This window comes from Camellia sinensis, chromosome 12 (assembly GCF_055761805.1).
Source record: "Camellia sinensis isolate YWXY chromosome 12, ASM5576180v1, whole genome shotgun sequence".
NCBI lineage: Eukaryota > Viridiplantae > Streptophyta > Magnoliopsida > Ericales > Theaceae > Camellia > Camellia sinensis.
The window spans coordinates 98,197,685-98,269,457 of NC_138972.1; the positions used below are offsets into that span (position 1 = coordinate 98,197,685).

Below are 71,773 nucleotides of genomic sequence, written 5' to 3' on the forward strand. Positions count from 1 at the left end.
GTCGCTCGAGCGAGACTTCCTTCACTCGAGCGATCTGCAAACTTGGAAAAAAGTACTGGTTAGTCTCAATCTACGCTCGAGCTACAACTTTTACGCTCAAGCGGACATGCAAAATGTGATTGGACGCTTGAGTGCACAATCCTTCGCTCGAGCGATCTGTAAATGACATGAAATTTCTGGGAGCTTGCAATTCACGCTCGAGCGGAGTGCACACACTCAGAGTGGTCGCTCGAGCGTGAACTCCCACGCTCGAGCGTGGATGCAAATTCTGGAATTTCCAGATTTGATCACCAAGCTCAAAACTCAAATTCAACCATCCAAAACACATCTCTTGGGCCCCAAAACTTGAGATAACATAGTAAACTTGTAAAACATGAAGAATTTAGGATCATTTCATAAAATCATGGCCCAAGGTTTTGCCAAAAACTCGCATTCCATCTTGAAGTTTAAGAAACAAAGCATGCATGTAAAATCTTTCAAACTTTTTTCTTCAAACTTCATGAAACTAGTAAATTGAGCTCAAAGGCTCCATGCATGAGGGAAATCCTTTTCAAAACATGGATTTAAGCTTTAAAATATGATGAATTACACATGCATGTGCCAAATAACTCATGATAACAACATAGATGCCCAAAATCAAACTTAACATGTCAAAACTCCATGTATTCATGCATGCATGTATGAATTGTAACTTAAATCTTCATCCTAGGCTCAATATTCACAATTAAACTCATAATCTTCGTGTTGATGACTTAGATTCATAAATTAGGGGTTGAATTCATACCTATAGTCTTGAATTAGCTAGGTACTTGCACAATCTTGGTGAATTCCTACAATTTCTCTTCAATCTCTTCTTCTCTCTCTCTAGAATGCCCTCTCTCTCTCTCTCTCAAGTAAACTCTCAAATTTTTTCACTCAAAGGAGATGAAGTAATTGAGTCCAAATGGGCTTATTAGGCTCAAATAAAGCTATGGTGCCAAAAATACAATAATTAGAATATTAGGCCAACCAAACATGACTTAATTAATCAGACTGAATCAAATTTTAATAAAATTTGCCACAAGGTTCTAAAAATTCCAAATAACATATTGGTGTAATCAATTTCAATTTCAGATGCCGATAAGGCTTTCAATCTTTATATTAAAGCAGATTTCTAGACAGATATTTCCACCAATAACAGATAGGAAGCCAAAGATCATGCAAATTACATAACAAACCCATAATTTATTTAATCCGTTTAATTAACATCCTTAATTACTAATTAGTAGCTAACTACGGGTTAGGGTTATTACAATAGTGGAGAAATTTCTAAGGATACTTGGGTAGTAGACGTAGGCCCGGCGTGCTGAACCACTATAAATCGTTGAGTTTGCTTTCTCCTCTCTTTCCTCAATTTGATACTCATCTGATGAAACCATTGGAACAAAAAAAAAGATGATTTTTCGTCAAATTTAAATTTGATAAAAGAATTGATGATACGTTGGAGATGGTCTTAATAGATAAATTATCTTGCAATTATTATGTTTTGTAATTTAATGTGGATATAAAAAAAATGTACATATTTTTGTACATTGTTTTCAAACTTTTTATGCCCCTATATGATCCTGAGTTCCTTGCCATGCAATGAGTTTAGATTTGTTAAGATTAAATATCTCAACTTTACATGTGAAGTTGGCGCATTATGAACCAATTTGTACCCATTTCAATTATCTGAACCGTTCGTCTCATAAGATAAACTGAGAAAAATATACATGCAAAAACTTAGGTTGATCAGACATTAGTAATCAATTGATCAAATCACATATATATTATAATAAATGGATGGTCTATTATTAAAAGCATATGTGATGGTATCACAATCGATATTGAATCAATTTAATTTTTTGCATAGATAATTTTTTCAATTGATTGTATGAGATGAACGGTTTAGATCACCAAAATAGGTTTAATTCAGCCCCATAATGGGTTAACTTCACTGTAAAGTTGAGATCTTCAATTTTAGCAAATCCAAACTCAAACGATATAGTCTAAAATTAAACAGTAAAATATTTGTACAAAATTTAGAAATACATTTAAAAAGATAATAATGTGTAATTGAAACATACGTTCTAAAAAAAAAATGAAACATACATCTTAAATGAATTTGAATCATATGTTAAACACTATAAATATTTTTTACAAATTCTATTTATATAGCATTGTTCAAAATTAAACAGAAACTATGGGCAAATATAATGGTTTGAATTTTCTCACGTCGCAATTGGACTGTAGGCTCGGTGTGTCTATTTTTGTGGATCATTTCAATAAGTTGAATGATTCATTTTTGTATGATTGATGAAGAGGATATTCATGTAAAAAATAAATAAATAAATAAAGAAAAAGAAAAAGATTAGATATTATTAATCACACATTTATAGCACATTTGCATTACAAAAAATGAATAGTGTATTATACTTGTTCATTTTCTTAAGGTTAATGTGATTCAGTTATGCAGTTATCGATTTTCAATCAACTTAATTGTTTATATAAACAATCATTTTATTAGATCTTACAAGATGAACCATTCAAATCACTAAAGTAGGCTTTGAAATGAGCTTACTAAGGCCACCATCTCTTCAATTGGATGCCCAACTGGAACCATTTAAAAAATAAAAAATAGAAGCAAATTTGCTTTATTTTTTATTTTTTTATAGTGTTAGAAAAATAAGAAGAAAATTAAAAGAAATTTTCAAAAAAAAAATCTTTTTTTTGGTTTAGTTGCCTATAAAAATTCTCTTTTTTTTTTTTTTTTTAACAAAACCTATAAAAATTCATTGTGTATTAGTTATTCAATTTAGAAGAAACATGATGTGCCGTGTAAGATGATTGTTGAGTGATTGTCGGCCAACCCAATTGACTTGTCAGTAAGAACTATTCTTCAAGTTCGGTCCATCGAGTTTGATCAGAGAGAGAGAGGGGTCTGGGTCCAAGGCTCAATTAAATGGTTTGGAAAATATTGAAAACCTAAGACTTTTGCACATAGAAAAAATCAAAAAACAATGTTGAACACTTAAATTGGTATCGAAATAGGCCACAGATTGCGGTAAAATCAGAGATGGAACAAAATTCCGTGGTTCATCTAAAAATTTTATTTATTTTTATTCATGGCTAATTAAGCCTATGTGTTGTTTGAATTTTAAATTTGTACAGGTGAATTTATTTAGGATAAAAGTGGTGGAAAGTGAGAAAAAAATTATGTACTTTTTTTGAGCTTATTTAGTGCAAAAAAAAAAATGATGGAAACTACTTAGTAGTAATAATAATAATAAGAAATGGTGTCAAATGATTTTCTCGTAGTGTTTTTCTGTTGGACTTGTTCTAACTGACCTACCATGTTGAAGTTTTACTTTTCAAAGCAGTGTTTTGAAAGGGGCAACAGTTTTGGTCCTCCAGACAGAGTAGTAGTAATTGGCTTCTATATAAAGTAGGGGAGATTGTGTGTTTTCTACATCTTCTTCCATTTAAAAAAAAAAAAAAAGCAATTGAAGTGTGGTTTTAGTTGTTCCTTTCCACTTTTAAAAATGGAACTTTTTCTGGTTTCTGTATTGCTACTTGTATTGTTTTCACCTACCATTTATATGACAGGTCTCTCTCTCTCTCTCTCTCGTACATGTCATACCGAGCATAAGCATAGTAATGCTAACATTTTGCTATATGAACTATGAAGTGCATAATAAAAATGCTAACTTCATGCACACATATATATTGAGGGTGTTTGGGAAGGATTTTTTTTTGTTTTTTTTCACTAAAAGACAAATTGATTACAAAATCAAAAAAAAAAAAAAACAAATCCAAACAAAATTTCACAGCAAACCCCATAATCATTTCAATTTTTCTCTCACAAACATCACATCCAATCACAAAAAAACCAAACTATCTTTCCAAACACAAAAAAAAAATTTCTCCAATAATATCCTACAACTAAAAAAACCTAACCCACTTCCCAAACACCCACATTATCTTCTATAGGAAAATATATTATTCTTTCAAAATTTTCATATGAAAATATTCACTAAAATGATATGTTAGTAACAGTTCTAATGGATTCGGCCAAACGGTAAAGACTGAAGAATAAGATTCAACGTAGAACTTTAAGGGTCACTAAAGGGTTGCTTGACCTCCGATCCAAAAACAAAAAGGGTTACTCAACCGTTAACTTCATAGTCCCGATACCTAGTTATTAATAAGCAACTTAATAGATTTTTTGTTTTTATTTTAAAGAGATAAATCTATAATTCTACCACATTGTTCTATATACAATTTGTGTATAATATTTTTATTTCTTATATATTTTTGTTTAATGATCCATCTTTTAGATTTGTTTGTTTAAGGGCATGTTTGTATGCCTTCTTGATCTTGAATATTTGATATTCAGTCACTCCACATTGGAGCCTTTTCTTCTTCTTCTTTTTCAAATGGGATGCTATCGGCATGGTTATCTTAAATTCAGGCGTCAACATTTTTGTTACATATAAAATTTTTCTAAATGGATTTATTCAATATCATAGACATGTATATATTGAAATAGTATGTAAAAAGTGAATGAGAGAAATTATATAATAAGCTTATGCTATTTTAGTAAAGGAAACATAGAGTCTAAGTCAATAACACCAGGGATGACTTGTTTATATTCATTCATTAAAACTCAAAATGCCTAACATTATATTTCATAATTCCCAAAAAAGTCACTGCCACATCATTTCGTACAATTTGTGTGTGTGTGTGTATATTTAGCGTTTTTCTCACCAAAATGTCACCATTGCAGATGCACAATCCATAGGAGTGTGTAATGGACAACTGGGCGACAACTTACCATCGGATCAAGAAGTTGTACAACTCTACCAATCCAACGACATTGGAAGGATGCGAATGTACGGTCCAAATCCATCGACCCTCGAAGCCCTGAGGGGTTCCAACATTGAATTAGTCCTTGACGTCCCCAACTCCGACCTTCCAGCTCTCGGGTCTGATCCTTCAGCCGCATCACAATGGGTCCAAAACAATGTTGGAAACTATTTCCCAGGCGTCAAGTTCCAGTACATCTCGGTTGGAAACGAAGTGGATCCCAACAAAGCAGACACTGCTCAGTATGTTCAATTTGTCCTCCCCGCCATGCAAAACGTTTACAATGCAATTGCAGCCTTGGGTTTACAGGCAAGCGTTTATTTCTAAACAAAAATGCTAGAGGCATATGAGTGATTTGGTAGAAATTTTGGTAAATCATTTCGGTTCCTAACATAACAACATTGCTTATTTCTACATTAGGTAGTCTCACTCATGTAGGGTTTATTTTAAATAAAGAAGTTCCCTTAGACTGGCGGGTCAATTTATGTCATGTGAGCCCACTCCGGGCCTAATTCGGTGATTCGAATTATTTATTTTTTAGTGTCTGGCAAGTTGATTACTACTGTGAAAGAATTTTAACTTGATTAGATATCAGTAGTCACATAATTGGATTGCATTAGTTTTAGAAAAATAGATGGTATATTTTGAAATCATATGTAGGATTTAGATTTTCAAAATAAATTTGATTCAATTATATGACTATCGATAATTTAATATGAATCATTTATTTACATTATTAATATAATCTGATTATTCACATTTTTTTTTTTTTTTTGTTTGGTTGAATACAACAGGACCAAATCAAGGTCTCAACTGCAACATACTCGGCACTAGTAAGCAACTCATACCCACCATCGCAAGGCTCTTTCGACGGTGTGAAGTCGTTCATGGAACCGATCATTCAATTCCTAGCCACAAACAAGTCTCCACTGCTTGCAAACATATACCCTTATTTTGCATACAATGGTGATCAACAACACATTACTCTTCCATATGCCCTGTTCACTGCCACAGGAGTGGTGGTGCAAGATGATCAGTCTGGTTACCAGAACCTTTTTGATGCCATGTTGGATGCTATGTACTCAGCTGTCGAGAAGGCGGGCGGACCCGGGGTGGAGATCGTGGTGTCGGAGAGTGGCTGGCCATCTGATGGTGGCGGTGCCGGATCTACATTGGACAATGCAGGGACTTATTATAAGAATTTGATTCAGCATGTGAATGGAGGGAGTGGAACTCCCAAGAGGCCTGGGAAGGCTATAGAGACTTACTTGTTTGCTATGTTTGATGAGAACAAAAAGGATGGAGAAGGGACTGAGCAACATTTTGGCCTATTTTCCCCCAACAAGCAGCCTAAGTACCAAATTGCTTTGAATTAGTTGAGACTAGCGTATGCCCGCGCCTGAAGGCACGGTGTAAATAATGTTAGGATAAGGAGAGATTCTCTCTCTAGGACTCATGCATCACAATTGACAAACACATTTCCAGAGACATGGTTTTCATTTTTCTTCATCTTTCTCACCTCTAGGATCCCCAAATTCCTCATACATATATACACACACATTTGCAGAGATCAAAAACCCACACTTTCTCTCACATTTGCAGAGATCAAAAACCCATAATTTGTATCATCATCAAAAACCCACACTTTCTCTCTTTGTGCAAAAATGGCTTCAGTGATATACACACGTTTCTTTTTTTGATCTCTCATTTTTAACACCATGTGAGAGTGTAACTTAACTGGTTTATCGAGATGTAAGTAACCAATTCTTTTAAAATACCTGTTTCCTACCTCCTCGAATTTCCAAGATTCAAGTTCATGGTACCTCACTCCCCTGTTCCACAGAGTGCACAAATAAGACATCTAAAAGCTTAACACTTTCTCAACATCCAGTTAACAGCAAGAATTTTAAGACAAAATTCCACTTACTTCTGAGCAAGGACAGGACCAGATTTCATACATCCGATATGCACCCGTGGCTTTTTCCTGTATCTTGCCAAAGTTTCTCCTAGTGTTGCTGTAAAATTTACAACATCTTACCCAATGCAACAAAATACATAAATAATTTGTAGAGTTACAAACATATATAATTTCATTTTCAAGTAAAACTTGTTGAATCAATCATATCAGTCGTAGATTTGAATTTAGAGGTTCATATGAACATGGGCATCTGAAGTTTCTACCCCGATTGGGAATTTAAAAGTTGTAACACATTGAGTGTCTTGCATCTATGTATTGGATTTTAGACCTTCATGTATGCATTTTATTTTTATATCAAGTACTAAAAACAAATTTCTTACCTATATTTACATGAACATCATCATCAACTTTGACATAAAAATCTGCATCCCATGAAGCAACAGCAGCAGCAAGATATGACTGTCTTCACATAAAAATCTGCATCCCACGAAGCTTGAGTCTGCATAAAAACCCAATTCAAGTAAAATTAATACATTAAAGACTATCAAATCTTATGAATTTAATAGTTTGTTGAACTTAATTAGCAAGAAAAACAGAGTAAGGGTGTTGAATACTCACAGAGGCCGACTATAGGTGGTAAATTCGCAAGCTTTGAATAACTTATTCCCTGCAGTGTGAGATAAAATCGACATGAGATCTTTGAATAACTTATTCTTTGCTATATATTTTTCTGGGATAGTATATGACCCCGATATGTGACATAGAACAAATAATTTTCCTAGCCGTTTAGTTGTGTTTCTGTTTGTAGTTTTTTTGAAAAACGAAGACAATGAAAAATTCTAAAAATGGCCATCATTTTAATATTTATGATTATATATACATATGAATACTCGAAAATAAGTACTTGTTTAGTTGCGTTTTCATTTTCTGTCATCTGTTTTTCAGTTTTGGAAAAATACCCAGAAATGTGACATAAAACTGGATAATTTTCCTACATAGCCATATCAGAATATTTTCCTAAAATTGGTTTTCTGCAGACAGGCATTGATTGGAGGAAATTATGGCCTTCTCAACACTACAACATTTATCCCCAATTCGGATTATTACGGGTTAGTCAATATTGAGATTTTCTAAAACCCTTTACTATTTAATAAAGCTGAAATTATCATTTTGACACATTTATTCTATATTAATGTTTGGTTGGCTCTTCTACAGTGCTCTTCTGTGGCATCGCTTAATGGGAAAGATTGTACTTCAGACCACTTATGACAGTTCCCCTTCCACTTAAGAAAGAAGTAAGCGCAATATTCTAAACCTTTTTTAGCTTAATTTCTCTTTCTTCTCAATAATATATCATTTAGCTATCACTTCATTAATTAAATTCATTTACTCTATTTTATCTCAGTCGGGCATTTCACTGCTTCTAATCAACATGTCAAATTCTACTACCTATGAAGTTTCGGTTGCGGATGACTTGAACTTCTATCCTAACAACTATGATGATAACCAACAACAAATCCACAGGGAAGAGTACCACTTGACTCCAACAGATGGCAATATTCAAAGTGATGTGTTGATGTTAAATGGTGTTCCCTTGGTGCTCATAGAGTCAAAGGATATACCAGTTATGTATCCAGTGCTCGTGCATGCTTCAAACCCTATCAGTGTTGCACCTGATTCTATTGTTTTTGCAACTCTTAAAGATTTCAAAGCACCAGCTTGTTCTTAGGAATTTTTCTTTATGTCACGTTATTAGAGATCTTTGATTTATTTATTTATTTATTGGGTATATATTTACAAATGGTAATAATGGGATTCTCTTATTTTGTTTCATTTCATCACATTAATCAGAAAATAGAAGTTAAAAACACCATGAAATGTCACATTTCTGGGTATTTTGAATAATGCCCCAGGGCTATGTAGTAAATAATCAGAAAATATTCTCACCTAATAATCAGAAAATTTTCATTTTCTGATATGGCTATGTAGCCATATTCTCACCTACATAGCCATATTCTCACCTAAAAACACTTAAATTAGGTGAGAAGTGTTTCATTTTCTGTCATCTGCTATGAAGAATGAATAGTGCCCCTGCTCTCATGAGTCATATCCCCAGTTTAAGGTGAATACATAATGAAATGGATTGAAAATTTTATTACCCTGTATAGACTGACTATGCATTTTTGTGGAAATGATGATAAACAAAAATGAACCCAAGTCAAGGATTTCAAAGCAAACTGAATATGTTCGCAATTAGAATCTCACCTGGAAATTTTTGCTTTCTTCGCAAGCCTTTGAAGGCAAAATCTGAAATTTCAAGCAGAAACTGAATTCATTACCCAACTAATAAAAAACTCAAAACTATATGAATTGATGATGATACATGTTTTCTTCTAACTGGGCTTAGCAGAACTAACAAAATCATGTAAATTAATGATACAGAAAGATGGAAGAAAAAAAAAAAAGTTGTTCACGATTTATAGAGACATGAAACCATAATGAACAATATGACATGGTAATCTATATAACAAAAGAAACAAAATCTGATTCAAACATAAATTCAAATAAAGAGATCATTTGTCCTCTAAATTTCTGAAAGTACACAACTGATACACTAATATGGAACCAATTAAGGCCATAAATAAGTTGCCCACAGCAGAAGTTACTAAATGGGAAGACTTACAACTTATTATGATTATACCACATGTAAACAGATACATATAATTGTTTTACATATTTGATAATACATTCCGATATGTATTAAAACTTCATAAAATGGATGCTTACATCTGTTCATTAACATGCTCAGATTTAGTGCACATCCATATATAATACACACAATCGTATCTAATACACACAAATTAAAGTCAGTACACCTTGTTCATAAATAAAAAAAAAAAGTCAGTACACAAATTAGGACAAACTGTTTTAAACTAAGATCAGAAGGAAAAAATTGTCTTAAAATGGCTTATTCACTCAAATTATCTTAATAAAACATCAAAAAAAATAATAACAAATGCAAGCTTTCTTCCATATTGTCTAAAACAGAATATAAATACAGACGAAGCCCATTACTTCTGTTACTTCAAAGAATCTGAATTTATAAACTCCAAACTGTCAAAACTAAGTGAAAAAACTGACACTATGAAAATCATATTCATAATTCAATCCAAATCTCCATACCAACTATCAGAAATATATGTTTTCTTCTAACTGGGCTTAACAGAACTAACAAAATCATGTAAATTAATGATACAGAAAGATGGAAGAAAAAAAAAAAAAACTGTTCACGATTTATAGACATGAAACCATAATCAACAATATGACATGGTAATCTATATAACAAAAGAAACAAAAATCTGATTCAAACATAAATTCAAATAAAGAGATAATTTGTCCTCTTAATTTCTGAAATATTAATATTAATGGAAGAAGAAGAAGAAAAACTGTTCGCTTCCGATTCCGATTTAATATTAATATTCAAAAAATATAAAATATAAAATATAAAATATAAAATAAAAATCAAAGATGGGTATAGATGATTTACAGTTTCTCTACGATGGAGGACGGAGGTGCCGTAGTGGGTTGAGATCTAATAGGGAGAAGAGATTAAATAATTCAGATTAATTATATATTTATAATAAGATTATGTTTATGTTTATGTTTATGTTTTAAAAAAATAAATAGTTAATATGATTTTGATAATTTTTTTAAAAAGTGGAGTTTGATCATGAGTCTATATTTATTCCATTAGCTTGATTTTTTATGCAAATGATGTACTCAACGAATCCTATAATATAAATCATTCAATTCATGAAAACATGATCCGAAACACTAACACCCATCCCAAATCCACACCTAGAAACCAATATATATCTATATATAACACATTTAATTATCTAACACACACAAATCCTATAATTATCTAGTATTCCTCAATTATCAAACACATCTGCTAGAAAAATATGTGGAACATGGACATGTGTTTTCCAATTCATGGTCCAAACCATATGATTTGACAGAGCTTGTAAACAATTTGAATCCTAATGTTTGAATCCAGAAAATTCATTATTCAGAGACCATCAAGATGTGTTGATGAACCAAAGACATCAATACATCTTTTGTACCAAGTTACCTTTATTCAGGCTTTAGAACAAACAATTAGAGGGCTATAATTTTCAATCTAACAACCCTGTATAAACAACTACTCCATAAAACAATCATTAATTGTTAATTTATAAGAAAGCTATGAATTTCCAACAGATTGGCACCAAATGTACTTGGATGACATTTTATATAGATCAAGCATCAATGAGCAAAAAAACAGAGAGTCCATGTGCCAAAGAAAAGAACCCTATTAAAATGTTCATAACCAGTTTTGAATGTCTAGTAAAAGCGATTCATAAGTTTCTATAAATCAATGACAAATTTGAAATGGAGCATTTTTTTAAAGATTAGGAACAAACTATATGTAGAATGGTAAAAAGGAAAATCAAAGTGAAAAAGGGTTTATGCCAGAGGAAAATCAAACTATATGTAGAATGATGAAATATTTCACAATCAAGATTACTATTACATAAACAAAAATTCCACTGTTTGTTTTTTTAGAAAAAATAAAATAAAACTTGAAGAAACAAATCTAGCAACATCATCTATAGCCAAAACCAAGCTCAGACACACATTATAAATATGAATGAATATTAGTAAAAATTGTTACTTAGTTCTGAATAGGTTCAAACAACAAACAGTAGCAGAAGAATATATTTCAAGTAGAGAAAGGGGTTTCCTACTTCTATATAGCAAACAGTAGCAGAAGAGTGAAGAAAATCAAACTTCAGAAACAGAGATGCTGCAGACAACTACTGAACCATGATGAATTCTCTGTGTATAAGCATTTACTGAATCTAAGAATGAATGTAAAACTTGGGTCTGGCCAATTCACAATCAATTTATATTCACCTCACCTATTATAGCAGTAGGCTTTGATGCTCTAGCAGCCATTATAGCCCCCTGGACATGATTAATGTTTAAATCAAACAGCTAAATATATTTGTGAGTAGAGAACTTCATAAGTTATTGGAGGTGAAAGGCCTCGCCCTCATTACTAACCTGGCCTAGAGGAAGAATAGCATCAAACCTATCCACTCCAAACATGCCCAAATTGGAAAGAGTGAAAGTCCCTACATGCACAAACAACATAACTCAATTACATTTTCTGTTGAAAGAAGTTTACAAATCCAGAACTCCACATTCAAGTTTACAAATACAAAATATTAAAAACCTGAATTGTACTCATGGGGCTGAAGTTGCTTGGCCCGGGCAGATAAAGATCCAACTGATAATAAATTCATACTATTATGAACAAAACAACATCAACAAAAAAACATCCGTTTGTTATAACAAAATGTATTAAGTTAATCTGGACCATTATGTCAGATAGATGCTACAATCAGATTCTCAATGTCACTATGTTAATAACTTTTCCAAAAAAAAAAATCTTTATTTTTAGCTCAAGCAGCAAAATTCTGAGAGACTTAAGCCAAAACCCCCATTCCTGTTTGCTGTCAACTTCGTTTTCTCCTACCACTGATGTAATATAAACATGTGATAACAAAAAAAATCACTCACTTGGTATGCCCAAGGCAAAAACTCTGTATCTCATGAGATTAACATTATTGGATAAAGAAATAAAATGGAATTGACTAAATAATTATTTATTTCAATGGGGAGGAAAATGAGTTACACGAATTTTAAAATCCCGATCAGCACTAACAATGAATCGTCCATCTGGTAAGTATTCCTGTAAGAAGATACAACTATTTAGAATAATCCATCCCATTTTTTTTCTGTCATTAATGGGAAATCAGCGGAAATGACCACTGATTCACCAAAAACAAAAAAAAAAAACAAAAAAAACAAAAAAAAAACAAACTTTGAATGGTAGAAATGTCTATGATAATATACTGAAACAAATTACCCGTAATTGCTAAACAATTCATCACGTTGTAAATAATGTACACCCGTGCCTGAAGGCACGGTGTAAATAATGTTGGGATTAGAATATAATTGTAATCCCAACTCTTGTCTTAAAAATAAATTATCAATTATAGAGATGGAATTATGCCTTCAATCTGAAAATTCCTGTTTCTATACCAAGAAAATGGCATAGGCAAACAACCATTGTTGAGCTTTGGTGACCCACCATGAAACAAACTCAAAAACATCTATCTAAGTTCACAGAAGCTGTGAGAGTTTCCAATCAAATGAAGCGATTTGAAATCAAAGTTTATAAGAACATAGGCGAGTTTTCAAATGAAATTCAATTAAGGCCCAAATAGTTTTATTTTAGTTTAATTACGTGTTTATGCGATCTTTAAGTTGTTGTTCTGTTCTTTCATTTACCGTCAACAAAAAAACAAAAAGTTTTGCAAACAGGTAAAGAACAAAGTTTTCCAACAATCAAAGCACATCCAAACTAAATGTTTGAACTTTCAAGGAAGGAGAAAAAAAGAAGCTTGAAAACAAAAACCTATTTGGTAAATTTTTAGCAAATTTTTATTTGCATGTGCATCATTTCTTGTGGAGTACACATCGATAAATCAAACAAATATTTTACTCAGATAAATTGACAGCAGAGTTGATCAGTCTTGTTAGGCTTACATATCATGAAATGATGAATGTGAAGTATATGCCTAACAAAGAACCAAATTTCAATTTCAGCTACTCAGCTCTTCCTATCAGTGCTTTCAATTGAGGCATGGAAAATAAATGCTTTTCATTGATATGTTCCACAAACGGGAAAAAATAATTTCACTGATGGCCATGTAAAACTTACCATAATCTCCTAACGTTCTCCATTCTTAATATGATGCAAATAAGAGCATCTCCAATTGTATGCACAACCTCACACCAAAGCCAAAATTTGGGATTTGAGCATAGAAGAAAAACCGCTCCAATGGTGTGCCAAAATTTGGCATTGTAATATATTTGGGCACCAAGTGTAACAAAATGCCAAATTTTATCACATTTGATCAGTTGACATTTTGCCTAAAATTTACATAGTTGTTGTTTTTCCAATTTCAGAATTTACATTTAGACACGGATAAACACGTCGTACGGTGTAGATTGAATCATATGGTGGTTTAAAAAAAAAAAAATACATTTGTACCATGTTGCAATAACCATTGGAGATGCCACACTTGTGTGTAGATATCATATACCTGCGTGTGTGTCACTTCATCAAGAAGCTAGAAAATAGGCTAAATTCGTGTTCAAAGCCAATAAAAATCTCAACAAATCACAAAAGAGAAAAAATTTACAATATGAGAAGTCAACATGAGAAGAAGCAGCAGCACAAAAAGAAATTGACAATATCAAAAAAAAGTAAATTTATGTTTCTATACTGAACACAAAACTAATTAGGTAAATAGAAATCAAGTCGATTACTCGGTTCCATGTGCAGTATTGCTGATGTGTCCAAAAGATTGAGGTCTTCAGTTATGCAACCACCCTCCAATCCAAATTACCTGCTTCAAATAATTAAAAAGAGTTTCAAATTTAATGTTATCCCGTTACCTTTCTAATACAGATTTCACTTAGGTATGCTACACCTGGTTGGCGTTAAACAAAAGAAAAATTTATAATAACAAAAGAAAGGTTTATAATAACAAAAGAAAGGTAACGGGATAACATTTCTTTTTGAAAAAAATCAATTAACAGAATTTCAAAATCAATTAACTAAAAAAGATTCAAATCCTAACAATTAACAGAATAAAAATTTAAAGCCATGGTTGTTTAACTTGACCATACAAATCCTAACTATTAACACATTCATTCATCAAATTGTAGGTATGATTTTTTTTTTTTCATCATTAACACATGACCAACAAAATAAAAATAAAAAGTATTTTTATTGTGTTCAATCATATACCTACAAATCATACCTATAGCAAGCTGATGGATGATAATTTCCTACAAACCAAAATAGTTTATGGATGAAATCACAACCACTCCAACCACAGAGGATATCAATCATCTATATAATATGGAAGAAAGCTTTTTGAAAATGTCCCAAATATATAAGAGATACATTTGGTTTTAAGGGCCAAGATGAATCCTGAGTTTAGATCAACGGCCAAGATGAATCAAAGATACATTTCCCACCCGTTTGAGTTATCTCTCCCTCTCTCCCACGTCTTCAGCTCCCTCTCTCCCACGTTCTCTGTCAGAGTGTCTCTCATCACCAGTCATTGAAGACCCTTCGAACCCTTTGATACCCACACTCCTCCTTCCCTTACAACCCTTCTCTTCGACCTGACCGAGGCTGTCACCGACCGACCTCCCTCCATCCGACGATCGAGTCGAGTCTCTCTCTCCGACGATCGAGTCTCGCTTCTCGCCGCTCAGTCCCGCCGGACTCTCTTCTGTCTCCGACCCGAACCAGGTATATAACTACAAATTGAAATCTGTTGTTGTAGAATTAGGTTTTTTGTTGTTGTTGTAGAATTTGGGATTTTTTGTTAAGGGTTTTTGTAAGGGAAAAAAAAAAGAAAATTGAAATGTGTTGTTGTAGGGTATACGAGAAGCTCTGTTCGACGCTCTGGTATACGAGAAGCTCTCTCTCCAAAACCCTCGCCATACCCGAAAGTAAAACCTCCCTCTCTCTCTCTGTCTCTCTATTTTGTGGATTGGATTATCAGATCTTGATGGGTTTGTAACAGAAGATTTATTTCACCTGATGATAAATTATTTTAATCTGAGTTTTTTGGGTTATTTCACCTGATTATTTTCAGCAGCAAGATCTGAATTTATCATCATATAAACTCATCAGGTGAAATAATTTATCATCATATAAATTTATCATCATATAAATTCAGATTAAAATTTTAAATAACCCAAAAAACTTAAGCGGGAGAGAGATTACCGAAGATTCAGAGTGAAATATTATGGGTTTGCTGATAATTATTTCTAATCAGGTGAAATAATTATGATAATTATTTCTAATCAGGTGAAATAATTTATAATGATAAATAACCCAAAAAACTATAAATTATTTTGGGTTTGCTGATAATTTATAAGATCTGAATTTATAAATTATTTCTAATAGGTGGAATAGTTGCCTCCAGTATAGAACCAGGTAGCAATGCAGAACAGGTGCAGAATGGAAGGACGCATCAAAAAGAAGCAAACTCGCTTCATCAGGATCCTCAATACGAAAAGCAAGAATTAAAAACCGCCCTGTTGTTGATGTCTAATGGGAGCAGTATGCATTGGGTACGACCTTTATATACATGTATTTCATATTTGTTGACACCTATGTAAACACAATCTTTGCTTGAAATGTGGTTACAACATTTTTACTTGTTTATTAATGAATCATCTTATGTGTTCACAGGTCATTAAGATGGTTATGAAAATGGATGATGCTGAGCCCTTCAATGTTCCAGTGGATCCTGTTGCCCTGGCAATACCTGTAAGTGTAACTTCTTTATAGATGCTTCTCATGTGTATTATTTTAGGAACATGCTGCTAACTTTAAATTTATGGCCACTAAGAATTTCGGGTGCAATATATTTGAACCCAAATGGTTTGGAGGAAACAACTTTCCAGACATTTTGGAGTGGGTTTTATGTTGGTTAGCTCATCATTTGGGGGAGCAGAGTGGAACGTTTTTTTTTCCATTCAATGCTTTTTGTCTTTTTTAAGAGTTAGGTAGGTTAGTTATGAACACTTGGGAGTTTATTACGTAGGATAGGAGAGCAATGCATGGGTTGTTTCTCTATGTTTGAAGTATCATGTTCCTTTTTTCAATTACTGAAAGTGGAAAGTTCAAGGATTGATGGGGATAAGACTTCAAAGTCGAAAGCTTTGGTTGATTCGAAGAGTAAAAGTAGTAGAAAGCACGATGGTGGTGGTGGTGAGAAGATTGAATCAAGTGGGGGTTTAGTGGGAGAGAAAGAAAACAGTAAGAGTAGCAGCAAAGTTAAGGATTCTAAGAATAAGAGTAAGAGTAAGAGTAGCAGCAAAGTTTGAAAAAGATTTGGGGCGAAAAGATAAGGATTCAAAGGAAAAGGAACGTGTGTTGGAGAAGAAGATTCATGAAACAGAGGTAACTGTCGATGGTGAAGAGCGACAAGGCAAACGTGGTAGAGAAAATACGGGTAAGGTAACTAATTGTTGTGTTTTTAGTCGATTGATGATTTGGATTGATGGTGGTGTTGTTGGTGTTGTTTTGTTTGTTCAATTTTTCACTATATAAAGAAAAAATCTATAATTAGGCATAATTGAGATTGTAAATAGCCTCTTGACAGAAAGAAAATATAGCAATGGGATTGCTCTGCATGTTCTTTGATTGGGAAATTGCAGAGATTAAGACCTGTGTTTGTTTTTAAATGTAACAAGTCAATGAGGAAGTCAACAATAGTACCTTGTGAGTTTGTGTGAAGATATGCTTAGAAGTATGCAGCATGATTTAATATTTACTACACACACACTAATACAGAGAGGGAGATCGTATGTACATATATAGATATTTTATTGAATTTTATAGATATTTTGTGGTTCAAGATCAACTGGATTCGTTCATTTCTAGGTTTGATTTTCATTCTTTGGCATTTAAATTCGCTTCTGTAACTAGAGATTTGAACAATTCTATGGAGTTATTCATTTTTCCTTTAATTCTGAATTGAGTTTAAGAATTTCATTGTCTTTTGAAAATTTCATTGTCTTAGCTCTCAATATTTTAGCTTAAAATTTAAAAAATCAAAAAAAAAAAAATTTAAAAGTAAACGACCTATACCAAAAAATAAAAAGAAAAAAATTTCTCTCTATTTTGTACAATTTTTCATAAAAAATTAAAAAGTTATTCAAAATATATTAATTTTTTTACCTTATATTTTAATAAAAAAATTAAAAATTATTAAAATAACTTATTCCAAACCAGGTCTAATATCCTTTAAAAGTTTATTTATTTATTTATCTATTTGTGCATTTATTTTTTGTAGATGAGTTTTTGAATTGACCCGTTAGGTAATACTTAATTGGCTTAGTTATGTGATTGCCAAGGAACCCAGTTGCTGCAACTGTGTAATATTCTTTTTCTTTCTCCCATATATTTTTATTCTAGGATTGCCAAAAGGTTTACAAGACAATAAGTTGAAATTTGTGCTTAGCTTTGTACTTATTCCATAGTTGATCCTTTAGCTATTGGTTGACATTGTGTCATGCATTTTATATCTGTTTGAAAATTGAGTACGTTGTGATTTCTGAAATGGGTTTGATGGGTTTTGATTTCTGAAATTTGAAATGGATTTGATGGGTTTAATTCGCAGAAATTCAAAGTTAAATGGATTTCTAATAATTTGATTTCTAATTTCTAATAATTTGTCTTCCCAAAGTAAACGCAGAGAGATGGTGAAACTGTAAGTCTCTAATTTTAATTCGGTGTAAGCTATTTTAATTCTTGTGGTTGGAGTGGTTGTGATTTCTGAAATGGGTTTGATGGGTTTTGATTTCTAATAATTTGAAATGGATTTGATGGGTTTAGTTAAATTTGTATGAAACAATAATATTAGGAGTCAATAACTCAAAACACACCCACACAAATATGAAACAACATTTGATGATAAAGAGGATTACATGGTATTCTTATGTGTTTGATTTCTACTTTCAACTAGAAATTCATTGCTCTTATTGCAACCATGGTATTCTTCTTCCCATAAAATTGTTGATTTGTAGGTATATGATTGATATCCTCTGTGGTTGGAGTGGTTGTGATTTCATCCATAAACTATTTTGGTTTGTAGGAAATTATCATCCATCAGCTTGCTATAGGTATGATTTGTAGGTATATGATTGAACACAATAAAAATACTTTTTATTTTTATTTTGTTGGTCATGTGTTAATGATGAAAAAAAAATAATCATACCTACAATTTGATGAATGAATGTGTTAATAGTTAGGATTTGTATGGTCAAGTTAAACAACCATGGCTTTAAATTTTTATTCTGTTAATTGTTAGGATTTGAATCTTTTTTAGTTAATTGATTTTGAAATTCTGTTAATTGATTTTTTTCAAAAAGAAATGTTATCCCGTTACCTTTCTTTTGTTATTATAAACCTTTCTTTTGTTATTATAAATTTTTCTTTTGTTTAACGCCAACCAGGTGTAGCATACCTAAGTGAAATCTGTATTAGAAAGGTAACGGGATAACATTAAATTTGAAACTCTTTTTAATTATTTGAAGCAGGTAATTTGGATTGGAGGGTGGTTGCATAACTGAAGACCTCAATCTTTTGGACACATCAGCAATACTGCACATGGAACCGAGTAATCGACTTGATTTCTATTTACCTAATTAGTTTTGTGTTCAGTATAGAAACATAAATTTACTTTTTTTTGATATTGTCAATTTCTTTTTGTGCTGCTGCTTCTTCTCATGTTGACTTCTCATATTGTAAATTTTTTCTCTTTTGTGATTTGTTGAGATTTTTATTGGCTTTGAACACGAATTTAGCCTATTTTCTAGCTTCTTGATGAAGTGACACACACGCAGGTATATGATATCTACACACAAGTGTGGCATCTCCAATGGTTATTGCAACATGGTACAAATGTATTTTTTTTTTTTTAAACCACCATATGATTCAATCTACACCGTACGACGTGTTTATCCGTGTCTAAATGTAAATTCTGAAATTGGAAAAACAACAACTATGTAAATTTTAGGCAAAATGTCAACTGATCAAATGTGATAAAATTTGGCATTTTGTTACACTTGGTGCCCAAATATATTACAATGCCAAATTTTGGCACACCATTGGAGCGGTTTTTCTTCTATGCTCAAATCCCAAATTTTGGCTTTGGTGTGAGGTTGTGCATACAATTGGAGATGCTCTTATTTGCATCATATTAAGAATGGAGAACGTTAGGAGATTATGGTAAGTTTTACATGGCCATCAGTGAAATTATTTTTTCCCGTTTGTGGAACATATCAATGAAAAGCATTTATTTTCCATGCCTCAATTGAAAGCACTGATAGGAAGAGCTGAGTAGCTGAAATTGAAATTTGGTTCTTTGTTAGGCATATACTTCACATTCATCATTTCATGATATGTAAGCCTAACAAGACTGATCAACTCTGCTGTCAATTTATCTGAGTAAAATATTTGTTTGATTTATCGATGTGTACTCCACAAGAAATGATGCACATGCAAATAAAAATTTGCTAAAAATTTACCAAATAGGTTTTTGTTTTCAAGCTTCTTTTTTTCTCCTTCCTTGAAAGTTCAAACATTTAGTTTGGATGTGCTTTGATTGTTGGAAAACTTTGTTCTTTACCTGCTTGCAAAACTTTTTGTTTTTTTGTTGACGGTAAATGAAAGAACAGAACAACAACTTAAAGATCGCATAAACACGTAATTAAACTAAAATAAAACTATTTGGGCCTTAATTGAATTTCATTTGAAAACTCGCCTATGTTCTTATAAACTTTGATTTCAAATCGCTTCATTTGATTGGAAACTCTCACAGCTTCTGTGAACTTAGATAGATGTTTTTGAGTTTGTTTCATGGTGGGTCACCAAAGCTCAACAATGGTTGTTTGCCTATGCCATTTTCTTGGTATAGAAACAGGAATTTTCAAATTGAAGGCATAATTCCATCTCTATAATTGATAATTTATTTTTAAGACAAGAGTTGGGATTACAATTATATTCTAATCCCAACATTATTTACACCGTGCCTTCAGGCACGGGTGTACATTATTTACAACGTGATGAATTGTTTAGCAATTACGGGTAATTTGTTTCAGTATATTATCATAGACATTTCTACCATTCAAAGTTTGTTTTTTTTTTGTTTTTTTTGTTTTTTTTTTTTGTTTTTGGTGAATCAGTGGTCATTTCCGCTGATTTCCCATTAATGACAGAAAAAAAATGGGATGGATTATTCTAAATAGTTGTATCTTCTTACAGGAATACTTACCAGATGGACGATTCATTGTTAGTGCTGATCGGGATTTTAAAATTCGTGTAACTCATTTTCCTCCCCATTGAAATAAATAATTATTTAGTCAATTCCATTTTATTTCTTTATCCAATAATGTTAATCTCATGAGATACAGAGTTTTTGCCTTGGGCATACCAAGTGAGTGATTTTTTTTGTTATCACATGTTTATATTACATCAGTGGTAGGAGAAAACGAAGTTGACAGCAAACAGGAATGGGGGTTTTGGCTTAAGTCTCTCAGAATTTTGCTGCTTGAGCTAAAAATAAAGATTTTTTTTTTTGGAAAAGTTATTAACATAGTGACATTGAGAATCTGATTGTAGCATCTATCTGACATAATGGTCCAGATTAACTTAATACATTTTGTTATAACAAACGGATGTTTTTTTGTTGATGTTGTTTTGTTCATAATAGTATGAATTTATTATCAGTTGGATCTTTATCTGCCCGGGCCAAGCAACTTCAGCCCCATGAGTACAATTCAGGTTTTTAATATTTTGTATTTGTAAACTTGAATGTGGAGTTCTGGATTTGTAAACTTCTTTCAACAGAAAATGTAATTGAGTTATGTTGTTTGTGCATGTAGGGACTTTCACTCTTTCCAATTTGGGCATGTTTGGAGTGGATAGGTTTGATGCTATTCTTCCTCTAGGCCAGGTTAGTAATGAGGGCGAGGCCTTTCACCTCCAATAACTTATGAAGTTCTCTACTCACAAATATATTTAGCTGTTTGATTTAAACATTAATCATGTCCAGGGGGCTATAATGGCTGCTAGAGCATCAAAGCCTACTGCTATAATAGGTGAGGTGAATATAAATTGATTGTGAATTGGCCAGACCCAAGTTTTACATTCATTCTTAGATTCAGTAAATGCTTATACACAGAGAATTCATCATGGTTCAGTAGTTGTCTGCAGCATCTCTGTTTCTGAAGTTTGATTTTCTTCACTCTTCTGCTACTGTTTGCTATATAGAAGTAGGAAACCCCTTTCTCTACTTGAAATATATTCTTCTGCTACTGTTTGTTGTTTGAACCTATTCAGAACTAAGTAACAATTTTTACTAATATTCATTCATATTTATAATGTGTGTCTGAGCTTGGTTTTGGCTATAGATGATGTTGCTAGATTTGTTTCTTCAAGTTTTATTTTATTTTTTCTAAAAAAACAAACAGTGGAATTTTTGTTTATGTAATAGTAATCTTGATTGTGAAATATTTCATCATTCTACATATAGTTTGATTTTCCTCTGGCATAAACCCTTTTTCACTTTGATTTTCCTTTTTACCATTCTACATATAGTTTGTTCCTAATCTTTAAAAAAATGCTCCATTTCAAATTTGTCATTGATTTATAGAAACTTATGAATCGCTTTTACTAGACATTCAAAACTGGTTATGAACATTTTAATAGGGTTCTTTTCTTTGGCACATGGACTCTCTGTTTTTTTGCTCATTGATGCTTGATCTATATAAAATGTCATCCAAGTACATTTGGTGCCAATCTGTTGGAAATTCATAGCTTTCTTATAAATTAACAATTAATGATTGTTTTATGGAGTAGTTGTTTATACAGGGTTGTTAGATTGAAAATTATAGCCCTCTAATTGTTTGTTCTAAAGCCTGAATAAAGGTAACTTGGTACAAAAGATGTATTGATGTCTTTGGTTCATCAACACATCTTGATGGTCTCTGAATAATGAATTTTCTGGATTCAAACATTAGGATTCAAATTGTTTACAAGCTCTGTCAAATCATATGGTTTGGACCATGAATTGGAAAACACATGTCCATGTTCCACATATTTTTCTAGCAGATGTGTTTGATAATTGAGGAATACTAGATAATTATAGGATTTGTGTGTGTTAGATAATTAAATGTGTTATATATAGATATATATTGGTTTCTAGGTGTGGATTTGGGATGGGTGTTAGTGTTTCGGATCATGTTTTCATGAATTGAATGATTTATATTATAGGATTCGTTGAGTACATCATTTGCATAAAAAATCAAGCTAATGGAATAAATATAGACTCATGATCAAACTCCACTTTTTAAAAAAATTATCAAAATCATATTAACTATTTATTTTTTTAAAACATAAACATAAACATAATCTTATTATAAATATATAATTAATCTGAATTATTTAATCTCTTCTCCCTATTAGATCTCAACCCACTACGGCACCTCCGTCCTCCATCGTAGAGAAACTGTAAATCATCTATACCCATCTTTGATTTTTATTTTATATTTTATATTTTATATTTTTTGAATATTAATATTAAATCGGAATCGGAAACGAACAGTTTTTCTTCTTCTTCTTCCATTAATATTAATATTTCAGAAATTAAGAGGACAAATTATCTCTTTATTTGAATTTATGTTTGAATCAGATTTTTGTTTCTTTTGTTATATAGATTACCATGTCATATTGTTGATTATGGTTTCATGTCTATAAATCGTGAACAGTTTTTTTTTTTTTTCTTCCATCTTTCTGTATCATTAATTTACATGATTTTGTTAGTTCTGTTAAGCCCAGTTAGAAGAAAACATATATTTCTGATAGTTGGTATGGAGATTTGGATTGAATTAAGAATATGATTTTCATAGTGTCAGTTTTTTCACTTAGTTTTGACAGTTTGGAGTTTATAAATTCAGATTCTTTGAAGTAACAGAAGTAATGGGCTTCGTCTGTATTTATATTCTGTTTTAGACAATATGGAAGAAAGCTTGCATTTGTTATTATTTTTTTTGATGTTTTATTAAGATAATTTGTGTGAATAAGCCATTTTAAGACAATTTTTTCCTTCTGATCTTAGTTTAAAACAGTTTGTCCTAATTTGTGTACTGACTTTTTTTTTTTTTTTATGAACAAGGTGTACTGACTTTAATTTGTGTGTATTAGATACGATTGTGTGTATTATATATGGATGTGCACTAAATCTGAGCATGTTAATGAACAGATGTAAGCATCCATTTTATGAAGTTTTAATACATATCGTATAGCGATCCCGGGTTTACCCTTGTTGTACAGTGATCCGGACATGTGTCCGTGAATGTTGGTAGTTGTTTATTTCCTAGTTTGCATCCTCTTTACTTTGTATTTTGAGTTATGGGATGTGTTGGGCAGGTTTGTTACAGGTTGGTTGTGCTTGGGAGCCTAGTGTTGCTGCCCAGATTTTTGGTCCTTCGCTCGAGCGAGGAGTTTGTCGCTCGAGCGAGAGTAGTGTTGCCCCGGTTCTGGACCTGAGAGTTGTAGTTTCTGGCTCGAGCGAGCTTTTCGTGGCTCGAGCGGTCTGGGTTTTTCTTCGCTCGATCGAGAACTTCTTGGCTCGAGCGAGAGTGTTCTGTGTCTGGTCGCTCGAGCGACCAATCCTTCGCTCGAGCGAGAGTGTTTTATATCAGCGGACAGCAGCGTCTAAAACATCACTTTTTCACCTCTTTTCTTTGAGCAAAACCTAAATCCGAGCCTCTCTCACTCTAAACTTACACTCTCTCTAAGATTTCATCTCCCTAGAGTGTGCATCTAGCCTAGGGCCTTTGTTAAAAAGATAGAGAGCGTTGAGAGCTTCAATTTAATCTGAAAAAGTTTGGATTTGGAGCAAGTTGATCTTGGAGTCTTCATCTCCTTTTGGGCTAAAACTTCAAGGTAGGGATATCCTACTCCTCTCTATGGGTTTTGTCTTTAAATTTTGGTATTTTGAGATGTTGGGCCTGGTTTGGTAATTTTGTAAAAGTTTGGGGCTTTTGTGTAATTTTACAAAAGTTGGGGTTTTATTCATAATAAACCTAGAGGCGTGTTTGGCATAGAAAAATGGAATGATTGTTGAATCATTGATGAAAATGGAACCTAAGGGTTGAAATGTTAATTATGGAAATTGACCTAATTACATTGTTTAATTAATTGGGATAATTAATTGAGAAGAATGAGGAATGAAATGTTGATTGGATATCCATTGTGCGTTTATTTTCTGTTTAGAAATAACTGCTTTGGGCTATCGGTGGAGGATAGTCGTGATTGTTGTAGACAATGCATGATGATTAGGTAAACTGAAACTAATCAATGAAATGTGTCATGGAACTTGACGGTTAATTGAATACATTAATTGTATGTATTGTGTGATTGTATATAGAACCAATGTGTTTATATACGTTATGTGTAGAGGAGGAGATAGGGGATGTACTCCGCGGTTTAGGGGAAGATAGGGGATGTACCTCTAAACCGGATAGGTATTTGGAGGAGATAGGGGATGTACTCCGTAGACAGAGCTCATATGCTTGTCTAGAGAAGTGAAGATAGAGCTCATATGCTTATCTTTGTGAAGTGTGGATACAGCTTGTATGCTTATCTGTGGATATTGTTGATATACATATCTGTTGTAGAATGTGGATACAGCTTGTATGCTTATCTGTGGATATTGTTGATATACATATCTATTGAGATTGTGGATATAGCTTTTATGCTTATCTGAATGTGAGATATAGTTTTTATACATATCTGTGGAAATGATGATAGAGCTAGCATGCTTATCTATTGAAAAAGGGAAAATGAAAAGTAAATGGGACTTGTAAGTCGTTAACATAAATATGTAATTTATGTGATTGTATCAGTGTTGACCAACTATCAATTGCTAATGTTTTAGTCATTGTCCATGGTTGGTTTAGTGTATTTCTACTGGGCTGTGGCTCACCCTATATGGGAACATCATTTTCAGGTGCAGGAAGCATGCCACCTCCAAGGACATAGCTGGGAGGCTAGTGGCGGCATAGTTTTGTCGTTTTACTTTTGATGTATTACATGTAATTTCAAGCCAAGGGCTTAATGTGTAAACGAGTTAGAACTCTTTGTTGTAACCAAGTGTTAACTTGGAAAGCTGTAAGCCCGTAGGGCATTTTGTTATGAGATTAACATGTAATACTTATGTAATGGAACTCTAATGAATGAAAGAATGTGGTTAGTTTATATGTAAATGTATGTCTTATTAGATCGGTTTATTGTTGTTATTTTGAGGGCGTTACAACTTGGTATCAGAGCGTACCGGGTTCGAATACTTTGGGTACGTGGGAAGTGATTAGTATCACAATGGGTTTGTCTCGCTTGATAGAGACTTAGATGTAGTATCACATGCTATGTGCTTACTTGATAACATGCTTATGTGACTATGTGGGTATGGGATTTAATTTCTGGGATGTTGATTGGATCCTTGAGTTTCTGGGAGTCTTGTTGGAAAAGCACTTGATCAATGCTATTTCTAACCGGAACTCTAGTAACGTCTTGGGACTATCATTATCCGGAAATGAAATTCGTAAGTGCTTATGTGTTTATGTGCTTATGTGGAGTGAATTACACTTGTCCATGCATTAGGACGTGAGTGTTTAGTTTCGGCACACCTATGAATGTGCTAACGTTCTGTGTTGCCTTTATTAGGATGTCGGGACGAGGAAGAGGTGCTAGGCGTGGTAGACCTGCGAGGCAGGAAGTACCGTTACAGGGTGAGATTCCGGCAGTGCAGGAGGGAGTTGGTCAGGCCAATGTGGCTGAGCCAGTGGGTCAGCAGGCTATGGGTGCCTTGGCCAGAGAGTTAGCAGGAGCTTTGGGTATTCTTAGGGCTGAGAATCAGGCAGCTGAGGCAGGGCCTTCCTTCTTGAAGAGGGAGTTCTTTCGGTGTAATCCGGACGAGTTTATCGGGGATCCTAAAGAGCCGCTTAAGGCAGATGAATGGCTCGAACAGACAACGAAGACGTTTGAGATGCTTGGCATCGAGGACGGAGCACTGAAAGTGACCTTGGCATCCTTCCAGCTGAAGGGAGATGCGGGTCAATGGTGGAAGTACGAGAAAGCTCGTGTTGGGGGTACTTGGGAGGCGTTTGTGAATGCTTTTCAGGAGAGGTTTTTGTCTGCAGTAGCTAGGGAGAAGCTGAGGGATCAGTTTAGCCGGCTTAATCAGCAGGGCTTGTCAGTGGCCGAGTTTGAGGCTACCTTTACCAGTCTGTCCAGGTTCGCACCTGAACTGGTGGCGTCTGAGGAACGCCGTTGCTATGAGTTTGAGCGGAAGTTGAGGCGGGGCCTCAAGTTGAGAGTTGGTGGGTCTTATATCCGAGAGTATAGACACCTGGTGGATGCTGCAGCTCATATGGAGCTTATGATGCAGGAAGAGGATGAGGGGCAGAGAGGCTCCAAGAGGAGCCAAGATAGTCAGAGTGATGGCAGGAGGCAGAGGGGTTCTAACCCTCAACAGTCGCAGGGTGGTGTTGCTAGATCGACCTTCCCAGTGCCGAGTGTAGGCTCAGGGAGAGGTGGTCAGGGGGAATTCACTTGTTACAAGTGTGGCCAGTTGGGTCACAAGGTTTCTGTTTGCCCGCAGAAGGGTGGAGGTCAGAAAGCTGTTTCTTCATCAGCTAGACCGCAGAGTCAGAGTTTGGGCAGGGGGCAGCTCTTGACTTGTTATCAGTGTGGACAACCTGGGCACATGAAAAGGTTTTGCCCACAGTTGAGTGCCACTTCGGGAGCGTCTGGCTCTAGGCAGACGCAGGGTTTTCAGCCAGCTCAGTCTGTGCAGGCCTCGAGGGCCAATCCGGGAGTTTCGTCATCCCAGTCTGTGCAGCAGTCTTTTGCTCCGAGAGGTGAGCAGGTAGACCAGGGGCCTACGGGGCGCGTGTATGCTGTTACCGCGCAGGATTTAGTACCGGCTCCATCGGTGGTGAGAGGTACTTTTCTGTTTTGCAACTCGGTTGCTAGTGTGTTGATAGACACGGGTGCATCTCATTCTTTTGTATCTGCTGCATTTGCATCTGTTTTGGAATTGGAGTTAGCACAGTTAGCATCTCCTATTTGTGTGGTATCGCCTTTGGGTGGTGAGTTGATCCTGAAACAGGGTGTTAGAGGATGTGATATTGAGGTCGCCGACTATAGGCTTCCTTTTCCGTTTGTTGTCATGCCCATGAAGGGTTTTGATGTTATTTTGGGTATGGACTGGTTATCGTCATACCGGGCTGTTATTGATTGCTACCGCCAGAGGGTTACATTATGTACCTTGAGCGGGGAGTGGTTCCATTTCTTGGGAGACCGGGTTGGTAGTGTTTTGCCACCGGGGTATGATTCGCGAGGGCGAAGTGAGCTTAGTGGGTTACTTGCTAGCTTTGAGAGTAGCGAGTGGGTTGAGACTCAGATTGTGTTACCGAGGGTGGTTTGTGAGTATTCGGATGTTTTTCCCGAAGAACTTGTTAGTTTGCCACCTCACCGAGAGATAGAGTTCTCTATTGATTTAGTGCCTGGTACGGCGCCGATTTCTATGGCACCTTACCGTTTTGCTCCAGCAGAGTTGGTTGAGTTGAAAGTTCAGCTCCAGGAATTGCTCGAGAAGGGCTTTGTTCGCCCTAGTGTTTCACCGTGGGGAGCACCGGCACTCTTTGTTAAAAAGAAAGATGGTGCCTTGAGATTGTGTATTGACTATCGGAAGTTGAATCGGGCTACGGTTAAGAATAAGTATCCTATGCCCCGTATAGATGATTTGTTTGACCAGTTGAAGGGTTCCCGTTGTTTCTCTAAGATAGACTTGAGATCGGGTTACCATCAGTTGAGGGTCAGGGAGGAAGATATTCCTAAGACGGCATTCCGTACGCGGTATGGCCATTATGAGTTTTTGGTGATGCCATTCGGGCTTACCAATGCACCGGCAGTCTTTATGGACTTGATGAACCGGATTTTCCGGGAGTTCTTAGACCGATTTGTGGTCGTCTTCGTGGACGACATTCTTATCTATTCGCCTACTGAGGAGGAGCACGAGGAACACTTGAGAGTGGTGCTTGAATTGCTTAGAGCCCATAGGCTATATGCCAAGTTTGGGAAATGTGAGTTCTGGCTGGGGGAAGTCAAGTTCTTAGGCCACGTGGTATCCGGGGAAGGGGTGTCTGTTGATACATCCAAGGTTGAGGCAGTGCAAGATTGGGCACAGCCTAAGAGTGTGTTTGAGATCCGCAGTTTTCTGGGATTAGCTGGGTATTACCGTCGGTTTGTGAAAGATTTTTCCAGGTTAGCGTCACCGTTGACTAGACTGACTAGGAAGGGAGTCAAGTTTGAGTGGAGTGAGACTTGTGAAAAGTCGTTCCAAGAGCTGAAAGTTAGATTGACCACCGCACCGGTGTTGATTATTCCGGAGAGAGGGTTGGGTTACTCGGTTTATTGTGATGCCTCACGAGAGGGTTTGGGTTGTGTGTTGATGCAAGAGGGGAAAGTGGTAGCTTATGGCTCACGTCAGTTGAAAATACATGAGAAGAATTACCCCACACACGACCTAGAGTTAGCAGCTGTGATCTTTGCCTTGAAAATCTGGAGGCACTACCTTTATGGTGAGAGGTTCGAGGTATTCTCGGATCATAAGAGTTTGAAGTATCTGTTTACACAGAGAGACTTGAATTTGAGGCAGAGGAGATGGATGGAGTTCATCGAGGATTATGATTTTGAATTGCATTATCATCCGGGAAAGGCCAATGTTGTGGCCGATGCCCTTAGTAGGAAAACCATTAGTGATGTAGCTTGTATAGCCATCCGGGAATGGGAGATGTTGGGAGCACTTGGCGAGTTTGATTTGCTACTGGGCGAATCTGTCGAGGCTGCGGCCTTGTTTTCTGTTGTTGCGCAGCCTACACTTGTGATTAGAGTGTTAGAGGCACAGAGAGGTGACCTTGAGGTAGAATCCCTCCGAGAGAAGATCTCCAGTGGGAAAGTTGAGAAGGGTTTGACGGTGTATCCCGATCTGAGTGTGAGATACCGAGACCGTTTGTTTGTACCGGAGTCTTGCCGAGAGGAAGTACTCCGAGAGTTTCATCATTCGCGCCTTGCGGTGCATCCGGGAGGTACTAAGATGTATCAGGATTTGGGTCGCCAGTTTTGGTGGCGGGGTATGAAAAGAGATGTGGCTGTTTTCGTATCGAAGTGCCTTACTTGCCAGCAAGTGAAGGCCGAGCATCAGAGGCCAGCGGGTTTGTTGCAACCCTTGCCTATTGCCGAGTGGAAGTGGGAGCATGTCACTATGGACTTCGTTGTGGGTCTTCCGAGGACTCAGCGGGGTAGTGATGCTATTTGGGTGGTTGTAGACCGGTTGACTAAGTCGGCGCACTTTATTCCTATGCGCGTGAGAGATTCGGTAGATCATCTTGCCGATTTGTATATTCGGGACGTAGTGAGATTGCACGGGGTCCCAGTGACGATCGTCTCGGATAGAGATCCTCGTTTTACTGCTAGGTTGTGGCAGAGTTTGCAGAGTGCCTTGGGCACTAAGTTGACCTTTAGTACGGCTTATCATCCTCAGACTGACGGGCAGTCCGAGCGTACTATTCAGATCCTCGAGGATATGCTTCGGGGTTGTGTCCTGGACTTCTGTGGGACGTGGGAGAGTCACTTGCCATTGGTAGAGTTTGCCTACAACAACAGTTTTCAGTCTAGCATCGGTATGGCACCGTTTGAGGCCTTGTATGGCCGACCGTGTAGGTCTCCAGTTTGTTGGGCCGAGGTGGGTGATGCACCTTTGTTGGGTCCGGAGTTGGTTAGGGAGACGACGGAGAAAGTTGAGCTTATCCGTAGGAGGCTTGTTACAGCCCAGAGTCGGCAGAAATCTTATGCTGACCGTAGGAGGAGACCTTTGGCGTTTGAAGTAGGTGATCATGTCTTTCTGAAGATATCACCTAGGCGAGGTCTGATGAGGTTTGGAAAGAGTGGGAAGTTATCCCCTCGGTTTATTGGTCCTTTTGAGATCCTTGAGAGGATAGGTGAGGTTGCTTATCGGTTAGCCTTACCACCGCAGTTGTCCGGAGTGCATGACGTGTTTCATGTGAGTATGCTTCGGAAGTATGAACCAGATCCATCACATGTGCTGGATTGGAGCGATTTAGAGGTAGATGAGGATGCCTCGTATGAGGAGAGACCGGTTCGGGTCTTGGATAGGCGGGATCAGGTCCTGCGTGGCAAGACCATTCCTTTGGTGAAAGTCTTGTGGAAACATCACGGAGTGGAGGAAGCCACTTGGGAACGTGAGTTGGAAGTCCGAGAGAAATATCCGGACTTGTTTGTTGATATGTAATCTTGTATTTAAATTTTGCATGTTGTTGAACCTAAGAGCTTTTATATATGTCTTAAGTTGTGAAACATTGAAAATGTTTTGGTTATTGAAAGTATGTTTGGAACTTGCCTCATATGGAAGTTGAATGTAACATTATAGGTGTTAAGTATATTGTTGACATTGGAAAGTTAGTGCACAATGTTGATGCATGTTAATAATACATATGTTGTTTACATATTGTGATATATCTCTTGTTAAAGGGATGGGATGACCGGTAATGGGTCGAATTGTTGAATGTTAAATTGTAACATTGTTCAAAATGGAGGAAAACCTGTTTTTGAAAACTTGTGCTTAATTTCGGGGGCGAAATTCTTTAAGGGGGGGAGGTTATAGCGATCCCGGGTTTACCCTTGTTGTACAGTGATCCGGACATGTGTCCGTGAATGTTGGTAGTTGTTTATTTCCTAGTTTGCATCCTCTTTACTTTGTATTTTGAGTTATGGGATGTGTTGGGCAGGTTTGTTACAGGTTGGTTGTGCTTGGGAGCCTAGTGTTGCTGCCCAGATTTTTGGTCCTTCGCTCGAGCGAGGAGTTTGTCGCTCGAGCGAGAGTAGTGTTGCCCCGGTTCTGGACCTGAGAGTTGTAGTTTCTGGCTCGAGCGAGCTTTTCGTGGCTCGAGCGGTCTGGGTTTTTCTTCGCTCGATCGAGAACTTCTTGGCTCGAGCGAGAGTGTTCTATGTCTGGTCGCTCGAGCGACCAATCCTTCGCTCGAGCGAGAGTGTTTTATATCAGCGGACAGCAGCGTCTAAAACATCACTTTTTCACCTCTTTTCTTTGAGCAAAACCTAAATCCGAGCCTCTCTCACTCTAAACTTACACTCTCTCTAAGATTTCATCTCCCTAGAGTGTGCATCTAGCCTAGGGCCTTTGTTAAAAAGATAGAGAGCGTTGAGAGCTTCAATTTAATCTGAAAAAGTTTGGATTTGGAGCAAGTTGATCTTGGAGTCTTCATCTCCTTTTGGGCTAAAACTTCAAGGTAGGGATATCCTACTCCTCTCTATGGGTTTTGTCTTTAAATTTTGGTATTTTGAGATGTTGGGCCTGGTTTGGTAATTTTGTAAAAGTTTGGGGCTTTTGTGTAATTTTACAAAAGTTGGGGTTTTATTCATAATAAACCTAGAGGCGTGTTTGGCATAGAAAAATGGAATGATTGTTGAATCATTGATGAAAATGGAACCTAAGGGTTGAAATGTTAATTATGGAAATTGACCTAATTACATTGTTTAATTAATTGGGATAATTAATTGAGAAGAATGAGGAATGAAATGTTGATTGGATATCCATTGTGCGTTTATTTTCTGTTTAGAAATAACTGCTTTGGGCTATCGGTGGAGGATAGTCGTGATTGTTGTAGACAATGCATGATGATTAGGTAAACTGAAACTAATCAATGAAATGTGTCATGGAACTTGACGGTTAATTGAATACATTAATTGTATGTATTGTGTGATTGTATATAGAACCAATGTGTTTATATACGTTATGTGTAGAGGAGGAGATAGGGGATGTACTCCGCGGTTTAGGGGAAGATAGGGGATGTACCTCTAAACCGGATAGGTATTTGGAGGAGATAGGGGATGTACTCCGTAGACAGAGCTCATATGCTTGTCTAGAGAAGTGAAGATAGAGCTCATATGCTTATCTTTGTGAAGTGTGGATACAGCTTGTATGCTTATCTGTGGATATTGTTGATATACATATCTGTTGTAGAATGTGGATACAGCTTGTATGCTTATCTGTGGATATTGTTGATATACATATCTATTGAGATTGTGGATATAGCTTTTATGCTTATCTGAATGTGAGATATAGTTTTTATACATATCTGTGGAAATGATGATAGAGCTAGCATGCTTATCTATTGAAAAAGGGAAAATGAAAAGTAAATGGGACTTGTAAGTCGTTAACATAAATATGTAATTTATGTGATTGTATCAGTGTTGACCAACTATCAATTGCTAATGTTTTAGTCATTGTCCATGGTTGGTTTAGTGTATTTCTACTGGGCTGTGGCTCACCCTATATGGGAACATCATTTTCAGGTGCAGGAAGCATGCCACCTCCAAGGACATAGCTGGGAGGCTAGTGGCGGCATAGTTTTGTCGTTTTACTTTTGATGTATTACATGTAATTTCAAGCCAAGGGCTTAATGTGTAAACGAGTTAGAACTCTTTGTTGTAACCAAGTGTTAACTTGGAAAGCTGTAAGCCCGTAGGGCATTTTGTTATGAGATTAACATGTAATACTTATGTAATGGAACTCTAATGAATGAAAGAATGTGGTTAGTTTATATGTAAATGTATGTCTTATTAGATCGGTTTATTGTTGTTATTTTGAGGGCGTTACATATCGGAATGTATTATCAAATATGTAAAACAATTATATGTATCTGTTTACATGTGGTATAATCATAATAAGTTGTAAGTCTTCCCATTTAGTAACTTCTGCTGTGGGCAACTTATTTATGGCCTTAATTGGTTTCATATTAGTGTATCAGTTGTGTACTTTCAGAAATTTAGAGGACAAATGATCTCTTTATTTGAATTTATGTTTGAATCAGATTTTGTTTCTTTTGTTATATAGATTACCATGTCATATTGTTCATTATGGTTTCATGTCTCTATAAATCGTGAACAACTTTTTTTTTTTTCTTCCATCTTTCTGTATCATTAATTTACATGATTTTGTTAGTTCTGCTAAGCCCAGTTAGAAGAAAACATGTATCATCATCAATTCATATAGTTTTGAGTTTTTTATTAGTTGGGTAATGAATTCAGTTTCTGCTTGAAATTTCAGATTTTGCCTTCAAAGGCTTGCGAAGAAAGCAAAAATTTCCAGGTGAGATTCTAATTGCGAACATATTCAGTTTGCTTTGAAATCCTTGACTTGGGTTCATTTTTGTTTATCATCATTTCCACAAAAATGCATAGTCAGTCTATACAGGGTAATAAAATTTTCAATCCATTTCATTATGTATTCACCTTAAACTGGGGATATGACTCATGAGAGCAGGGGCACTATTCATTCTTCATAGCAGATGACAGAAAATGAAACACTTCTCACCTAATTTAAGTGTTTTTAGGTGAGAATATGGCTATGTAGGTGAGAATATGGCTACATAGCCATATCAGAAAATGAAAATTTTCTGATTATTAGGTGAGAATATTTTCTGATTATTTACTACATAGCCCTGGGGCATTATTCAAAATACCCAGAAATGTGACATTTCATGGTGTTTTTAACTTCTATTTTCTGATTAATGTGATGAAATGAAACAAAATAAGAGAATCCCATTATTACCATTTGTAAATATATACCCAATAAATAAATAAATAAATCAAAGATCTCTAATAACGTGACATAAAGAAAAATTCCTAAGAACAAGCTGGTGCTTTGAAATCTTTAAGAGTTGCAAAAACAATAGAATCAGGTGCAACACTGATAGGGTTTGAAGCATGCACGAGCACTGGATACATAACTGGTATATCCTTTGACTCTATGAGCACCAAGGGAACACCATTTAACATCAACACATCACTTTGAATATTGCCATCTGTTGGAGTCAAGTGGTACTCTTCCCTGTGGATTTGTTGTTGGTTATCATCATAGTTGTTAGGATAGAAGTTCAAGTCATCCGCAACCGAAACTTCATAGGTAGTAGAATTTGACATGTTGATTAGAAGCAGTGAAATGCCCGACTGAGATAAAATAGAGTAAATGAATTTAATTAATGAAGTGATAGCTAAATGATATATTATTGAGAAGAAAGAGAAATTAAGCTAAAAAAGGTTTAGAATATTGCGCTTACTTCTTTCTTAAGTGGAAGGGGAACTGTCATAAGTGGTCTGAAGTACAATCTTTCCCATTAAGCGATGCCACAGAAGAGCACTGTAGAAGAGCCAACCAAACATTAATATAGAATAAATGTGTCAAAATGATAATTTCAGCTTTATTAAATAGTAAAGGGTTTTAGAAAATCTCAATATTGACTAACCCGTAATAATCCGAATTGGGGATAAATGTTGTAGTGTTGAGAAGGCCATAATTTCCTCCAATCAATGCCTGTCTGCAGAAAACCAATTTTAGGAAAATATTCTGATATGGCTATGTAGGAAAATTATCCAGTTTTATGTCACATTTCTGGGTATTTTTCCAAAACTGAAAAACAGATGACAGAAAATGAAAACGCAACTAAACAAGTACTTATTTTCGAGTATTCATATGTATATATAATCATAAATATTAAAATGATGGCCATTTTTAGAATTTTTCATTGTCTTCGTTTTTCAAAAAAACTACAAACAGAAACACAACTAAACGGCTAGGAAAATTATTTGTTCTATGTCACATATCGGGGTCATATACTATCCCAGAAAAATATATAGCAAAGAATAAGTTATTCAAAGATCTCATGTCGATTTTATCTCACACTGCAGGGAATAAGTTATTCAAAGCTTGCGAATTTACCACCTATAGTCGGCCTCTGTGAGTATTCAACACCCTTACTCTGTTTTTCTTGCTAATTAAGTTCAACAAACTATTAAATTCATAAGATTTGATAGTCTTTAATGTATTAATTTTACTTGAATTGGGTTTTTATGCAGACTCAAGCTTCGTGGGATGCAGATTTTTATGTGAAGACAGTCATATCTTGCTGCTGCTGTTGCTTCATGGGATGCAGATTTTTATGTCAAAGTTGATGATGATGTTCATGTAAATATAGGTAAGAAATTTGTTTTTAGTACTTGATATAAAAATAAAATGCATACATGAAGGTCTAAAATCCAATACATAGATGCAAGACACTCAATGTGTTACAACTTTTAAATTCCCAATCGGGGTAGAAACTTCAGATGCCCATGTTCATATGAACCTCTAAATTCAAATCTACGACTGATATGATTGATTCAACAAGTTTTACTTGAAAATGAAATTATATATGTTTGTAACTCTACAAATTATTTATGTATTTTGTTGCATTGGGTAAGATGTTGTAAATTTTACAGCAACACTAGGAGAAACTTTGGCAAGATACAGGAAAAAGCCACGGGTGCATATCGGATGTATGAAATCTGGTCCTGTCCTTGCTCAGAAGTAAGTGGAATTTTGTCTTAAAATTCTTGCTGTTAACTGGATGTTGAGAAAGTGTTAAGCTTTTAGATGTCTTATTTGTGCACTCTGTGGAACAGGGGAGTGAGGTACCATGAACTTGAATCTTGGAAATTCGAGGAGGTAGGAAACAGGTATTTTAAAAGAATTGGTTACTTACATCTCGATAAACCAGTTAAGTTACACTCTCACATGGTGTTAAAAATGAGAGATCAAAAAAAGAAACGTGTGTATATCACTGAAGCCATTTTTGCACAAAGAGAGAAAGTGTGGGTTTTTGATGATGATACAAATTATGGGTTTTTGATCTCTGCAAATGTGAGAGAAAGTGTGGGTTTTTGATCTCTGCAAATGTGTGTGTATATATGTATGAGGAATTTGGGGATCCTAGAGGTGAGAAAGATGAAGAAAAATGAAAACCATGTCTCTGGAAATGTGTTTGTCAATTGTGATGCATGAGTCCTAGAGAGAGAATCTCTCCTTATCCTAACATTATTTACACCGTGCCTTCAGGCGCGGGCATACGCTAGTATACCTACAAATCAACAATTTTATGGGAAGAAGAATACCATGGTTGCAATAAGAGCAATGAATTTCTAGTTGAAAGTAGAAATCAAACACATAAGAATACCATGTAATCCTCTTTATCATCAAATGTTGTTTCATATTTGTGTGGGTGTGTTTTGAGTTATTGACTCCTAATATTATTGTTTCATACAAATTTAACTAAACCCATCAAATCCATTTCAAATTATTAGAAATCAAAACCCATCAAACCCATTTCAGAAATCACAACCACTCCAACCACAAGAATTAAAATAGCTTACACCGAATTAAAATTAGAGACTTACAGTTTCACCATCTCTCTGCGTTTACTTTGGGAAGACAAATTATTTGAAATTAGAAATCAAATTATTAGAAATCCATTTAACTTTGAATTTCTGCGAATTAAACCCATCAAATCCATTTCAAATTTCAGAAATCAAAACCCATCAAACCCATTTCAGAAATCACAACGTACTCAATTTTCAAACAGATATAAAATGCATGACACAATGTCAACCAATAGCTAAAGGATCAACTATGGAATAAGTACAAAGCTAAGCACAAATTTCAACTTATTGTCTTGTAAACCTTTTGGCAATCCTAGAATAAAAATATATGGGAGAAAGAAAAAGAATATTACACAGTTGCAGCAACTGGGTTCCTTGGCAATCACATAACTAAGCCAATTAAGTATTACCTAACGGGTCAATTCAAAAACTCATCTACAAAAAATAAATGCACAAATAGATAAATAAATAAATAAACTTTTAAAGGATATTAGACCTGGTTTGGAATAAGTTATTTTAATAATTTTTAATTTTTTTATTAAAATATAAGGTAAAAAAATTAATATATTTTGAATAACTTTTTAATTTTTTATGAAAAATTGTACAAAATAGAGAGAAATTTTTTTCTTTTTATTTTTTGGTATAGGTCGTTTACTTTTAAATTTTTTTTTTTTTGATTTTTTAAATTTTAAGCTAAAATATTGAGAGCTAAGACAATGAAATTTTCAAAAGACAATGAAATTCTTAAACTCAATTCAGAATTAAAGGAAAAATGAATAACTCCATAGAATTGTTCAAATCTCTAGTTACAGAAGCGAATTTAAATGCCAAAGAATGAAAATCAAACCTAGAAATGAACGAATCCAGTTGATCTTGAACCACAAAATATCTATAAAATTCAATAAAATATCTATATATGTACATACGATCTCCCTCTCTGTATTAGTGTGTGTGTAGTAAATATTAAATCATGCTGCATACTTCTAAGCATATCTTCACACAAACTCACAAGGTACTATTGTTGACTTCCTCATTGACTTGTTACATTTAAAAACAAACACAGGTCTTAATCTCTGCAATTTCCCAATCAAAGAACATGCAGAGCAATCCCATTGCTATATTTTCTTTCTGTCAAGAGGCTATTTACAATCTCAATTATGCCTAATTATAGATTTTTTCTTTATATAGTGAAAAATTGAACAAACAAAACAACACCAACAACACCACCATCAATCCAAATCATCAATCGACTAAAAACACAACAATTAGTTACCTTACCCGTATTTTCTCTACCACGTTTGCCTTGTCGCTCTTCACCATCGACAGTTACCTCTGTTTCATGAATCTTCTTCTCCAACACACGTTCCTTTTCCTTTGAATCCTTATCTTTTCGCCCCAAATCTTTTTCAAACTTTGCTGCTACTCTTACTCTTACTCTTATTCTTAGAATCCTTAACTTTGCTGCTACTCTTACTGTTTTCTTTCTCTCCCACTAAACCCCCACTTGATTCAATCTTCTCACCACCACCACCATCGTGCTTTCTACTACTTTTACTCTTCGAATCAACCAAAGCTTTCGACTTTGAAGTCTTATCCCCATCAATCCTTGAACTTTCCACTTTCAGTAATTGAAAAAAGGAACATGATACTTCAAACATAGAGAAACAACCCATGCATTGCTCTCCTATCCTACGTAATAAACTCCCAAGTGTTCATAACTAACCTACCTAACTCTTAAAAAAGACAAAAAGCATTGAATGGAAAAAAAAACGTTCCACTCTGCTCCCCCAAATGATGAGCTAACCAACATAAAACCCACTCCAAAATGTCTGGAAAGTTGTTTCCTCCAAACCATTTGGGTTCAAATATATTGCACCCGAAATTCTTAGTGGCCATAAATTTAAAGTTAGCAGCATGTTCCTAAAATAATACACATGAGAAGCATCTATAAAGAAGTTACACTTACAGGTATTGCCAGGGCAACAGGATCCACTGGAACATTGAAGGGCTCAGCATCATCCATTTTCATAACCATCTTAATGACCTGTGAACACATAAGATGATTCATTAATAAACAAGTAAAAATGTTGTAACCACATTTCAAGCAAAGATTGTGTTTACATAGGTGTCAACAAATATGAAATACATGTATATAAAGGTCGTACCCAATGCATACTGCTCCCATTAGACATCAACAACAGGGCGGTTTTTAATTCTTGCTTTTCGTATTGAGGATCCTGATGAAGCGAGTTTGCTTCTTTTTGATGCGTCCTTCCATTCTGCACCTGTTCTGCATTGCTACCTGGTTCTATACTGGAGGCAACTATTCCACCTATTAGAAATAATTTATAAATTCAGATCTTATAAATTATCAGCAAACCCAAAATAATTTATAGTTTTTTGGGTTATTTATCATTATAAATTATTTCACCTGATTAGAAATAATTATCATAATTATTTCACCTGATTAGAAATAATTATCAGCAAACCCATAATATTTCACTCTGAATCTTCGGTAATCTCTCTCCCGCTTAAGTTTTTTGGGTTATTTAAAATTTTAATCTGAATTTATATGATGATAAATTTATATGATGATAAATTATTTCACCTGATGAGTTTATATGATGATAAATTCAGATCTTGCTGCTGAAAATAATCAGGTGAAATAACCCAAAAAACTCAGATTAAAATAATTTATCATCAGGTGAAATAAATCTTCTGTTACAAACCCATCAAGATCTGATAATCCAATCCACAAAACAGAGAGACAGAGAGAGAGAGAGAGGTTTTACTTTCGGGTATGGCGAGGGTTTTGGAGAGAGAGCTTCTCGTATACCAGAGTGTCGAACAGAGCTTCTCGTATACCCTACAACAACACATTTCAATTTTCTTTTTTTTTTCCCTTACAAAAACCCTTAACAAAAAATCCCAAATTCTACAACAACAACAAAAAACCTAATTCTACAACAACAGATTTCAATTTGTAGTTATATACCTGGTTCGGGTCGGAGACAGAAGAGAGTCCGGCGGGACTGAGCGGCGAGAAGCGAGACTCGATCGTCGGAGAGAGAGACTCGACTCGATCGTCGGATGGAGGGAGGTCGGTCGGTGACAGCCTCGGTCAGGTCGAAGAGAAGGGTTGTAAGGGAAGGAGGAGTGTGGGTATCAAAGGGTTCGAAGGGTCTTCAATGACTGGTGATGAGAGACACTCTGACAGAGAACGTGGGAGAGAGGGAGCTGAAGACGTGGGAGAGAGGGAGAGATAACTCAAACGGGTGGGAAATGTATCTTTGATTCATCTTGGCCGTTGATCTAAACTCAGGATTCATCTTGGCCCTTAAAACCAAATGTATCTCTTATATATTTGGGACATTTTCAAAAAGCTTTCTTCCATATTATATAGATGGTTAAAAATTTTATATACATTCTATATCTAGTTCTTTAATTAATTTTTGTGTTAGTAGACTAAATAAATAAGAAGGCCTTATTTTTGGAGTAAGAATTCCTAACTAGGCTTGCATGATTGTATCTACCTATCAAGAAATTAAGACATCAATAAGTTAGCATTACTGTATAATTTTGATTCCAATATCAAAAGATTGTTTAATTATCTCCTTAAAGGTTATTTCCTACTAATAAATTTATGTTACTTCTTATGAGCAATGTTATACTTTATTATATCTTTTTCGTTGATTGTTGGGCAAAAAAAAAAAAAAAAAAAAAGTAAATTTGAAAACATTTATATTTACTGAATTTATGATCAAAATAATTTGACAGTGACAAATTTAAAATTTTAAACTACTTTGATAGATCCTTGGTTTTAAAAAAATAAGACCAAAACTTGCTTCTTGATTTTTAATTTTTTTTTGTTTTGTTTTGTTTTTATAATATCACACGATAATTATATATTATGAGTATCATGAATAACGCGTACTCAACATTTCATTATGAGAAAAACTAGGGATCATGAAAAAACTTTCATGAAAATGATCATGAAAAATTTATGACCCTTGGATTACCTTAATTAGTATGTGGTGCTTTATTTTAAATGTAATCCAAAGGTCATAAATTTTTCATAATCATTTTTATGAAAGTTTTTTCATGATACCTAGCATTGCTCTTTTATTATTGATATGGAATGAAAGTATCATCATTGTGTTGATTTTTTTAATTTTTTTTCTTGTAAAAATTGCATGGATATCTCACATTGGGACTTGGGGTCACTATTGTCCGCAAAGCTCAGGTGACTGTTGTTGGTTTGTGAAACTTATTTTATGGTCTATTTTGATCATTCAAACGATTTAATTTTTGGAGAACATCAAATAAAATATATTTATAAAAAATTAAATTAATCGGGTGTCGATAACATTTTCATTAAAATACATTTGTGCATTTCATCATGATACATTTGCATAGGCAAATCCAACTAAGACCATTATGGTAAAGAAAAATGCTTGGGAGCACTAATTAGTGCTCCCACTAATTAGGTGGCAGTGGATCCCGCCATTAATGATGTGATGTTTTGGTCTTGGAGTTGTATTTTTTTTTTTTTTTTACTTTTTTAATGCATTAGTGCTATTAGTGGTGATATTTTTAGTGGGATGAATCATCATACATTTGCATAGGCAAATCCAACTAAGACCATTATAGTAAATCGTTGACGTAACCCTAACATATTAATTGAGTGCCTCTATTTATATCATAAAATTATCTCATTACACTTTTTATTTTTTTAAATTTTATTACAATTTTATTCCCATTTAAAATTACTAAGAAATACTCATATCATATCCTAAAAATTATAAATTCTAATTTTTCATTCCATCCACCCTTTCGCCATCATCATTACTGCCACCTCTCCGCCACATCCTTCCCTCTCTCATCACCGTTTTGCCTGACATCATAATTTTTAAAGGGATAGAAAATGAAGGATAAAAGGAGACAAATGATGTGAAATGTGTAAGTAGGTGAATCTAATCGGACAATATTCACTTTTTTATAAGAGGTATGTAGTTCTGATATGCTCAAGATGGTAGACTCACTGAGGTCAGTCAAGTCTTTGTTCGGGTTGTTTTGGAATGCGAGTTGATTTTTTAATTATTTTTTTGTTTGAGATAGATTTTTTAAATTTTTTGACTTTTGTGAAAGAAAAAATAAAATGATTATAATTTGAATGTAATTTTTTATCTTATTAGGATAAAAAGTCCATTTTGTCTTTTTGTGACTAAAATAACTAAAAAACTAAAAAGCTTGGCATGCCAAACAAAGGTTTAATGACATATATAGTCTTGAGTAGGGTTGGTCATAAGGCGGGTTTGTCATTCTTCACTCTTGTCCCCGCGGACAAACTCCGCCCCCGCCCCTGCCCCACCCCTGCTACAGGTGGAATTTTTCAACTCCACTCTCGTCCTCATGGATACTTGAGGATACCCGATACCCACGAATATTCAACCACATTTCAAATAGTCAAAAAAATTGAGAATTATTTAAATTCTTAACATACTAAATAATTTTCCTTGTTTCCATAAATATAAACAGTAAGCCTTTTAGGATTGTTATTTATTTATATTTAAACAAAACCACAGACTTTTAATATTATTTTCTTATATCTAATTATATTATATATATACATATATATTATTAACTATATCGGATTAGGTTTGGATCGAGAGAGGCGATACATGCCTCCGCCCTACCCCCACCCCCGTTGCGGGTCATCAAAACATAATCCACTCTCCCCTCACATAAGTGTTGGGAGAAGTAAAATTCGCCCAATTCAAATAGGTATGGACGGGTCCTGTGGATCGAATTAAAATGACTATCCCTAATCTTGAGGAAATGCAAGCTGGCGGCTGATTCTCCATCCTTTATTTTATTTATTTATTTATTATTTTTAGAGTATAATTTTTTGAAACATAATCCAATCAATCATTATAATCGTTTAAGGTAAATTGCAAAAATAACTTTCAAATTTACTTAAAATACAAATTACTTCTTATACTATTAAAAATTACAAATATTCTTTTTTCAATTTTTTTTATCTGACTGAATTAACAAAAAATATAAAATTCTTAACTACTCTACTATACAACAATACAATTACAAGAATTGTTAATTGAAATATATTTATAATATCATTAAAAATTATTAATTGACTTGACGATTTATTAATAAAAGAGACCATTTGTTATTTGATTAAAAACTTAAAGGGACATGATATGATTTTTAAAATCACATGAGAGAATCCATATTTGAAGTAAATCTCAAAAAGTGTGTTGTAATTTACCTAATTGTTTATTACGATTGTTTTGGGACAAAGAACTTAGGCTATGTTTGATTCCACAAGACTAATAGTGAGGTATTAACAATCCTATGAAATTAGTGTGGTATTCACAATCCCACCTCTATCCCATTACTAATAATCCTATAAATTTGTTGGATTAACTATCCATTGGATTAATAATCCTAAAAAAAATGTCAAAACAAATATAGGATAATTGGGCCCACGGATTAATAATCCTAATCACATACTCTAATCCTTTCAATCAAACATGCCCTTAAAGATTTAACACAAATACCCGTGCAATGCAACAATTATGGGGACCTTACGGGACAAACGGGTTATCTCCTACGATTTTAAAAAATTATTTTCTTATAGTATAATTAACTATTATTTATTTATTTATTTAAAAAAATTAAATGATTGTCCGTTTTTATATTTATAAAAGATGTAATCAAAGTATAAAATTAAAAATTTAAACCGAATAGAACCAAAAAAAAAAAAAAAATTTCTCATAACAATGTACCTTAAAAGTAGCGAAGAAGGTAGATAAATAGAATAGCCAGCAAGTTAATTATTCACATTCATTGAGAAATAAATTGTTGTGGGTTTTAATATTGCTTCTATTATAAATGTTCTTAATTATCTAAAAAAGTATCGATTATAACTCAAATTATCTCACTTTAATAGATAAATTATATTGCAGTTATTATGATTTGTAATTTAATGTGAATATAAGAAAATGTACTTATTTTTATGTGTTAGTATATTGTATATTCATATTGTATATTAATAGTGTTAGTCATCATTGTAGTCCATTATTATGTTTATGCTGCTTTCATAATTGTTGTTCCCTCTCTCTCTCTTTATGCTTTCGGTGCAACGGCACCCAATGTCCCTCTTCCTCTCTATAAAAGAGAGGTGTAAATCTCCTTGTAATTATACAGATATACAACAACTGAACAATTCAGTATTTCTCTCTCTATTCTCTATCACTCTCTCAAATTATTGTTTCATGGTATCAGAGCCCAGTGTTGCATTTCTGGCAATTTTCAATTTTGGTGTTTAGTCCCGTACACAGTGGCATACATCAAACCGCTCGGAATTTCCTCACGATTCCAACGGCACCAAGCCCGTCCTCAGAACACGCTCCACGCGCCCTCACGCGCCACCTTTGTCTTCGGCGCGTCACCACCTCCGTCACCACTCTCACACGCGCCCGCACGCGCCATCTGTTGCACCTTGCTTCCGCCACGCGCCTCCACGCGCCCACACAACCGCGGCTGACGTCAGCCCTACCACTCCCGTACGCCGCGCCTGCTACTGTGCGCCTTTCGTGCGCCGCTTCACTAAAGTGCACCCGCGTGCGCCAAAACGGCTACCGTGCGCCGCGCCTGCGCCTGTCCGCTATCGTGCGCTGCCGCTTCCTGCTAACGTGCTCCTTCTTGCAGCCTGCTAACGTGCGCCGCTGACATCATTGCTGACATCATCTCTGTCCAGCATACCTTTCCTGGCTATTTTCGACCTTCCGGACTCACTGGTACACTCTGTTTTACCTAATTTTGCTCCTACAGGTCTATTCCTCTTGCTTTAAATCCTACTCAACTCGTATTATGGATCGTCCTGATGCCTCCCATCCCATTTCCGTTATTTTGAATGGTTCCAACTATGTTCTGTGGGCCCAAGCCATGTCTTCCTTCCTCAAAGGCAAGAAGCTCTGGCGAATTGTCACCGGGGATGTGACTAAACCGGTTAAAGACAGTGTCACTACTGAAACTACTGCTCATACTGCTACATATGAAGACCAACTTGAGGAATGGGACAGTAAAAATTACCAAATCATTACCTGGTTTCGTAATACATCTATTACCTCTATCAGTCTTCAGTTTGGTCGCTTTCAGCTTGACTCTGTAAATACTCCTGCAAAGGACATATGGAATTTTTTGAAAGAACGATACCAGACTACTGGTCTTGCCCATCAATATCAACTTCAGAACCAACTTCATCGCATGCGCCAAGAATCCACTCAGTCCATTAATGACTTCCTTTCTCAAATGTACTCTGTTTGGGATCAGCTTGCTCTTTCGGAACCAACTTGGCATAACCACGAAGATGCTGTTTTATTTACTATCTATCGCAACCAGCAAAGATTGGTGCACTTTCTCATGGCTCTTACTTCCTCCTTTGAGCCCGTACGTGCCTCTCTGCTTCATCGCCATCCATTGCCCACTCTTGAACAAGCAATTTCGGAGTTGCTCTCAGAGGAGACTCGTCTTGGTACACTTCAAACTCATCATGTGGACTCTGTTCTTGCCACTCCTCCGTCCCGGCCATCATTTACCCAGCGGCCCACTGCTTGCCTCTATTGTCAGAATCGGGGCCTTTCTTCAACCCATCTCCTGGTCAACTGCCCCGTCAGATCCTGCCGCTACTGCAACAAACTTGGTCCTGGTCATCTACAACAGGATTGTTATCGCAATCCTTCCCGATCATCCTCCAACAGCCACTCCTCTCGCGGTGGCTCTTCCCGGGGAAACTTTCATCGTTCCGGGAATCAGTCTCATCACACTGCTGCCGCTGCTTCCGGGAATCAGTCTCATCACACTGATGCTTCTGCCTCTGCGGAGTTCTCTGAGTCACCTGCTCCGTCTACATCTCACTTTTCTCCGACAGATGTAGAGGCCATGCTCAAACAACTTCTCTCCTCATCTGGTACACCTCCTCCTACTGCTTTGTCTGTAATCCCAGGTAACTCTTCTTGGTATTTTGACTCTGCCTGTTGTAATCATATGACCTCCAGTTCTACTGTCTTTTCTTCCTCCTCCTCATCTCCTCCTTTTCCCTCCATTCATACTGCTGATGGTTCCCTCATGTCTGTCCGTCATGTTGGTACTGTTTCCACCTCTTCTTTATCTCTACCTCAAGTTTATCATATCCCTGCTCTCACTTTAAATCTTATTTCCATTGGTCAATTATGTGAACTTGGTCTAACTGTCACATTTTCTGCTACTGATTGTTTGGTACAGGACCCTCAGACGGGGCAGACTATTGGGATCGGCCGTAAGCATGGACGTCTCTATGAACTCATTCACCTTCATGTTCCTACCTCTCCTCAGATCGCTGCTCCTACCTCTACTTCCTCATTATCTCCCTTTCATCTTTGGCATTGTCGCTTAGGGCATATTTCTGTTAATCGCTTAAAGTCTTTGGTTTCTAGTGGACAGTTGGGTCATGTAATTCCCGATCATTTCGATTGTATACCCTGTCAACTTGCTAAACAACCTGCTTTATCATTTAATAAAAGTACTTCTGTTTCCCTTGCACCTTTTGATCTTATACATTCGGATATTTGGGGACCCTCCCCTACTCCTACTATGGGGGGATCTCGTTATTTTGTTGTCTTTATTGATGATTTTTCCCGATTTACTTGGCTTTTTCTCATGAAACATCGGTCTGAACTTAAACACATTTATTATCGCTTTGCCCAAATGGTCCACACCCAATTCTCTAAAGTCATCAAAATTTTTCGCTCTGACAATGCCATGGAATATCGGGATTCAGATTTCCTTTCCTTTCTTCAGCATCATGGTACACTGCCTCATCGTTCTTGTGCTGGCACGTCCCAGCAAAATGGTCGCGCTGAACGGAAACATAGGCATATCCTTGACACTACTCGTGCTCTCCTTCTGTCTTCTTCCTGTCCTGAAAACTTTTGGGGGGAAGCTGCCCTCACTGCTGTTTACACTATCAACTGTGCTCCTACCCCTGTCATCCTTAATCAAACTCCCTTTGAACGTCTGCATGGCACTCCTCCTCCTTACGCCAATCTCCGGGTTTTTGGCTCTGCCTGCTTTGTTCTTCTTCAATCTCATGAACACACCAAACTTGAACCTCGTTCTCGTCTTTGTTGCTTTCTTGGATATGGAATTGAACATAAAGGCTTTCGCTGTTGGGATCCTATCTCTAAACGTCTTCGTATCTCTCGCCATGTCGTTTTCTGGGAACACCAAATGTTTTCCTCGCTCTCCTCATTTCACCTACCCACACTTTCCACTTCTGTACTGTTTACTAATCCTTCCATCGATCTTTTCTCTGCTGATTTTGATACAGGGTCTTCATTCATCGAGACGCCCTTGCTGACTCCTGATTCTGTCCAGCCTGCTCCCTCTGAAGGTCTACCTCTTATTGCCACACCTCCTTCTCCACCGGTTCTTCCTCCCACCGATCCTCCTACGGGTCGACCACGCCGGGTAACTCAACCTCCTCTCCATCTTCGTGATTATATTGTTGGATCTGCTGCCTTCTCTACTTATGAACCTACCTCCTATCGTGAGGCTTGTACTAATCCTCTTTGGCAGCAAGCTATGACTGATGAACTCCAGGCCTTGGACAAAGCTCATACTTGGGATCTTGTTGATCTTCCTCCTGGCAAGACTGCAATTGGCTGCAAATGGGTTTACAAAATCAAAACACATTCTGATGGCTCTATTGAACGCTACAAAGCTCGTCTTGTTGCCAAGGGTTTCAACCAGGAATATGGTATTGATTATGAGGAGACATTCTCTCCTGTTGCTCGACTTACCTCTGTTCGCAGTTTACTTGCCGTTGCTGCTGCTCGCCACTGGGGGCTCTTTCAGATGGATGTCAAAAATGCTTTCCTCAATGGTCATCTTCTTGAGGAGGTCTACATGCAACCTCCACCTGGGTCCACTTTTCAACCTCATCAGGTCTGCAAACTACAGCGTGCTCTCTATGGACTCAAGCAGGCGCCTCGTGCTTGGTTTGCTACGTTCAGTTCTACCATTCATGACTTCGGGTTCACCTCTAGCTCCTATGACTCAGCTCTTTTTATACGATCTACTTCTCATGGTACCACTCTTCTTCTTCTATATGTGGATGATATGATTATCACTGGTAATGATGAAGCTGGTATTCTCCACCTCAAACAGTTTCTCCACCGACAGTTTGAAATGAAGGACCTTGGTACTCTTAACTACTTCTTAGGCCTTGAAGTCTCTCATGACTCTACTGGTTCCTATTTGTCCCAGGCCAAATATACATCCGATCTTCTGGCTCGTGCTGGTCTTAATGATTGCAAAACTACCTCTACTCCAGTTGATCCTCAGATTCGTCTCACTCCTCTCGATGGGACTCTTCTCTCTGATGCTACTCTTTATCGCCAGCTCGTCGGCAGTCTTGTCTACCTCACAGTCACTCGTCCTGACATTGCCTATGCTGTTCACATTGTCAGTCAGTACATGTCGGCTCCCCGCACTCCCCACTATACTGCTCTACTCCGCATCCTTCGCTACCTCAAAGGCACTCTGTTCCATGGCCTTCACTTCTCTGTTTCCTCCTCTCTTGAACTGCGTGCCTTTTCCGATGCTGATTGGGCTGGGGATCCTACGGATCGACGCTCTACCACCGGTTTCTGCTTCTTCTTAGGGGATTCTCTTCTTGCTTGGCGTAGCAAAAAACAATCCCTCACTGCCCGCTCTAGTACCGAAGCTGAATACCGAGCTCTTGCTGATACTACTCAGGAACTTCTCTGGCTTCGCTGGCTCCTTACTGATATGGGTGTTTCTTCCTCTGGTCCTACCCCTCTCTATTGTGACAATCAGAGTGCCATTCAGATTGCTCACAATGATGTTTTTCATGATCGCACCAAACATATTGAGATTGATTGTCACTTCATTCGCCAGCATGTTACCTGTGGTACTGTTCATCTTCTTCCTATTGCTTCAGTCGATCAACCCGCTGATATCTTCACTAAAGCTCATCCTCCTGGCCGCTTTCATGATCTTGTTTCCAAACTCAACTTGGTTGATGCTTTCCCTCCTTGAGTTTGCGGGGGGATGTTAGTATATTGTATATTCATATTGTATATTAATAGTGTTAGTCATCATTGTAGTCCATTATTATGTTTATGCTGCTTTCATAATTGTTGTTCCCTCTCTCTCTCTTTATGCTTTCGGTGCAACGGCACCCAATGTCCCTCTTCCTCTCTATAAAAGAGAGGTGTAAATCTCCTTGTAATTATACAGATATACAACAACTGAACAATTCAGTATTTCTCTCTCTATTCTCTATCACTCTCTCAAATTATTGTTTCATTATGAATATAATGTTATATGTACCAATTGGTATATCAATTAATGTACTAACAGGTGATGTGACATAATTTTAGAGGTTTTGAGTATTTATAATTTATATAATGAGTGGAGTCAGTAATAATGTCATAATATATGTTGGTACACTAATTAATATATTAATTGATATATGTAACACCATAATATTTTTATACCTCATTTTAAAACTTTTTATGCCTCTAAAATCCTGAGTTCCGTGCCGTGCAATTGGGTTTTTCTTGCCCTGTTGACTCGGCTATAGGAACCTTCAAGCCTCGTCAGTTGATTTGGAGAGACAAGGAAAGGTATGGTCTAAAATTAAACATTAAAAATATTTGTACAAAATTTGGAAATATATTTGGAAATATAATAATATGTAATTGAGATTAAAGTCGATGAATCATACATTTTAAATGAATTTGAATTATATATTGAATATTCTAAGTGTTTTTTTACAAATTCTATTTACATAGCATTGCTAGCCTATTTTTGTGGGTTATTTCGATAATTTAAATGGTTCATTTTTTTTATAATAATGTATTCATGCAAAAAAAATAAAAGAAAAAAAGAAAAAGAAGAAAAAGATTAGATATAAAAAGATTAGAAGAAAAGGAAGAAAAATGATGAGCTTATTTAGTATAAAAAGTGGTGGAAAATACGTAGTAATAATAAATGGTGTCAAATGATTCTCGTGTAGTGTTTTTCTGTTAGACTTGTTCTAACTGACCTACCATATTGAAGTTTTACTTTTCAAAGGAGTGCTTTGACAGGGACAACAGTTTGGGTCCTCCAGAGTAGTAGTAATTATTGGCTCTCTATATAAAGTAGGGGAGATTGTAGTGTTTTCTACATCTTCTTCCATTTAAAAAAAAAAAACAATTGAAGTGTGGTTTTAGTTGTTCCTCTCCACTTTCAAAAATGGAACTTTTTCTGGTTTCTGTATTGCTAGTTGTATTGTTTTCACCTACCATTTATATGACAGGTCTCTCTCTCTCTCTTGCACATGTCATACAGAGCATAGTAATGCTAACACTTTGCTATATGAACTATGAAGTGCATAATAAAAATGCCGACTTCATGCACACATATATTATCTTCTATAGGAAAATGTATTATTCTTTCAAAATTTTCATATAAAAACATTCGCTTGCATGATGTGTTAGTAACGGTCATAATTCTAAATCGCGGTATCGGGTAACGTAACGGTGTCGATCGCGGAGTATTGGTATCGGTAATATCGACCGGTACGTATCGGATATTGGGCGTCGCGGCTGTGAAATTTCAAAAATCAACAATCCCTCTAAAACTCAATTTTATACATTTTTTTACTCTTTTAGCCTTAATTTACCACATTTTAATCAAAATTTTGATATATAGAGGCACTTTTGACTCATTTTCAACTAAATGATATGTATGTATTTTAGTCTCAAGCTTTTATTTGGCATATATGTTAAACTTTTAATATAAAATTGATGTGGAAGTATTTTTTTACTTATTTTCAACAATGAAATACTTCCACATGCACAAAAAATTAATAAGAGAAAGAGGGACATGAAAATAAATCATTCGCTTCAGTCATAATCGCATATAAATATTTGAAGAATTATAAATATATATTAAAATATATCTCATTCTCATCCCATACCATAATATAAATAAAAAAATAACCACAGAAAAAAGAAAAAAAAACAAATTATAAAGAAACCGAACACACCTTACAAGCAAAACCATGACTTCTTCAACCAAAAGAAAAAACAGGGCATTATAAATGCTCCTAATAAACAGAGCATGGGATGGGAATGTATCGAAGCTGTATCAGAGCATGGGATTAGAAAAGACAGAGCATTATAAACAGAGCATTTTTGCAGGTGCTTTGCTCGTTCTCAGCCGTATCAGACTGTATCGGAGCTATATCGCTCACGTATCGGATTCAGGCCGATACGTATCGGGAATCGGCCGCTACAGACGCAAAATTCATTCTCACCGGTATACCGATGAGTATCCGACTCAGCACTCCCATTTTTCGGTACGAACCGGCCGGTACAGCACGTACGGGCCGATATTTAGAACCTTGGTAACAGTTCTAAAGGATTTGGCCGAACGGTGAAGACTTGAGAATAAGATTTAAGGTCAAACTCAAATGGGCCATTGAACAGTTATCTGACCGTTAATTTTAGAGTCCGGATATCTAATTATTAATAAGCATCTTAATAGGTTTTTTGTTTTTGTTTTAAAGAGATTAATCTATAATTCTGCTACATCATTTTACATCTAATTTGTATATAATATTTTTGTTTGTACATCATTGATGTCTTGTATATTTTTGTTTAATGACCCATCTTTTAGATTTGTTTGTTTAAGGGCATATTTGTACGCCTTCTTGATCTTGAATATTTGATCCATTCACTCACTCCACATACACATTGGAGCATTTTCTTCTTCTTCTTCTTTTTCAAATAGGATGCTATCGGGTATAATTATCTTAAATTCAGGTGTCTACATTTTTGTTACATATGAAATTTTTCTAAATGGATTCATTCAATATTATAGATATGTATATATTGAAATAGTATGTAAAAAGTAAACAAGACAAATTATATAATAAGCTTATGCCATTTTAACAAAGGAAACAGAGAGTCTGAGTCGATAACCTGAGGTGACCCATTTTTATTCATTCATTAAAACTCAAAAAGCCTAACATTATATTTCATAATTCCAAAAAAAAAAAAAATCACTCCACATCATTTTGTACAAAATTTTTGTATGTTTAGCGTTTTTTCTCACAAAAATGTCACCATTGCAGATGCACAATCCATACGAGTCTGTAATGGACAAAAGGCGACAACTTACCATCGGATCAAGAAGTTGTACAACTCTACCAATCCAACGGCTTTGGAAGGATGAGAATGTATGGTCCAAAGTCATCGACCTTCGAAGCCCTGAGGGGCTCCAACATTGAATTAGTCCTCGACGTCCCCAACTCCGACCTTCTAGCTCTTGGGTTTGATCCTTTGGCCACATCACAATGGGTCCAAAACAATGTTGGAAACTATTTCTCGAGCGTCAAGTTCCAGTACATCGCAGTTGGAAACGAAGTGGATCCCAACAAGGCCAACACTGCTCCATATGTTCAATTTGTCCTTCCCGCCATGAAAAACGTCTACAATGCAATTGCAGCCTTGGGTTTACCGGCAAGCATTTATTTCTAAACTAAAATGCTAGAGGCACGTGAGTGATTTGGTGGAAATTTTGGTAAATCATTTGCGGTTCCTAGCATAATATCATTACTCATTTCTAAATTATGTAGTCTCAATCGTGTAGGGTTTTTTTTTTTTTTTTTTTTTTTGAAATAAAGAAGTTTCCTTGGACTAGAGGGTCAATTTATGTGATGTGGGCCCACTCTGGCTTAATTCGATGATCTGAATCATTTACCTTTTAGTGTCTAGCAAGTTGATCATTATTGTAAAAGAATTTTAACTTGATCATTAGTCACATAATTGAATTGCATTCACTTTACTTGGTTAGAGTTTTCCAAAAATACTTTTCAGAAAATTTTACTTTTTTGTTTTCCGTATTTTTTTTTTTTACTAATTTTTTTTAATATTTTAAGAATTTTTTTTAAATTTTTATACATACCTAACATAAATATACTTAAAAAGTAAAAAATTTGTGAAAAAAACTTTAAAAAATTCACTAAATACCAAAAATATAAAAAAAAATACGAGAATTCAGTATATTTTTTTTTATATTTTTATGTATTTATTATTTTTTTAAAATAAATTTTCACAAATTTTTTACATTTTAGATACATCTAAGTAAGATGCATCTAAAAAAGTAAAAAAAAAAATGTTTAAAATGTTAAAAACATTCACTAAAAATCAAAAAACATGAAAACCAAAAAATTCAGTTTTCAAAAAATTTAATTCAAAAAAGTCAAATCAAACAGACTGACTGGTTTTAAAAAAATGAATGGTATATTTTAAAATCTTATGTAGAGTTTAGTTTTTTAAAATAAATTTGATTCAATTATATAATTATCCATATTTGCTCAACTTAATATAATCATTTACTTGGAGGGTATTAGAAGATGGACAGTTGAGGTTGTATTGGGCCTTTTAGTCCAATACGAGGAGTTGATCCATTTTCTAAAAAATAGTAGTGGTCCACTTTATATCTATAAAACATATTAAAAAGAATTAAATTATATACAAAAAGGAATTAGTTTTTCATAACTAGTATGATCAAATTAGAGAGAAGAGGATACAATTAAAGAAGAAGTAACTAAGTTATTTGATCATATTTATTGAGAAAAATATTATTTAGAATTTTAATGTCAATTATATTAATCGATAGATTATTAATGTAGTTTTATTATTCACATTTTTTGTTGAATAAAACAGGACCAAATCAAGGTCTCAACTGCAACATACTTGGCACTAGTAAGCAACCCATATCCACCATCGCAAGGCTCTTTCGACGGTGGTGTCAAGTCGTTCATGGAACCGATCATTCAATTCCTAGCCGCCAACAAGTCTCCACTGCTAGAAAACATATGCCCTGTTCACTGCCTCAGGTGATCAGTCTGGTTACCAGAACCTTTTTGATGCCTTGTTGGATGCTATGTACTCGGCCGTCGAGAAGGCAGGCGGACCGGGGTGGAGATCGTGGTATCAGAGACCGGGTGGCCGTCTCAAGGTCATGAGGGAACTACAAAGCAGAATGCAGAGACTTAGAATATGATTAAGCATGTGAAGGCAGGGAGTGGGACTCCAAAGAGGCCTGGAAAGGCTATAGAGGTTTACTTGTTTGCTATGTTTGATGAGAACAACAAAACTGGGGAAGAAACAGAGAAATTTTGGGCTTTTCTACCCCAACAAACAGCCTAAGTACCATAATACTTTTAATTAAGATGTGGGTTAATTAATCAGTAAAGCTATTTACCTAGAAAATTTGTTAAGAATTTCTGAGTATGTACTTGTCAGAAATTTTTAAGAATTTTGAAATGATAGAATAAAGGAAGGAGGCCTAGTTTTTTGTGTTGGAATATGAATTCCTAGCTAGCTAGGCTTGTATGAATGGATGTATCTGTCTACCTAGAAAGAGATCAAGAATTACTTAATAGCATTACTAAATAAATTTTAATTCTTATTTCCCTACTTAAAAATAGATTTTTTTTTTATTATTTTAATTCCTACATGAAAGATGTGATCAGACATATAGTTACATAATCAGATTATATTTATCGAAAAAAAGGATAATCTTATATTTTTTTAAAGATCAAAATATTTGCTTTGGCAAATTATGACGGTAGTTTATATACTTTGATCCTTATGTTATTTTAGTCACTCTAATTTCAATTGGCTTGATTTTAATCATGAATTTTCAACTTTGTCTTAATTTGGTTCAATTGATTACAACTCTTAGATTTTTTTATTTTTTATTTTTTATTTTTTGTGTGAAAAATATACACGTAAGTGTCATGTGCCATATTTTTAAGAACAAAATTACAAATTTACTTAACTCAGTGGGTTAACCTTAATCAATTTTTTCTTAAAATGTTGAACTAAATTGAGGCAAAATCTAAAATTAAATCAATTAAAAATATAAACCACTGACGGCGAAAGAGATGAGTTTCTGACAAAGAAGATAAGTAGATCTACTCAAATCTACGTTAGATCCGGCTAGATCTAAACCAAAAAATAGTTATCGGAGTGCAAGCATGTAATAACCCTCACCACTGCTTACCGATAAACATTGATTACCGTTAAACTGAACTGATCATGACTGATAATTGAACTGATTAAAGTACCGAACTGACTGACTGAAAACTGGAACTGAATTGACTGAGTATGTATGTTAATTTGTATTCTATCTGTTTGATTGTTTATTTGATCTGTTCACGTTTTATGTTTAAACTGCTAATTGAAGGCCCTATCGGCGGCCGAATCCGAAATTGATTGATGTTTTATGATCCTCATAATTAACGTGATTTTATGGTGTATTTATCTGAAAACTGATTAGGTATGATTAAATTACACTAATGGTACCAAATTACATGAATTGGACTTATTTACACTTAGACCACTTAGTGCCCACTACTTCACACATATTGAACCTTGCATAATTGAATCAAAACATTTCTTTAGCCCCTTCTCCTTATTCAACCGGCCATAGAGAGAGAGGAAGGGAGAGAGTCGAATTGCTCTAGAGAGTTGGCTTGAAAAGATCATAGGAGATTTGCCTAATTGGACTTCTACACTTGTAATTGAAGCTCTAGGTAAGGAATTCAACCTCTCATTGTTGTGTTTAAGCTTATTCATGCAAGATTCTTGAGCCTCTAGTGATTTAGGTTCATTATTGTTGAATTATAGCTTAATTGTCGCATGCATGGCATACTCTTGCATTTTTGAGGTTGTTCTTCATGAATTGTTACATGCATGTCCATGTTTTGAGTATAGGCCATGTTTTCATCTTGTTTGTGAATCAATTGGCTCACTAGAGCATGTTTTGAAGCTTTGAATTGATTTGAATTCATGCATGTTTGCGTGTTCTCTATGTTCACGAAATTGGTTTGAAACTGGATTTGAATTAAACACCCTTGGGCTTTGATTTCTCAAATTGAGCTTTGGATCATGTTATGCTATGTGTTTACACGTGTTTTCTGGAAATTCAGCCCAAGAGGATCGGTTTTGATGCTTTTAAACTTGGTTTTTGGCTTGGAGGTGCAATCTGGGTTTTCCAGATTTTGCACTTCCGCTCGAGCGGGGGTTAGTGCCACTCGAGCGTGGAATCCGAGCATCCAGTATCTCTGCACTATTTTACAGTCCGCTTGAGCGGAGGATTGGGCGCTCGAGCGGAGTCATGTGTCTCAAGCTTGAGCGGGCGTCGAGCGTTCGTCGAGCGGAGATTTCACCCATTGTAGACGCGCCCGTGGGCCTCATGCTACAGTTCGGACTTAATTTGTGTCACGGTTCTTAATCTGAACCAAAGAGTCCAAATCCGGCAAATCGTTTTGAGAAACAAATTTTTTGAAAAGAAGTGCCAAACATGGACTGCTTTGCCAGATACAGAGTCGCCACCTAAATATTTTAAAATGGGGGAATTTAGGAAACCCTGACTCGGTGCCGAAGGCCACGTGTCCGTCATCACCAAAGTTGCCTCGGCTCGGGAACTTGGGTACGATCGGGGAAGGTCAGCTATGAGCACCCCCTCTCGCCCGGTCTGAAGACCGGCCTCTACTAACCGTGATATCCAATTTTGAAAACATTATGTGTTCTTATTCCATTTATTAGCCTAGAATTACTATGTTATGCGCGCAGCAAACAAGTATAGACCAAATCGCCTAAATTGGAACAAAACATTGCATGTTCGTTTTGAAGATGGTTTGCTACTCGCAAGTAGGCTAAAATGCAGGTTTTGCCACCCTCGAGTGGGCTTTTGGAAAAGATAGTTTTGCCACTATCTAGTGGACTTAAAAAAAAACTCACAGTTTTAATGCATTTATCCCAATTTAGTCAATTCAACCTCCATCCACAGGCATTCAAGCAGTTATATCACATAAGCAGCTAGCCTCATGGTAATCATGTTGTTATGGCAACACTCACACGCATGCGGTATGCTAAAGCATAAATGCTTACCGAGTACTCCGAGCCAAAACAAAAACTAGTTAATAATCATATGCATGATCCTAGTTCATGTTAAGATGGCTAATGCAACACATGCAAGATGCAACTAAGATAGGCTCGGCTAATCTACAATGACATGTGAAATGCTACAACTAACACGTATTCAATTTGGAATTGAAATACAAATGCAGTTAGAATGATGTGCCGAGCCCGGTGCATGCAAGGCAAATGTATGAATGCACGCATGCATAGCATAAGGTATGCTGATTTTAAATATGCCCTAGTCTACCCTCATAAGCAGGTAAATAAAAGGGAAGAAAGACGTGGGGTTGGAAGACATACACACACTCACCCACACTTATTACATAATTGCCCTCACTCGGAGGGTCTGAATAAATATTACAGTCCGAATAATAAACAAATTAATTATTACAAAATTTCTAATTAATTAACAGAATGAATGCAAAAGGAAAGGTGGCCATAGCCCCTGCCTCGGGATGCGCGAATGATGCATGCTCGAACCCGTCTCGCCCGGAAAGTCCGTACCATAACATTGCTGCCTCTATTTTCACTGCCTTGCTTCTCTGAAAAATTCCAAAGTTCTGGGACAGGTTCCTTGCACACTGTAGAATACCATCGGCTGGAGGAAATGCCCATCGGCAATATATGATTTCCATCGGCTGCTGATGGAGTTATCGGCCATTCACCAATGGCTGGTCGGCACTGAATTCTGCCGGTCGGCAGAAACTTCCTACAGAAGACAGTTTTGACAGCAACAGAGGACAGACAGTATATGGCATGGGATTTCAGGCACATGTGAGCATGGTCATATTTAGGGGTGTGCATAATACCGCCGAAACCGCCAAAACCGCACCGAACCGCACCGCCAAGGCAAATTTGTTATTATTTGCCAATCGAACCGCCGGTTTTTGGTAAGAAAAATAGCAAATTCTAGTGACACTTTTATCAATCCGCCGGTTTCTATTTTTCTTCCAAACCGCACCGACCCACACCGCTATTAAATCATGTTTTATAAGATTCTAAAAATTCTTTTTTACTTAAGTTTTCTTGTTGTTCTATACCTTAGAATATAGTATTACATTACTGCTCGAGGGGAATTCAAAATGTCAGTAATCCAAAATAAAGTTGGATTCCAATTCACTTTTCGATCTTTTTTTTTTTTTTTCTGGTCATGTTGCAAACTTGCATCAGCTCACTTTTCAATCTAAATACTTTTCAACAATAAACATTTTCAATATTATATTTTTTATAAACCGCCAATTCGCCCGAACCGCCAAGGCAAATCCGCCATTATTTGCCAACCGAACCGCCGGTTTTTGATAAGGAAAATGGCAAATTCTAGTGGCACTTTTATCAATCCGCCACCCGCTATACGGTTTCTATTTTTCTCTCAAACCGCACCGATCCGCACCGCGCACACCCCTAGTCATATTCTCCATCATGTAATGGACTCAAGGGAGTATGCCCCTCGACCCTCGGGCCATGAATTACGCATGATGGCCTAAGAGGCCAAGTTTTGCAACTTTGATATCAAATGAAATGCAAGCACAAAACACATCAAAGGGCCCCAACCCCTATCATGATTGATCAAGAGGCAAGGGATGCATGCTCAATGAAATGCAGCCTAGGCATGGAGGCTAAGTATGCAACATGAACATGCAAATGAGCAATGTATACTAGGCGCGCAACCTAAACATGTAAGTAAACATGGCATGCAACAACATGCGATGATGGACTTAAACTAACATGGATAGCTCGCAAGCATGCCAAAATCGGTGGCCATTAGATGAAAATGAGACTCTCGAAACGCGTGCACGCATGCACGTAAACCGAGGACCAACCCTAAGGCATAGTATGCAACTCTAACAAGGCATGGCGAGGCATGAAATATGGCATACAAGCATGTAATTTAAGCACTGAAATGTGATATAAAACAGCCCCGAATCACGGAAATATGGCACCCGATGCATGAAATGGTACCCGAAATGCAAAATTAGGCATACGCAATGGCCTACAGCTATACAAAGCATGCATTATTTGATCATGACATGTGAAGAAAGATTCAAGGAAGCCCCAAAACAAGCATGTTTTCAGTTTTAAGCAGGGCCAAACAGCAAACACAAATAGGGCAAAACTAGCATGCAAAAATGGCCCTAAATGTGAGGTAATGAAGCAAGTCACAACTGCTGGCCCCAAACAGCTGAGGGTCCTTCAATAATGTTGAAGAGGGACCCAAAATATGACCTTTTACAGTTCTGAAAAGAGCCCAAAAACAAACACAGGTATGGCTAAGCTCTCATGCAAGAAATGGGCCAAAAGATGGACAAAGAAGCAAGTGGTGGTTTCTGGCCTTAAACACAAAGGGGCCCTTCAGAAATATTGAAGAGGGACCAAAAATATGGCATTTTACAGTTGGTAGCCAGACCCAAAACAGCATATATACAAGCCAAAAATACTATGCAAAATATGGCCAAAAAGAGAGATATAACACAAAGGATAAAAAAGGATGCCTCAAACAATGAAAGAACCTTAATGAAACATGAAGAGGGGGTCAAAATAAGATTGTTTTCAGTTCTGAAAAGAGCCCGAAAACAGAAGCACAATAGGCTAACAAATCATGCAAAAATGGAGCCCAAAAGGGGATATAAAGGAAAGTGGAAGATAGAAGCCTCAAATAGCAATGAGCCCTTCAACAATGTTGAAGAAGGGCTCAAAATAAGCCACTTCACAGTTTATGACATGCCTCAAAACAATTTATACATAGGCCAAAAATACTACACAAGATAATGGCATACAAGGGAGATAATGAAGCAAGTGCAACAAGGAGGCCTCAAACAGTGAGGGGCCCTAAAGAAAAAGTGAAAAGGAGATCAAAATAAGCCTAGTTCCAGTTAAGGTCGGAGCCCAAAACAGCAAGCATATATGGCTAAGAAATGATACAAGATATGGACCAAAAAGGGGGAAATGGAACTTACCCTTGAAGACAAGTCTTTGGCAGCCTTTTGGCTTGAGAAAAGGTGCCTCCAAAGCTCTGAGAAGGCCCTCCAAGCTTTTGGAATGGAGTGGTGGTGTGGTGCTATAGGGTGTAGTGCAAATGGAGCAAGGATTTTAGGGTTTGGAGGCTTGGATGAGATAGATATATGGAGGATTGTATGTAATGCTCCAGCTGGTTTTCTAACCTAGTATAAGGAAGAGGAGAGCTTCCTTTATAGAGCCAAGAGACTAAAGCTTCTCTTAGAAGCTTCAAACCAAGAGCAAAGATCCTTCATATACGTGTATGGAGGATCCAGTCTGTGCCCTCTAGCTGGCACAGCTGGCATCCACTCAATCTGTAGAATGCTCCGGAAGGTCGTCGGCCAGCAAAATTGGTCGGTCGGCTATTTTAAATGGTCGGTCAGCCATCTATTTTTCCGGTCGGATAAATTGATGGCCGGTGGTGGTTGCCAAGGCCAAAAAGCGTCCGGTGGGTGTCCAGATTGAAGCCTCGGAAGTTATGTTTCCAATGGCGCAAACCTTGCATTAAAATTCCTCCTGTAGAAAAAGTTATGCCCATTTTGGTGAAGCCGCGCAGATTCGATCCAACCGGGATGATGCCCAACTTCAACTGATCATATCTCCCCCACCCGGACTTGGCTTTAAGAGATTCTTGAGTGAAAAATGAAGCCCCGGAAGTGAGCTTTCCGACGGTGGTGGCCCCATAGCTAAAATCCAAGTATGCAGATTAATAAGCCCGATTCAGCGAGGACTGCTCGACTCCCTTCTACCCGGGTTCATGCCTGTCTTCTCCTCCAACTTGGTTTCTTCTCTCTTCCCCTCCTTTCTTCAACTTCAAACCCCTAAGCAAGGTGTTTTGAAAGATTTTTCAAAGATTTCATCTCTCTTTCATTCATTTCCACTTTGTCCCTGCTCGGTTTACCGAAAAGCGCAGCGTTTGACAAAATGCGAGCCTCGGAACATCACAGAAACTTTATTTCAAAAAAAAATTTTGAAAGAGAGGGTTTTAAGGTCTAAAAACCATCCAAAATAGCTTTGGTCCAAAATGGGGTGTGAATTTGAGACTCGTCTCTCTCCTTGCCGAAGAAACTGGATCTTTCCCCTGCACACCTTTTATCACCAAGTAAACCATCAGTAATGCCCAAGTCTTAAGGGCGGTCAAAAATGGGGTGTCTACACCCATCCAGTACTTTTACAGTACGCTCGAGCGGAATATTTGACGCTCGAGCGGGTAACTTTGTCTGCATGTCCGCTCGAGCAGAGTGACCTACGCTCGAGCGTGACCCCTGTTTTCTGAAAAATCTGAAAATGCTTTTAAAAGTACATCTTTGCATCCTCATCCCATTCTAGGCATTCTTAGGCCTAGTTTAAGACATCTTATTGAGGATATAGATGTAGAACACACCGAGGCAAATTAGGGGTTAAGTTATTATCTTTCCCAGCTGTGTAGCTTAGTGTGTTCAATCTGTTAACTGTGTAGGGTTGGCGACTGGGGAGGCACACTCTAGCATACTGTAGCCCAAACTCTGTGAGTAACGATTGTGTAAAGATATGTTCACAAACGATTATCTTCTGAACAACTGAACTGTACTGTTTACTGAACTGATTACTGTTAATTGAATGAATGTATGTCCTGTATTCTGAACTGTATTGTGGCATCCTTAGCACCTACTGTTTACTGTTACTGTGACAGAAATCTCTGTCGGTTCCCTTGTTGGAACCACTACTGTTACTGACTGATGGCCATCATTTACTGCTCGGTCTTTTAAGACCTACTGTTTACTGTACTATTATGCTAATGGGTGTACCACATATGACTGTATTGACTGAACAACTGAAATACTGTTAAAATGAACTGTTTTCATACTGTAAGGACATTCATTCTTAACCTCTTTACGCATTATGTTATTCACTGGGCTTTAGCTCACTGCTCATATATATATGTAGGTGTTCAGGCACCAGACCGCGACTAGGAGCGTCAGGGTTACTCCAGTTTTGTCAAGCCAGCCTATGTGCCTCACTGCGAGGTTCCGAGCCTATCATGCTAAGGCTTAGGGGTGTTTTAGGATTCCCCCTTCTGTACTGTCTTACTGTTTTGTAATAACCGAATGGATTGTATAGACTGATGTTTACTGTACTGTCATGTAAGGGATGGAGTCCCTAGTCTGAATGATTGTATATATTGTGCATACTGCTCTGTACTGATTGTGTATACATGTATGGAAAGTCTTTTTGCATACAGACTGTCACAGCTCATTGGGCATTGTTTAATTACTGTATTGGCTTCCGCCAGGCCCTGTACTCTGTTTTACTGTACTATTGTTAAGCAGGCCTTCGGTAATCTCGGATTACTGGCCGGTTACGGTGCTAAACCCATAGGGCCGGGTTTGGGTCGTGACAAAGCATCTCTCTATATTTGTCTTTTTCCTTCGATCTCTTAGTTTTAATACTTTTTTTGTACTATACACTTCTATTTTCATATTATAATGGGAAAAATTTTAAATTCTGAATAAGTTGTTTTCGAGTTTTAATTACAAGCGGTAAAAACTGTAAAATTTACAATTTCAGTTTTTTTGGTGCTGGATTGAATCATTCTTTAGAACTGTAAAATTTTGCAGTTTCATAACTTTTCTTTAGAACTATAAAATTTTGTGGTTTCATAACATGTTTTTCAGTTTGATTAATAAGGATAAATACTTAATAAAATCATATTTTGAAACTGTAACATTTTACAGTTTCAAAACTTGCTTTTCAGTTTGATCAATATTAGAAATTATTTGCTTAAACCCTACAAAAATTGAGAATAACATATGTATGAGCACGAAATTATCTTATCGTATAATCCTGTTGATCAAGTTTGCGCTCCTCCAAACGTCGTCGCTCTACTCCCTGAAAACACAAACCTGAGCTAGCCGGCGGGTGTGTGCCGGATACCTCTCCGATGCCTAAGTCAGCAAAATAGACAAAAGCTCTGTGTATTCGAGAATCAAAGTTGTGTTACCTCTACATAGGTGATGTTGTGAGCTTTTCATAGGTTCCGTGTGGCACAATCCTAGTACGACTCTTATTCCTCCATCTAGAGTCCTCCTAGGAATCACACTCCTGAAAGATAATGCTTATCCTTCAACACCCCCTCGCTGCTTAAACCAAGTGAGATGGTTTTACCTCGGTAGTATGACAAAACGACCGAGCTAACACAGCCATGCTAAAGCGGCAGAAATGACCGTGCTCCAACTAGCTCGGTTCTTCCCTTCATTGTTGGTACCTCGGTTTGGTCCGTTGAGACCGAGCAAACCGCAGCAAGCTTTGACCGAGCTAACAAGAGCAAGGTCCACCATAAGAAGCCCAAATACCTTGGTTTTGAATACCATGACCGAGCTAATTATCTCCATACCGACCGTGGTAACCACAACCACAATTGGACCGAGCTAACTACAAGGTTCTTTCACTCGGCCCTTTTTACCACGGCCCATTACCACGCCTTGGCCTAGATTGGCCCTAATGCACATAAAAACTCCCTCTCAACATATATATTTTTTTCATTGTTGCTGTTTGTTGTTCTTAGATTTTTTTTCCCTTCTTTTAGCAATATTTAGCACATTTGGCTATGTTTTTTCACTTTAATTTCTCAGTTTATTCTTTTTTTTCCCGACAATATTCTAGACATTCTGGTGAGCCTCCAGTGACATTCTTGACGTCCAATGAATATTCTAGACATTCTGATGACTTCCAGCGACATTTAGAATATTCCGACAATACTCCGGTGAACTTTCGGTGATATTCCACTGACTTTTCTAGTGATGTTGAATATTCTAGCCAGTCTCTGATGGTTGTCTGATAGAAGTCCGACGGTGGTGGGATGTAAGACCATCTTTATTTTATTTATTTTTTTAAAAAATAAGATTTTTTGATAACAATTAAAAATATATAGGACTAATTGGTGCAAGTATTTTGTTTTGAGACTCGATAGATTTTGAATTTTGTGTCTGGACTTATCAATAACTTCCCCTTGAAAATAACACATGCATGAGAACCAAAACCAAAACTGAATTAGTGTGTTTGGTTTGAGTTTTCTGGATTAAGTTTTTTGAAAATTGACTTTTTTGGTTTTCGTGTTTTTTTTTTTAGTGAATATTTTTTAAATTTTAAACATTTTTTTTACTTTTTTAGATGCACCTTACTTAGATGTATCTAAAAAGTAAAAAAATTGTGAAAAAATATTTTAAAAAATTAATAAATACATAAAGATATAAAAAAATGTACTGAATTCTTGTATTTTTTTTTTTTGTATTTTTGGTATTTAGTGAATTTTTAAAAGATTTTTTTTACAATTTTTTTACTTTTTAGGTGTATTTATGTTAGGTGTGTCTAAAAAGTAAAAAAAATTGCTTAAAATATTTTAAAAAATCAGTAAAAATAAAAAAACAAGAAAAATAAGAAAATAGAATTTTCTGAAAAGTGTTTTTTGAAAAGTGGAAACAAGCATTAGTGTTTCATATAATCGCCGTGATTCGTGAACACCACGAGTCAAAGTTATAAATGGCCTACTTTGATGCTAGGTGACGTTTCACATTTGGTGTTGAAAGAAATCACGAACGGACTGTATCAAATAGATTTGATAACACACAGTACATAACAAATTAATTGAATTATAAAATAGAATTTAAAAAAAAAAATCAAACCAGAAAATATAGTCTATATAAAAACTGAAACAAGATTTTAACCAAATAACTTGAAATCTGTAAAAATATAATACCGAATTTGTCTTAAGTTGTAAGAAAAAACTCCTTATGTGTACGGTGTAAAACACGTAATCATTGCACCAAATTCCTTAAGACACAATTTGTTTTAGACACAATTTCCTTAAGATAATTTGTCTCCTACTGTGGTGCTCACGAGTTTTTATTGGACGTTCGTCTCCCAAGATACAACGATCGAACCTTGCAAAAGAAGCACCACCACGGCAAGTCTGGCGAACCTTACTGTGCAGAATTCTCCTACAGAAAAGACAGAGTGCAGAAGAAAAGAAACACAAGATGAATCCAATTTTATGAATGAATGCAATGGAGGTCTATGTATATAGGTGAATTAGTGACTCTTTGAAAAGTTATGATGACTTTTCATTGAAGAGACAAATCTATGAAGAGACACAACTTTTCCATAGAATAGGTGTAGAAAAGAGGCATAACTCTTCCGTGGAATAGGTGCAAAGAATCGACATGATTGTTCTTTCAAACAGATTCGAATTTTGTATCCAATTCGGTTCAATCACTACAACAATTTACACTTTTGGCGACCAAAATTGGCGACTAAAAAGAATTTAGTCACCAAAGGTTAACTTTTTGGCGACTAAAAAATGTATTAGTCAGTGTTTGTTTAGACTGTAACTACTAAATTTTTTTAGCCGAGATATATTACTTATTGGCGACTAAAACAAAATTTAGTAGTTGAATATGCCACCTTTTGGCGACTAAAAAAATATTAGTCTGTGTAAGTCAAGATTTTAGGCTACTAAATGGGGTTTTAGTCGTCGTATATTAATTATTGCAGACAAAAAAAAGTTTAGTCGCCAAATAAACAGCCATAGTTTTACGTTACTCTTTGGCTACCAAAAAATTAGTCGGCAAATGTCTACTTTTGGTGACAAAAACATATTTTGTCGTGGTTTACTCAATTTTTTCTGACAAAAAAAAAAAAAAAAATAGTCGCCAAATTACAAGCTTTGGCGACTAATATTTTAGTAGCTAAAAATGAAGAGTGGCTACAAAATTTTTAGTCATTATATATTAGTTTTTGGCGACAAATAGCTAGTTTAGTTGCTAAAGGTATAATTCATTTTAAAGGGAAATGAATTTTAATATTGGCGCCCTGTTCTATGTTTAGACATCCGATTCTTCTCTTTCTCACACACAAATTCTCTATGACCACCAAACCATACCCCACCTCACCTCAGCGCAGACCACCATTTCTCGCCACTGCCACCACCACCACCACCACCATCATAGCAAATCACCACCAGCACTGCTGCATCCTCACATGTTCTCTCTCTCTCTCTCTCCCTTTCTCTATTTCTCGTTCTCTCTCTCTCGCTCTCTCTCTCTCTCCCCATTTCTCTATTTCCTCCTTTCTGAATCTTACTCTAGGGTTTTTATGATTTCTTTAGTTTAATTTCGTCGTGATTTCGAAAAATGGGTTTGGTTGAAGTGGTTTGATTTCTAAAGTTTTATGGGTTTAATGTCCAAAATGAGTTTGATTTTAGTGGTTTGATACATTTTTACCTTTTTTTCCCCTTCTCTCTCATTAGTTTCAAAGCCCTAATCCATTGTAGGGATTTTAGATTTTATCTGTTTTTTAGATGCTCATGGTTTCATGGTTCAACATTTTCTCCACTGAAAACTTTGAAGTTAGCTTGATTATCAGGAAAATAAATATTTTATTTATATGCTGGGGGTTGAATCGAATTTCTTCACAGAACCATTAACTGGGAATGTGTTTGCATGTATATCAAATGCTTTCAGCTTAGGGATTTTCGAGTCTCTGCAATTTGTATTATTTTTTATCACTTGATTGATTTCTTCTTTGGTTCTGCTATGCCTTTTTTTTTTTTTTGTTCAATTTTGATTTTTTATTGTTTGTTTATTTTGGATGTTATGTGAGATAATGTTAAAAGTCTGGTATTTCTGCTTGTTTATTGATTAGAGTCAGTGGGGGACATTTTCTTAGACTTTTGAGGCCTAAATAGTGTTCTACCTCAAAGATATCTAACCAAATATGTATTTTTCCTTTTCTTGAAATAATTGGAAAATAGATAAATGGACCTGAGGCTGTGATTTGTGTTGTAGCTTCCCAGATTGCTAATCCTGGTGAAAGTGTGGCAGGTGCTTCCCTTCAAGAGAAAGAAGGATTCCGATGGGTAGATGACCAACACAACTTACTATTTCAATTTTTTATTTTTACCAGGTATCCATTTTTCTTTGGTATGACTGAGAAGTGAAATTAGTTCTTTATGCCATGTGGCCGGGTATAACACTGGGAAGATTGTTGTTTAGCAACTTAACTCTCTCTCTCTCTCTCTCTCTCTCTCTCTCTCTACTGTTGTTTTGTTTGGGATTTTAATTCACCGCTGCTGAAATCTATTGCTGGTTTGATTTTGCAGCTGAACAATGATGTTGTCAATGTCATCAACATATTTATCGGAAGCATTTTGGCAGTCTTGATGTAGTAAATTGTACTCCAAAACTGTTATACATAATTTTACAAGATCACCCATTTAGTTTTAGATCATTTCGCAAGGAAAGGTGCATTGTTCAGGCCCATCTTTGCTTATAGAATCTATGAATATTGATTAAAAACAGAAAAACAATGCATGACTATGAAACTCTTAACCGTTTTTGGGTACCCAAAATTTTTTAATGAATCAAAGGCTTAATCCATTTGCCTTGTATCTTTGTTCCCATCACAATTAATTACATCAAGGGAAAAAAAAAAAAAAAAACACTGAGTCTAATTTTTGTGCCTGAATAGCAATACTCTTCTTATATTGAATTTTATTCATAATGGTTTCTCCTCAATCTATACATAGGGACAAGCAATGACACTCTTCAAGCTGGACAAAATGTATCAACTAGTTTATGTTAGAGATGTTGAAGTCCTTGGAACAACCACGAATAGTACGACTGGGTAATTATTCTTTTTTTTTTTTGTTCAAAAGTGTATAGATTTAATTGATATTTTGAATCATTTGAATTTGAGTTGTTGAATTTTTCCAGACAATGCCTTGATGGTACTTTTTCACCGGAGCTTATGAAAGGAAAAATTGTTTTGTGTCTAAGTAGGTATTCATATAATGTTGAGAAAGGCTTAGAGGTCAAAAGAGTCCAAGGAATTGGGTTCATTCTACAGAACCTTGTGAATGGAGAACTTTGACTCTAGAACTTTCATGGCTTGCCCTCATGTGGCTGTTATAGCTGCACTCATCAAAGCCATACACCCTGATTGGAGTAGTGCTATGATAGGATCTGCCCTCATAACAACTGGTACACTTGCACGTTTTAACTTATTACATGTTCTTTATTTTCTAGCTTTGAAGACATCTTTTATGTCCTAATTTTTATAGGTTTTTCTTCTTCTTTTGGCACAGCTGGGCTAAATAATAACCAAATGACACTTCTCTTTCTCTCTATTAACCAAATTACACTTCTCTTTCTCTCTATGTTCATTAGAGCCGAAAACACCTTAAACTTAACCAAAAAAGGGCGTTAAGGATGCAAAAAAGCGAAACAGCCCCAGAACCATCGTGTGGATGTCACGACTAGCTTCCCCGTGACATATAGGACCTGTGACAACAGTCGAAATGTCATTAGCACACATAGGTTAGGAATTAGAGCCGAAAACGCCTAAAATTTAATCAAAAAAGGGCGTTAAGGAGGCAAAAATGCAAAACAGCCCCAGAACCACCGTAGAAATGTCATGGCCTCGTGACAAATAGGACCTTTAACAACATAAGAAATGTAATTAGCATGCGTAGGTTGGGAGTTACTGCCGCAAACGCCAAAAACTTATTCGAAAAATGGAGAGTTTGACATCCAATAATTGTTCAACATTTTGATTTTAAATGATGCCATTGTTTCATCATATACGGTGGTCATTTGGGTGGTAAATGTGTTAAGAAAATGGGAATGGAGAAGAGTTAAAATAAATTTACAGCCAAAACATTTTAGCAATAAGCATTTATTTTATGAAGAGGTATGCTCCTAAAAATTGTATTTCTTGTAAATCGAAATCAAGTTTGGAATAAATCTTTCATGAAAAAGGCTTTTATAGATTGTTCTATCTTAAATGCATGTTATTACAACCTTTTTCCTATGTCTGAATCAATTGATATTTTGTAATGGGTGCAATTATTTTATTTTATTTTTTGTAGATGGCTGGCGTAGACTTGTGGATAGTCTATATTTTTATTTATGAAGGAGACTTGACACTTTTGTATAATCCTGCTAACTATGTCGTCCTCTGCTTTGGTGTAGATTAGTATTATTGATACATATAACTTTTGTAATCCAACTGATAGTTGTTGGCATGGCATATAGATTACCTTTTGTCATGGTACAGATTACGATGGTAATTTGTACCACACCAAATGGCCATATCGCATGGTAGTAAATATATTTTTTGTATATGGAGGGTTGGATTTTTGTATGGAAATATAATTTTAGTTTGGACGATAGTTGATTTGTATAAAATATATACATTTAAAATTATTCATTTTTGGGTGGTTGGAAGTAATATGGATTGTGAAATGATTGATAATTTTACATTGTGGAATGATTGATAAAATATATATTGTTTTGTTTATATACATACTACAGGTGCACGAAATACATACATGTCGTGGAGAAATTAGAATTTTGCGATAAAACATAAGAGCATTTTTTGGCGACTAAACAATTTGTAGTAAAAAAGAAAATACATATTTCAGTGTTAGTAGCTAAAACCAAACAAAAAGATTACGGGAAACAATTATGGTGACTACAAAGCTTTGTGCCAACAAAAAGCAAACATTAGGCGACTAAAACTTAAAAAATTATCATACATTTGGCAACTAAAATATTTTGTAGCCAAAAAATTTAAAAACATTTGCCGACTACAAGTTTAGTAGCGAAAAATGTGAGACTTTTGCCGACTAAATGTTTAGTAGGCAAAACACAAAATATTTGTCTACTAAAAGCTTAGTAGCCAAAAAAGTCAAAGTTTTAGTAACTAAAAATTAGTAGCCAAAAAGAAAACCAGACTTTAGGCAAGTAAAACCTTAGTAGCCAAAAACAATCCGACATTTGGCGACTAAAATGTAACGCCCTGAAATAATCCAAATACACAATACATCAACCCACATCCACTAAATAATAATGGAAAAACTCTAACCCTTACATCATAAATCAAAAAAGTTATTACAAAAGTTCCACATGCGATTTATACATTCAATGGTATGAAAACACATAAATCTATAGCATGTGAAGCATCAAATCTCAAAAGTAAATAAAATGCCTCCATGGGCTTACAACTTCCAAGGCTTAAGCCTGGTTACACAAAAGTGGCCTCTCGGACCCATACATGTATAGCCCTTGGCTAGCAAAATATATACAACAAAATAGAGTCATCTACTCTTCACAAAAATATGCCCACGCCATCAACTCGAGGGGATTACCATATCTTTACCTGTACCAAATCCCATAGGGGTGAGCATAAAGCCCAGTGGAGAAATCCTTACAAAGTATGTACAGTTATGCAAATTTTCCAACATTTAATGCAAATGCAAATGCCATGCAATGCCATTTCAAAGATGATCGCTTTTCATGCTCTTCTTAAAACCACCATGTTTTCATTAACATTTTGCATTCTCATCAAATTCAAACTTCCAATTTTTTTAATCCTTAGGGGTGGTAAATACGACTCAGGTAATTCCTAAGTTGGTGTCTGCAAGTAGGCTCAACAAGTATTACCAATAACCCCACTTTACCGATTACTAACCGGAAGGGAAGTGGTACCTCCTCCGCACGTGTTTTTGGTCTTTCACCCGGACACTCAGGCCAACTTATCAACTCATCTACACCTCTTAATCGAACTTACCAACGTATTTACCCCATATACATTTCCGTAGTTCTTATTACAATATATTTTCTTTTCTTGAAGTAAATGTTTCCAATCTAAATTCACAATGCATAATAATTAATTTCATGCAAATGCAATGCAGTGATCTTCCTTACCTCGTAGCATTTCTCCATTTTCAAGTATCTTGACAACAATATCAAAACAAATACATTTCCCATTTCCTCTCTTCAATGTTATTTTGCAAAATAACCATATGCATCAACATGCAACAACAATTTCTCATCATGCGCAATTCTTAGCAATTTGGTATCTTCAAGGCTTCATGTGATGTTTTCAAACATTAATCTCCAACATTTTACAATTCTCACAATCCATGGTACACAACCATTTCCCACCTCACAACAATACATGTTCAAGTATTTAGCAATAATGTTAAAATAATTTCTAATTTTTCATATATCAAGAAGATTGCTATTTAGAAAAACATATTATGAAATCTACTCTCATTCATTTTCTTATCACAAGAAAAGAAATAAATCCATAGACTTTTTCATATTTTTCCAAAACCCCAAATTTCTAGGGCTTTTCATTAAAAACCAAGCATTTCCCCGTTTCTTTAGTGAAAACCCACCAAAAACATCTTCCTTAAATTAATGAAAGTGAAACCTTTAAGGATCAACTTTGAAACATTTTTAAACCCTCTTTTGAAAAATCTCTACACTCTTGAGCCAAAAACCAAACTTTCAAAATAACTTCAAAAGAACTTTAAAATCAACATCAATCTAGCAAAACATGTATATATAACTCAAGGAAGTCCCTACCTCAATGTTTGATGATGAAAGAGATGAAACCCTAGAGTCAAGATGGAAGATTCTTCAATTTCCACTACACCAAGAGGAGCCCTAGCTTTGATCTTCAAGATTAGTGAGCAATGATGACTCTAGGCTTAAAGGATCACAAGAAATCAAAGGTTTTGAGTGCTAGATGAGGGTTTTTGGAGAGAAGGAAGAGTAAAAATGTTTTTAGAGAGAGAGAGGTGTTGAAAACAATGAGATACATTCAGCCCTAAAAGATTAAAAAAAAAAAACAGGGTTTTTGGACTGCCCAACGTTCCGCACGTACGGCACGTGCCCTGCACGTGCGGCCCTCAGCCCCACACGTGCGGCCTTCCCTTGCCGCATCTCCTCCAGCACCTGCATATATTTCAGTGTACAGCCCCAAACCTCCCCTGGATTCCGCACGTGT

At 35.8% G+C, this 71,773-nt stretch overlaps 4 protein-coding genes, 1 long non-coding RNA gene and 1 pseudogene across 9 annotated transcripts; 4 read left to right on the forward strand and 2 right to left on the reverse strand.

Moving 5' to 3' along the window:
• The first annotated feature begins 3,429 nt into the window (after positions 1-3,429).
• On the forward strand, positions 3,430-6,280 carry LOC145804649 (glucan endo-1,3-beta-glucosidase-like). Its single transcript, XM_082899346.1, has 3 exons — positions 3,430-3,624; positions 4,805-5,193; positions 5,679-6,280. Exons 1-3 carry the CDS (start codon positions 3,561-3,563, stop codon positions 6,258-6,260), a joined length of 1,035 nt encoding a protein of 344 aa, XP_082755472.1. The 5' UTR covers positions 3,430-3,560; the 3' UTR covers positions 6,261-6,280.
• LOC145804648 (uncharacterized) lies at positions 5,913-14,827 on the reverse strand. 3 transcript variants are annotated; one of them, XM_082899343.1, is made up of 12 exons: positions 14,249-14,827; positions 12,546-12,602; positions 12,084-12,154; positions 11,912-11,982; positions 11,767-11,812; positions 9,068-9,109; positions 7,421-7,469; positions 7,183-7,301; positions 6,812-6,899; positions 6,663-6,716; positions 6,153-6,234; positions 5,913-6,051 (listed from the first exon to the last, which is right to left on the reverse strand). In XM_082899343.1, exons 2-8 carry the CDS (start codon positions 12,587-12,589, stop codon positions 7,268-7,270), a joined length of 357 nt encoding a protein of 118 aa, XP_082755469.1. In that variant the 5' UTR covers positions 12,590-12,602; positions 14,249-14,827; the 3' UTR covers positions 5,913-6,051; positions 6,153-6,234; positions 6,663-6,716; positions 6,812-6,899; positions 7,183-7,267. The 3 variants fall into 3 exon arrangements, with proteins under 3 accessions (XP_082755469.1, XP_082755470.1, XP_082755471.1); XM_082899344.1 differs by lacking the exon at positions 14,249-14,827 and having other exon boundaries at positions 12,546-13,213; XM_082899345.1 differs by lacking the exon at positions 5,913-6,051 and having other exon boundaries at positions 6,153-6,283.
• On the forward strand, positions 7,493-8,531 carry LOC114304831 (heparanase-like protein 2). Its single transcript, XM_082898031.1, has 4 exons — positions 7,493-7,540; positions 7,802-7,911; positions 8,018-8,051; positions 8,208-8,531. The coding sequence occupies exons 1-4, from the start codon at positions 7,493-7,495 to the stop codon at positions 8,529-8,531; spliced, it is 516 nt and encodes a 171-aa protein (XP_082754157.1).
• A 156-nt stretch (positions 14,828-14,983) lies between the features above and the next one.
• LOC114257529 (uncharacterized) lies at positions 14,984-36,539 on the forward strand. Of its 3 annotated transcripts, none has more exons than XM_082899348.1 (14): positions 14,984-15,245; positions 15,375-15,448; positions 15,909-16,075; positions 16,197-16,962; positions 19,049-19,131; positions 20,778-20,834; positions 21,226-21,296; positions 21,398-21,468; positions 21,568-21,613; positions 33,727-33,768; positions 35,367-35,415; positions 35,535-35,653; positions 35,937-36,024; positions 36,120-36,539. In XM_082899348.1, exons 6-12 carry the CDS (start codon positions 20,791-20,793, stop codon positions 35,566-35,568), a joined length of 357 nt encoding a protein of 118 aa, XP_082755474.1. In that variant the 5' UTR covers positions 14,984-15,245; positions 15,375-15,448; positions 15,909-16,075; positions 16,197-16,962; positions 19,049-19,131; positions 20,778-20,790; the 3' UTR covers positions 35,569-35,653; positions 35,937-36,024; positions 36,120-36,539. The 3 variants fall into 3 exon arrangements, with proteins under 3 accessions (XP_082755474.1, XP_082755473.1, XP_082755475.1); XM_082899347.1 differs by having other exon boundaries at positions 16,197-16,274; XM_082899349.1 differs by having other exon boundaries at positions 16,197-16,274; positions 19,052-19,131.
• A 1,904-nt stretch (positions 36,540-38,443) lies between these two features.
• Positions 38,444-40,138, reverse strand: LOC145804650 (uncharacterized). Its single transcript, XR_014346852.1, has 4 exons — positions 39,868-40,138; positions 39,665-39,738; positions 39,038-39,204; positions 38,444-38,916 (listed from the first exon to the last, which is right to left on the reverse strand). It is a non-coding gene; the product is annotated as an uncharacterized LOC145804650 (long non-coding RNA).
• An 11,774-nt stretch (positions 40,139-51,912) lies between these two features.
• Positions 51,913-54,188, forward strand: LOC145788798 (glucan endo-1,3-beta-glucosidase, acidic-like; annotated as a pseudogene).
• Positions 54,189-71,773: the final 17,585 nt, after the last annotated feature.

What these genes read in the sequence shown, in the direction of transcription:
- LOC114257529 (XM_082899348.1), top strand. Translation starts at nt 20,791, where the DNA reads ATGGACGATTCATTGTTAGTGCTGATCGGGATTTTAAAATTCGT. An exon ending in AAAGCCTACTGCTATAATAG is followed by an intron (nt 21,614 to 33,726) that starts GTGAGGTGAATA and finishes TTGAAATTTCAG; the next exon opens with ATTTTGCCTTCAAAGGCTTG. An exon ending in ACCACCTATAGTCGGCCTCT is followed by an intron (nt 35,416 to 35,534) that starts GTGAGTATTCAA and finishes GTTTTTATGCAG; the next exon opens with ACTCAAGCTTCGTGGGATGC.
- LOC145804649 (XM_082899346.1), top strand. Translation starts at nt 3,561, where the DNA reads ATGGAACTTTTTCTGGTTTCTGTATTGCTACTTGTATTGTTTTCACCT. An exon ending in ACCTACCATTTATATGACAG is followed by an intron (nt 3,625 to 4,804) that starts GTCTCTCTCTCT and finishes TCACCATTGCAG; the next exon opens with ATGCACAATCCATAGGAGTG. An exon ending in TTGCAGCCTTGGGTTTACAG is followed by an intron (nt 5,194 to 5,678) that starts GCAAGCGTTTAT and finishes TGAATACAACAG; the next exon opens with GACCAAATCAAGGTCTCAAC.
- LOC114304831 (XM_082898031.1), top strand. Translation starts at nt 7,493, where the DNA reads ATGAGATCTTTGAATAACTTATTCTTTGCTATATATTTTTCTGGGATA. An exon ending in CTATATATTTTTCTGGGATA is followed by an intron (nt 7,541 to 7,801) that starts GTATATGACCCC and finishes TTTCCTACATAG; the next exon opens with CCATATCAGAATATTTTCCT. An exon ending in CCCAATTCGGATTATTACGG is followed by an intron (nt 7,912 to 8,017) that starts GTTAGTCAATAT and finishes GCTCTTCTACAG; the next exon opens with TGCTCTTCTGTGGCATCGCT.
- LOC145804648 (XM_082899343.1), bottom strand. Translation starts at nt 12,589, where the DNA reads ATGGACGATTCATTGTTAGTGCTGATCGGGATTTTAAAATTCGT. An exon ending in ATCGGGATTTTAAAATTCGT is followed by an intron (nt 12,155 to 12,545) that starts GTAACTCATTTT and finishes TGTTCATAATAG; the next exon opens with TATGAATTTATTATCAGTTG. An exon ending in AAAGCCTACTGCTATAATAG is followed by an intron (nt 9,110 to 11,766) that starts GTGAGGTGAATA and finishes TTGAAATTTCAG; the next exon opens with ATTTTGCCTTCAAAGGCTTG.